At 38.4% G+C, this 72,089-nt stretch overlaps 1 long non-coding RNA gene across 1 annotated transcript; it reads right to left on the reverse strand.

The window, feature by feature from the left end:
• Nucleotides 1–3,673: 3,673 nt before the first annotated feature.
• On the reverse strand, nucleotides 3,674–57,966 carry LOC140144995 (uncharacterized). The gene is made up of 7 exons (XR_011857969.1): nucleotides 57,848–57,966; nucleotides 47,325–47,455; nucleotides 38,512–38,592; nucleotides 8,443–8,742; nucleotides 4,689–4,843; nucleotides 4,177–4,339; nucleotides 3,674–3,785 (listed from the first exon to the last, which is right to left on the reverse strand). It is a non-coding gene; the product is annotated as an uncharacterized lncRNA (long non-coding RNA).
• Nucleotides 57,967–72,089: the final 14,123 nt, after the last annotated feature.

Consider the following 72,089-nt stretch of genomic DNA (forward strand, 5'->3'; position numbering starts at 1 on the left):
TTAAATCACGGAAAACTTGCCACTCTAGGTTAGGGTTGCTGCAGGAAAGATATTTTGTCCTTCCCAGAATCCTTTGCAACATGATACATCACCTCATTTCATCAGATGACACTCCCATTAACTGAGCATGCTGAGGGTTAGGGTTGCTGCAGGAAAGATATCTTGTCCTTCCCAGAATCCTTTGCAACATGATACATCACCTCATTTCATCAGATGACACTCCCATTAACTGAGCATGCTGAGGGTTAGGGTTGCTGCAGGAAAGATATCTTGTCCTTCCCAGAATCCTTTGCAACATGATACATCACCTCATTTCATCAGATGACACTCCCATTAACTGAGCATGCTGAGGGTTAGGGTTGCTGCAGGAAAGATATCTTGTCCTTCCCAGAATCCTTTGCAACATGATACATCACCTCATTTCATCAGATGACACTCCCATTAGGCCTAAGCATGCTGAGGGTTAGGGTTGCTGCAGTTAAGATATCTTGCCCTTCCCAGAATCCTATGCAACATGATACATCACCTTATTTCATCAGATGACACTCCCATTAGGCCTAAGCATGCTGAGGGTTAGGGTTGCTGCAGTTAAGATATCTTGCCCTTCCCAGAATCCTTTGCAACATGATACATCACCTCATTTCATCAGATGACACTCCCATTACTTTGTACAGGTTCCATTTGTTTGCATATTGAGAATAGATTAGCTGAACATGGGTTGATAGTCAAGATATTTTGCAAGACTCTGGATGTGCTGTTTATTGAGGTACATTTCATCCATGACTATTGATCCATATGTTGCACCAGATAGCAAATCAGTACAGGAAATCAAAATGGAGAAATGCATTATGGTAAGTATAAAACATCTTATCTGGGCTTGCTAATTACAATTATTGATTAATGATCACATAATAGGCATAAAGATCATCACAGTTGCATGGCCTTTGCCATGTTTTTTGTGGGGTGTGGAATTTCCAAATTGTGGACATTTTCCCAACAAATAATGTTTGCATGCAAAGAGCTTTTTGGACCTTCTTGGACATTTTCCCCCTAAGATGGAAGAGTGGATTTTTTTTGTCATTTTACAGGGATGCATTTCGTGGCTATGGGCCTGCAGACCATGACTATATACACCCAAACTCTTTAAAAGGAACAAAGTTTATAATGTTAATATGTCAAATGCAAAACACCCATGAGATAATAATTACAAATGAATGATCAAACACAGAATTGTCATTCTGTTAGACTGTGCTTGACAATTGAAAATGATGTTTATGGCACTTGCTTTCATGTGCAGACCTTAAGGCCCTGTATATGCATAGGCTGTTGTTGCCTTGTTCCCTTGTTCCCATGTGACCTGCCACACAGACAACGAACCTTTAGCAAAACAAAGGTTCGTTGTCTGTGTGGCAGGTCACATGGGAACAAGTGAACACGGAACAAGGGCACATGCCACAAGGGAACAGCCTATGGATACAGGGCCTTAAGCCACAATGTGTGATTTGATCCACAGCCATGCCCTCAGTTTTTCTTGAATTTCTACTTTTTACATGATTGTAATGCCCAGTGGTGTACTAAAATACCATGTGAAAGACTAAGCCTGAAGTGCTTTAATGACAGCAAGTTTTTATATTAATAGAAAGATGTCAATGTTGAGGTTGGTAAAGTTCTTCGACCCAGAACCTATGAAATTTCTCAGGTAGAAAGAATTCTGCAAGGCAAAAAAATACAAAGCTTGTCAGTAGCCATAGAAGAAGTACATTTAATACATGCACAAATGCTATACAAGACAGGCTGATGATTCCAATATATTGTGTTGTTGCCACTGAGTATTGTAAATATGTAAACATTTCAAAGTTTGATAGCGGTGCATACAGGCTTTCTCCTTATTTCTCCATGGATGAGGAAGCTATATATGTGCAAAACTCGCTATTCATTGACAATGCAGAAAGCAAGAGTCTATTATAACCAAGGTCCAATGATTTTTGTGCCGCACTGCAAAATTTTCCTTTCCCTTGGCAATTTTATTTCGCAAATTTCCGCACAATTCTGTATGAAATGTAAATGAAACCGGTCCTTATTTTGAATCATCACAGTCATGCCAATCATTTGCTAATCTGTCTCGTACAAGCGTTGCTTATCGTTTCGCGTATGTGTGAAGAAACTTCGATTTATGTTGAAACAGCACACAAATGCATTTAAAAAAGATATGCTATATGTTTTTTCTTCCTGTGTTTTATATTGTGTGTTTTATGTGTAAAAGTTCCACACAATTTGCTATTTTTTTCTACGCAAATTATTTGTCCATGATTATTATCATGCTTTTGTCACAACAGACCTGTACACTCACTGACTGGTTCAAGCGTGTAATCGTGATCAGTGGTAGACTCCACTCTGTTGAAAGTGAAAGCATGCAATGGGCTTTTCCATTTAAAATCCACAAATATCTTCCACTTGACTTACTTGACTTATTTCGAGTGGTGTCCTCAAACTTTCTGTTCTCCATTGATGTCCTGAAGTCTGCTAGCTGCTTCCAATCGAGTGTTTCCACCTCCCGTGCTTGGGTATCCAATGAACCATTTATGATGCGGGCTCCTCGCTTCTAGAACAATGGCCAGCAAACCGGATTCTTCTTTCCCTGATCTTGTGGCTTATTTTTGGCAGATCTCCATATAGGTCAGCATTTGTCATATGTTACTTCTTTTGAAATCATCGAATTCTCTAGTACTATACACCGTCATTTGTGACGCTTTCTCTCTTGTTATTGTAGGACATGAACTTTGTTTTACTTCCATTCATCTTCAGGCCCACTATTGCCGCTGAAGTCTCAACTCTGTGAAGCAGTTCTTGTGCTTGTTGTTTTCCTCAGACAACAGTGCAATGTCGTCAGCAAAATCAAACTCTGTCACCAACACCGGTCCAACTCTCCTGCTTCACCTGTTTTCCAGGTGGAATCCTAGCTCCTCTTTATTTCCATCAAAAGCTATTCTCAGTGCAAAGTATTCCACATGTACCTCCACAATCTACATAGAAAAGAACATTAAAATTCATTTAAGACCTGCTGCTCATTTTTGGCAAAAAGCAATTGTCAAAAGTTTTACCATTTCCAAAGTCATATCAAATTAAAGGCACATCTGTATACTTCCCCATAAACTTCAGTAAAAAAGCCTCCCAGCACTTAAAAGCATACACTTTCTGCAAGATAAGGTCTGGAGAATCTAAATCTAATCTAAACAAATACTCAATAAAAATTGAAAAAGCGCCATCTAATTGAGAAGAAAAATGGCCTTTGATGAAAACACAAATATTTATATGTGAATACAGATTAAACATTAAGTTACATTACATTATTACATAGTGCAGTTTTGAAGTATTGAATGCTGCAAGACTCTAGAACAGATGATGGGAGGTTATTCCACTCTGATATGGTATTTGAAAAAAAAAAACCTGTCATTTGTACACATTTGATGATACTCTCATGGACTGGAACTTCAGAGGATGATATTGTCTAGAAGTTAGATTAGACATCTGATGCATAGAAAACCCATAGAGTCCTATAAGATTTCATAGATAAAATGCTGACTAGATCATCCTAGCCCCGAAACATTTGGAAATGATTATGCTTTTTTTTTTTTTTTGTTTTGTACATTTTTATAGTAAAGGGAGAGCAGTGGGTCTATCATGCTCCTTAGGTCATCAGAGCCTTCTTGAACATGGTTGAGGTGTGTAGCAAACTCCTTTATTTTGATGCCTTAGCAATAGGTGTGGAAAGATGCCTATAGGCCCTAAACGAAAGATTGAAAAGTAAAAAGCAATATTAAACAATGTATTCTTTTTTATAGTATATTTCTAGCTACCATGTTGGCCCAGATAGCTTTGATAAACAAAGCAAGAAATGGAAGAAAATAGTGCAGGAGAAAGGAGAGAAGACCACTCCCAAACACCATTTTGTACAATTTTACTCTTAGCCCTGATGCAAAGGCTGTTATACCCCTATGGGCCTGCCAAAAACCCTCTCGGCCTGCCAAAAGATCTCCCCCAATTTTACCCTCCCCAGGGCTCATAGTTATTGCACATGTCCTTAAAGAACATGCATCATTGGCTTAGTTATACATACACAATTAAACAACTTGTTTGTTTTCAACAACAACATCTTCTATGAACATTTTTGTATACCTTAAAGTCAATTGCCTTAGGTGTATCTATTGGTTAAATGCATGTAGAGTGCTATAGAAATTGGCCACAGTTGTTGAATGCTGTGTTGTTCACTGCTGCATCATACTCTGCCATATCAAGCCAGTCATCTTCGTCATCTTTTTATGGATTGTCATCTTCATCACTATAATGGGATTAAGATAATATAATGGGATATTTATATGTGAATACAGATTAAACATTAAGTTACATTACATTATTACATAGTGCAGTTTTGAAGTATTGAATGCTGCAAGACTCTAGAACAGATGATGGGAGGTTATTCCACTCTGATATGGTATTTGAAAAAAAAACTGTATTTGTACACATTTGATGATACTCTCATGGACTGGAACTTCAGAGGATGATATTGTCTAGAAGTTAGTTTAGACATCTGATGCATAGAAAACCCATAGAGTCCTATAAGATTTCATAGATAAAATGCCGACTAGATCATCCTAGCCGAAACATTTGGAAATGATTATGCTTTTTACCTCATCCTGTTTTGTCCATTTATATAGTAAAGGGAGAGCAGTGGGACTATCATGCTCCTTAGGTCATCAGAGCCTTCTTGAACATGGTTGAGGTGTGTAGCAAACTCCTTTATTTTGATGCCTTAGCAATAGGTGTGGAAAGATGCCTATAGGCCCTAAACGAAAGATTGAAAAGAAAAAAGCAATATTAAACAATGTATTCTTTTTATTAGTATATTTCTAGCTACCATGTTGGCCCAGATAGCTTTGATAAACAAAGCAAGAAATGGAAGAAAATAGTGCAGGAGAAAGGAGAGAAGACCACTCCCAAACACCATTTTGTACAATTTTACTCTTAGCCCTGATGCAAAGGCTGTTATACCCCCTATGGGCCTGCCAAAAACCTCTCGGCCTGCCAAAAGATCTCCCCAATTTTACCCTCCCCAGGGCTCATAGTTATTGCACATGTCCTTAAAGAACATGCATCATTGGCTTAGTTATACATACACAATTAAACAACTTGTTTGTTTTCAACAACAACATCTTCTATGAACATTTTTGTATACCGGAAGTCAATTGCCTTAGGTGTATCTATTGGTTAAATGCATGTAGAGTGCTATAGAAATTGGCCACAGTTGTTGAATGCTGTGTTGTTCACTGCTGCATCATACTCTGCCATATCAAGCCAGTCATCTTCGTCATCTTTTATGGATTGTCATCTTCATCACTATAATGGGATTAAGATAATATAATGGGATATTTATATGTGAATACAGATTAAACATTAAGTTACATTACATTATTACATAGTGCAGTTTTGAAGTATTGAATGCTGCAAGACTCTAGAACAGATGATGGGAGGTTATTCCACTCTGATATGGTATTTGAAAAAAAACCTGTATTTGTACACATTTGATGATACTCTCATGGACCGGAACTTCAGAGGATGATATTGTCTAGAAGTTAGATTAGACATCTGATGCATAGAAAACCCATAGAGTCCTATAAGATTTCATAGATAAAATGCCGACTAGATCATCCTAGCCCGAAACATTTGGAAATGATTATGCTTTTTACCTCATCCTGTTTTGTCCATTTATATAGTAAAGTGAGAGCAGTGGGACTATCATGCTCCTTAGGTCATCAGAGCCTTCTTGAACATGGTTGAGGTGTGTAGCAAACTCCTTTATTTGGATGCCTTAGCAATAGGAAAAAATGCTTATAGGCCCTTAACGAAAGATTGAAAAGAAAAAAGCAATATTAAACAATGTATTCTTTTTATTAGTATATTTCTAGCTACCATGTTGGCCAGATAGCTTTGATAAACAAAGCAAGAAATGGAAGAAAATAGTGCAGGAGAAAGGAGAGAAGACCACTCCCAAACACCATTTTGTACAATTTTACTCTTAGCCCTGATGCAAAGGCTGTTATACCCCCTATGGGCCTGCAAAAAAACCCTCTCGGCCTGCCAAAAGATCTCCCCCCAATTTTACCCTCCCCAGGGCTCATAGTTATTGCACATGTCCTTAAAGAACATGCATCATTGGCTTAGTTATACATACACAATTAAACAACTTGTTTGTTTTCAACAACATGCATGTAGAGTGCTATAGAAATTGGCCACAGTTGTTGAATGCTGTGTTGTTCAGTGTTGCATCATACTCTGCCATATCAAGCCAGTCATCTTTGTCATCTTTTTATGGATTGTCATCTGCATCACTATAATGGGATTGCCTGCCTGAGGAAATTAAACCTGTAATTTCAAATAATTCAGTGTATTAATAATTTTAATCTAACTAGACATGACTAAGTATTACAGGAAATTTGGAAGTAATGCATTATATAATTTTGCTTTTTCTATTGCAAAGATTAGCTAGTATCTAATACTAAGCAAGCTCGGTCCCTGTGTGTGAATGTGATTTACTAATAGTCCAACATGTACCTAAGTACATTTGATAACATAACCACCTTTCAGTGTGATATCAGGGCCGTCGCTAGACCATTCCGGGTGTTGAGAAATAAATTTTACTGGTATGGCCCGATTTACCTTTTGCTGGCATGTACATGGCAACATAATTGCCACCCTGGCTAATTGGATTGAAGTCATCCCTCTCCCACAACTGTAACCCAAGTTTTTTCCAAGCTGTCCCACTACCAGGAAAAGCACACAAAAATTTGAAAAAGTGCATGCGTAGTTTGCTATTTCAATGTTAAAATTCAAAGGAGATGTACTGAGTCACCGAGTCAGTGACAAAAATTTCAAAATCGTCCACTGATCTGCTACTAAAAGGACATTATCAGGACAAATGGGCATGAAGTGCACGAAAAAATTGCAATTTTAAATGCTAAAATTAACAAAATTGAGGACAATTGTTTCCTTAAATCGTGCCAAAGGAAGATGCATAGGCCTTTTACAACTTTTGGTTACTTTTGTCCCGTTATTTTGATCCAGCTAATGAGTTTTGTTTTTTCCAGGCATGAGAGGAGTTGCCCTAGCACTCATATTTATGATTTAGGCCTACATAATAGAAAGGATGGAATTATAATTATTTTAAAGATTCATGTTCAAGTTCGAGATGAAAATAAAAAAAATGAATCGTAAATTTTGTCAGAACATTTCTATCAACTGAGTAGGAGAGGACATTGACTTGCCATCCTGACCATGCAGTGCCGGATTTACCCTTTTGGGGGCCCTGGGCCAGGCCAAAATTTGGAGGCCCCAATTTCACCATGAGGAAGGCATATGCACTCAAGTAGCCATGTTTTGATTTAAAGATAAGGGGGCATACTTTTATAGGCCTAAGATTGATAGCGGTAGAGACGAGCATATTTTATTCCTATTTGAGACATTTGTACGTGAAGTGCACAAAAATTTTTATATTTCAGACAATTTAAGCCCAAAATAAAGGTAAATAACACAGAGCCAGTGCGCAAGAAGCGCGTGCAAAATGTGTCCACATCAGCTCAATGCGCCTGGCCAACATCATTGTAGGCCAACAATATACAATATACCGGCCCAAATTACAAACTTATTGTAGTTTTTATCCCTTGCTCTCATGTGATGTGAGAGACACTAACTCCTTGTACCACTCCCCTCCCTCTCTCTCCTCCCTCCCTCCTCTCTCTCTTCCCCTTCACTCTTCCTTTCTCTATTCCCTTTTTTAGGGATTGCCAGGGGGTGTCACACCCCCATGGCAACAGCCCTGTGTGACATGTGCAAACCAACATTTCAGTCACTCACAGTTACGCCTTTCTACGCCTTATAAATGCCTCAAAATTTTGACTATGCATGCAATGTCTCCTTAAATGCAATGTCTATAAATGGTTGAACATTAAATTGGCAATTCATAATTATGAGTTTCATGAAATCCCAGCACACAAAACGTTTTTACAATGTTTTAAACACTTTACAATGGTTTTAGTTTTTGTGAAAACATGTTAATAGCATCAAATGTTAATAGCAGTGTTAATGTTGGGTCATTAAAACGTTTTGTATGAAAACACACTACAATAGAACTTTTAAAATTTTGTCAAAATGTTATTGTAAAATATTTCCAACTGGCAAAAATTTGATAAATATTTTGTCAACACTTAAATAAAATTATGCTAGAATATTTTGTAGTAAGTTTTAACAAAATGTTTTGAATGTTAAGAAAACGTTTTATACCTAAATGTAAATATAACCCAACATAACAGATGTTTGTTTTCTGGCAACCTTTTCTAACATTTTGTGAACAATATAGAAACCAATGTTTTCTGGGTATGTCTTAATTACCTCAAGTTTCTTTTTGTTATTTGTCTTGACCTCCTCTTCAATTTTGATCATCTTTTGAACAGTCGACAGTGATGTACCATGTATAGCAGGTTTACCAGAGCTTGAGAAAGGCATGGGAGTATTGGTTCTCTACAATAGTGAAAGGCTGTATCCACTGATGAGGTTCAGGATGGACTCTCTTCTATTATGACTTCTAGTTATGGTATGTGTTGGGTCATACAGCTTCACTTCATGATATCGGAATAGCTACACGAAAGGAGTCCAGCAACAGCAGTCGTATTTTGTTGATATTCAGTGTACCTGCAAAAATCCCAAAAATGAGATAATGGTTGAATTAATTGAATGAATGGATACTTTTAATCATGTGACTTTACAAGGGTTACAAGAACTCAAGTTGAGTGGATCCAATTTTAACACTGAATATCCTTCACATATTTAATAAATATGGAGTGTTTGATATGACAATTAATGTAGTGACAAAGGTCACAGAAGCTAGCTCACAGATTCATGTAGGTCATCTGGAATCTTAGAAGTTTAGACCCAGATATACCAGGTTATTCAAGTTCCCCAACCCTATATAAGACACACACACACACACCCCACCATACACATACCAAGTGCCAAGAGCAAAATTGTACAAATTTGTTGGGAATGGACATTATTTTCCTTGCTCTCTTCCTTCTTTCTTTTCTCTCATACAGGCCAGCATTCATATATTATAAGCCTGACAGCTTGGCTTGAGCGATAGCCTGGTCCCATTCATTCAGACTGACTGGTTAAACAAATAAACAAACAAACAAACAAACAGACAAATATAGCACCCTCTGGTTAATTGTGACCAGATGTAAACAAAGGCGGCCATTAACTGCTTTTCTTTCAGTATACTTTAACATAAATTGAAAGAGAAAACATCTGTGCTTTAACCATGTTAACTGGTTTTTGTTTTGTAAATTAAGACCACTTAATTGTATGTTTAGATCAAGTCACAACCGTAAGCCCGACAACCACTTCAAGGTAGGTGCATAGTCCAGCTGCAACTTGTTAATTCTTAGGTTACGTGATTTAACCCGAATCAGGATTTAACCTGAATCAGGAGTTCCAAATTGGTCAAATTTTGGTCCAAATTCTTTTGACATTCCTGATTTAACAAAATTTTTGTATTTTGACTCCTGTATCAAATTTCCCAGGGTTGATAATGGACCTTGTTCATTCTGCATCACCCATAGAATAATAATCAGCAAAGAACATGTTTCATAAAACTGGCAAAACCATCATACATGCCTTTCTCTGCAGCTGGACTACTGAGTCGGGAACACTTAACGGATACAAGACGAATGTTGAGGGCCCTGTTCCTCAAGACAAGACACCTCATGGCCCAGCTTACAAAGGCCACAAGACGTTAGAGAACACGCTGTGCATCTGTTTATGTTCTCGCCCCACACCATAGCGGGTAACCAAGTGGCACAGTCCCCTCGGAGGTGACATAGACGAAGGACATCGTGTAAACCAATCCCTCGCTGGCACTATGACATTCAATAGAGGCATCGTACTCTCACGGCATCTTCCCAGACAAACGATACAAACGCTAACATATATTGTATAGGAGGGATGCACGTACCATAGCAATGTACTAATTTTGAATTTGGTTATTTTTTACTTTCTCAGTATTTACTAAATTTGGGTACATATTGACAGCTAACAGCTTTGCTTCAACTAGATTTCCAAAACCAAATCAATATAATTGATAAATGACAGTTAAATTGTGCCCAACCTCAAAATGTCCCAAACCTTATTGTGCATGTACTGTGATAGTTGTCACAAATAAATAAAATGCAGTTCCTAAAGTTTTATTATTGGTTTTGTGTTATCATCAATCAAGTTACCATCCTCAACACCATCCCCAAGAGTCATATCACCTTCATCATTACCCTGCCAAAATATTCTGTCATCTTGTTCCAACTTTGCCAATCTATCTGTGAGAGATCCTTATAAAGTCTCCATCAAGAGCCATTTAGATTAATCACGACAATAGGATATGTTATCGAAACTGGTATAGACAAGTCTTGTGTCACAGACAAGAAACTCAGAGACTAACCCCTGTCCAAGCTATGTAGGAGAATAACATCAGCTGAAATGAGCTACAGGGAACCATGCTCACACAAGTCAGGAATCTCTTGCTGACGATGTGCTTGCAGCGACGCTTATGCACTTGCAGTGCACAGATGCCCTTGGCTCGCACTCAAGCACTTGCCCCTCACAAACCAAGCCAAACTGACCTTCTGACAGAGGCTAGGTAAGGGTATGATAGGGGTACCTGATCAGGATGCTGGAATCTAGTGGGTAGTCCCACATTTGAGACCTACATTTACAGGAATATTGCTGCCGGGGGGTCTCAACTTTGGTTTGGGTAGGGATAGCAGCTGAAACTTCAAAAAGTACCCGACCATAAACCAAAATGACTAGAAATTCTACCAATTTTTTATAAATTTTTGCAAATTTGTGTAAAGAAAAATTTGCACTTTTTTGAGAAACTTTTGAAGAAAAAAACACCCTTTCAAATTTTCATGAAATTATGGCCATCAATAAACCAAAATGGCTGAAAATCCACCCAAGTCTAAATGGCTGAAAATGTACCCCGAATCTGCCGTACATCCCCATACCCTCATTTCCAATAAGACCCTCCCCTTGGTTTCTGCTGTCCAAATGGGTCATGTTTTCATAGAAAAGGACTAGGTGACAAAAATATAAAAATTCTACGCCGAGCAGCCGGACGTGATGACCAAGCACTACGCCGGGCAGCCGGACTTGATGACCAATGAAGATGGTGAGATCTAGAGGGGTGCCCCCACACTTGAGGAATACACATACTGGGATGTGCTATCCAAATGGGTTTGTTTGTCACAAACTTAAGAAGGATCCATTAAAAACAACTATTTAATCAATTCCATTCTTATCACATAGCTTTTTTTGTTGTATTTTAAATTGTTTTATTCTAATTTGTTTTTAATTGTGTATTTTGTGTACATTTTAAATATTTATGATTTTTGTATTATAAGTGTTACAGTGGGAGGGTCTGCTTCTAAAGTAGACAACAAATTTATTCATCCCTATATCCAATGAAACAAAAATAAATCGGGTGGTAACGTCTGATTAAAGTTGCAATTCTGCAACATTGCGGAATGATACATAATGGGGGAGCGAGTTGGCGCAGCGATAGTTCCCTCGCCTTGCACTACTGAGGTTCCAGGTTCAAGTCCCGGCCGTGCCCAAGGCCTGTATGTGCACTTGGTTTATCCCGATCCATGCTCGCTCTCTATGTGCATCTAACCATGGTAGACTCATGGTGGGGTGACCAGCACGTAAATATACCTCTACTCCCCCTGCGCGGCAGGTAGTACTGGGTTACGGGGGACCAGTAGCAAAATCTTGACCTGACTGGATCTCAACTGTGATTCTACCTGGGTCACTATTATTTTGAGCAACATTGGGCCTATGTGTTTCCTTTAGTAAAATAAAAACATAATAAAGGTTTGGCCATTTTAATACTGCTACATTCTGCTACATTCATCTCCCAACTTGGGCAGGAAATGTCTGGTCGTCTAGTTGTTTGGTTATCAAAAACTTCCTTCACCCAATGGAATTTGGGGAGCTGCAGAAAATGGGTGGATGTTACAATCATAGTGTGGATAGGTTTGCGCCAGGTTCGACTGCAATCACTATATTCATTTTACCTTGACAGTCGCAGGGGGTCCTTTTGAGAACGCTCCAATGAGTCAAATAGGGCCCAAACATACGCTAGAGTGAACACGATAATGCGATTGATTTTCTTACATGTAAAAATATGGCCAATTCAGAGAGAAAATCTTGTTTGTCGTATGGGACCTACTGTAGAGTCTTGTAGACAATTATTTTTTGTTGGCTGCTGAGCTATTAATTATAGATACTTCATAACGTGTTCCAATGTTGAAAGTTGACAAGCTATTTCTACTTGCTTTAAAGAGAACACAAATATGGACACGGTATAGACGATTGAATGAAGATGATTTATTTGTATTTTGATTTTAATATATAGGCCTACCTGACACCCAATCAAGAACATAAGAACATAAGAAAATATTGCAAAGGCCATAAATATACGCACTTACGTATGCATATCGAGACAAACATTCTCGATCACTAACATTGTTAACATTTGGAACATTTCACATGCATGCTATTTGCCTTCTCGGGCAATATAATAATTTAAATCATGAAACCGTAGAACGATCTGTTGGTCAGCATAGATATTTAATAAAATTGAGTCCCACTATCAATCATAATTAGCTACACCCATTTTTTATATACTGCTTACCACTACCAGCGACTTAAAATAAATGTACAATAGTTGATGCGATCTGATTCACCACGCAGCAAAAATAGAGCGCTATATAAATTCCGAAATTTATTTATTTATTTATAATTCTCAGTGCAACTCCTTAATATCAGTTTGAAAAAGAAAATCAGTTTCAGATAAAAAAAATTCTAATATGCATTGCACCACAGGTCCTGGCAGTAATGGCTGTTTCAGCACTACCTGAACCATTGTACATGACATCTCCCCATAAAACCCCTTGAGGAATATTGCAAGGATTTTTTTAATTCAGGATAAAAACAGTGATGATTATTTCTTAAGGTGGTGATAGTTGTTATGTTACATCCTATGCCTAACATTCATTGCTAAATTTCATTTGCGAGAAGGTTAGACTCACAGAATGTTGACATATCGTTATTCCGAATGTGACACAAATTTTGAGATTTACAAAAATTAAATGTGATAAATATGTGTGGGTAAAGCGATATTTGTCAGCAAACAGAATTGGCCAAGTATATAAAACACAATTTACTCAAATCTATTGATATTTTTATTATTATTTATCAAACATGGGACTGCTTTTCATTTTCTATGGATTTTACACACAGCATCATTCTGCAATGCTCCTCACATCATTCAGCAACATGACCTAGTGCTGCAAATTTTGGCATAAAGAGACAATACCATGATATTTTTCAAATGGATACTGATAGTTGTTAGTTTACATCCAAAACTATACATTAAGTGGCAAATTTAATATCCCAGATTACTAAACTCAGAGTTCGCCAAAAATGTTCTTAGTGATGAAAATACTGCTCCTGTGTACATCATTCTGCAATGCAAAGTTTGCATATCCAAATTAGGAAATTAGGTTCTCCTACTTTAATCATTCACTTACCAAAAATAGTTTACCATTATACCTTTTAACTTGTGCTGTTAATACATATTTGGCTGCTGAATTTTCCAATGCTTGAAATTGTCCATTAAGAAGCATTTATTTAAACTATTTTGAGCGATTTCCAAACAAAACCTGGAAGAATTAAGCCCATAAATTAGAAATGATGTATCTTTTAATATGAAACATGAATTAACATCCATTTGCTCATTTTAAGTTTTTGTGAGCATGCCAAACTAAATGGTAATTAACAATCATTACTCTACACTGTAAAAGTTGAATAACAAATCATTTTAAGTCTTTTGTGAGCATGCCAAACTAAATGGTATTAATTATGCTACGATTTCTGGAATTACAATCATTTTTGTATTCTAGTGGCGTATCGACCATACATACCACTTTTTATACACTTTATAATTATGAAATATCGGCAAAAATGAAAACAAAAATACATCTACATAGTCTCTAATCAATCTACCTAAAAGTTGAATAACTAAATACAAAAGCAGTTCTCGAACCACAAGTCTCGCTTGCTTTCACGAACGCCTGCTTTCGTGGTTACTTTAAATAAATAACAATTGAAAGAATCCATTGTGTTTTGTTTCTTTGTTACTTTTTACACATCTTTTCTTCTTCTAGGGTTACAGAACTGTACAGATAAAAAATCTGCCAGAGTCACTTCGGGATGCTTCTAAAATGACCCCTGAGGTATGTGCATCTAACCATGGGTATGCATCTAACCATGGGTATGTGCATCTAACCATTGTAGACTCATGGTGGGGTGACCAGCACGTAAATATACCTCTACTCCCCCTGCGCGCAGGTAGTACTGGGTTACGTGGTACCAATAGCAAAATCTTGACCTGACTGGATCTCAACTGTGATTCTACCTGGGTCACTATTATTTTGAGCAACATTGGGCCTATGTGTTTCCTTTAGTAAAATAAAAACATAATAAAGGTTTGGCCATTTACTGCTGCATGCTAGTGAATTCATCTCCCAACTTGGGCAGGAAATGTCAATATACTGCAGATCACCTTCACTTGTACTTATAGTTAAACCACTCAAAAATCCCACAACTTTGTGAAAAAAATCATGGATGCTTCTAAAATGACCCCTGAGGTATGTGCATCTAACCATTGTAGACTCATGGTGGGGTGACCAGCACGTAAATATACCTCTACTCCCCTGCGCGACAGGTAGTACTGGGTTACGTACCAGTAGCAAAATCTTGACCTGACTGGACCTCGAATGAGATTCTACCTGGGTCACTATTATTTTGAGCAACATTGGGCCTATGTGTTTCCTTAAAGTAAAATATTTTAATTATAGTTGGGAAATAAGTAAACATAATAAAGGTTTGGCCATTTACTGCTACATGTTAGTGAATTCATCTCCCAACTTGGGCAGGAAATGTCAATATACTGCAGATCCCTGCACTTATTAGTCACCACTCAAAAATCCTACAACTTTGTGGAAAAACTTGATGTTTTGTTTAGATGCTGTGAACAAAAATGTGGTTCTGCTTCTGCTCTATACTGTGCAAACACCTCCGGTACTTGGTGGTTATCACGCACAGGTCGTGTGATACGACGGCCTATATCCTGATGTGAGCTCTTTTCACAAGTTCATTTAATGTTGTTCATTTCATCCAGTTTGCTTCTCCTGTGCGTTACGTGAAAGGGTCACCACAGCTGCTGACTGAATGTTTTTGAAATGAGATGTGGGCAATGCTTGGAGTTAACCTTTTCAGGGTGTCTTCATAACAGCTGTGACATATATATATCATCATCAGTAACCATGTATTCCCAAGCTGGTTAAAACAGCTTATTTGGAATAATCTTTCAGGTGTTGAATTTAAAATTTAAAGCAAACATTGCTGAACATTAATGAAATGTTTTTGGCCTTGGGTCGTTGCAATCCATAACAATACCAATTGCTCAACTTCAACAAAGACTCTTTAATGTGGGTAATTACTCATTCAGTGGATAATTAAGTAATTTTCCTCTGTTCTTCCAAGAGACCTGGTGAACAAACAATTAGTAGACCACATAGATAAGGACGTGGTCACAGAGCAGGCGTCACATGTGACACAGACAACTTGTTATTACGGCCTAGTTCCTCAATTTACCCATATAAATCTTGCCAAACATCCAGCAGATTGGTTAGCCTATAAGGCTTCACTAGAAGTTGTTGTAAACCTAGGAGTAGTTACAGGATGCTCCCCTTCTCTTTTCAAAGGAGTCTAATTTTGTGCAGATGTGCTTAGTGGAGTTCCACAAGGATCAGTGTTGGGACCGCTGCTCTTCATCTTGTACATCTTGTAAAGAGGAAAGACTTGGAGCAAAGAAGACTGAGGGGTGAGTTAATCAAAACATTCAAGATCAATTTGAGAAAAAGGATCAAGACAGGTTCTTCAAGCTTCCAACCACAGACACAAGAGGACATAGCCAAAAGCTGTTAAAACCATGGCTACACAAAGCACATCAGGAGCTGACAAGATTTCTACTCACAGAGAGTCATTAATCATTGGAACGTCATAAATACAAAGAATACAAACTCCTTAAAATCACAACTTGACAGACATTGGGAAGATATGGGGTTCTTACAGGCGTAAGCCTACTCTCTCCCAGCAAACTGTAAGTGTAAAAAGCAAGAAGTGGTGAGTGCACTTTCATAAACCAATGTTTAGGGCAAAATTAGATACTGGTTGAGAAGGATAGCTTCAATAACGGCTGTGGCATTATAGGCCTACACGTATATCATCAATAACCATATAAGCTGGATCAAAACAATCAGCTTCTTTTGAATAATCTTAAATTTAAAAGCAAACATTGCTGAACATACTAACAAAATGTTGGCTATATGCAGCGGGCAAAAGGTTCTTGCTGCATTCAATAATGTTAAAATATATGCAACTCTGAAGAATGTATTTGTTATTATTGCTATATCATCCACCAGTGGAGCATAAAGAATATGTACTTGAGGAAGCCAACTATCAAAGCAGTGGGTTGCCTTTTGTGTATGAATTAACTCATGTTTAAAAACTACAAATTCAAGCTGTTTATTGAAGAGTCATCAAAATTTGAATAAAAATTACTATCGGTAACCAAGTTCTAATGATCACCTCAATAAGATTACCCATACTTTTGAAGGGCATCTTGGCCAGGATAGCAGTGGGCGAAAGCCCTTTGGCCAATTTTCACTGTCAGTGGATTTCCCTATTCCAAAGTTGTGTACTGAGAAATTTGATACGTTTGTGTATTTCAAAGTGTATCAATCCTTAAACAGGAAGCCCCGCTTGACCAGTTCGCCACAGAAGAACTGGCCTACACCTGTTACTCAATATAGTGGTTAAATGACTAAAGAATCTGTGCATGCATTTTATTTTAAACAAAATTGATTAGAAACTTCCATCAAGATAGATTAATTTCAAAGGCAGTGATTATGATTTGGTGTAGAGTGGACCTAAATATCCCGTGCTGTGTGACTTTTGGCATTGTCTATATTAAAGCTTCAAAATACTGGCCTATTCCATACACCCCTATAGACATGACCTTAATCTCCCATACAGATCGTAGGGTGTAGATTTGAATGGAGTCACCCATGCAATGTTTATTTTTTACATCTTAAACCTTGGTAGGATGTACAGACGTATTCTGGAGGGGGGGAGTTTTTTTGCTGCAAGGCATTTTTTTTCATCTCACTAGTAGCCAAATTTTTTCCCAAGAAACTCATGCCCCTTCGAAATCAAAATGGTGCATGGAGCACCCCTTATACCCCTGGGCCATGATGCTCCCATTCACTCTATAAATCCCATTTGTAATTCACACTCCCTGTGTGGAAGATAGGCAGTGTATGGATTTAAACTGTAATAACCCATTTATAGAAACTTTAATTGTGATTTTAAAATTTTTTTAAATGTAGATATTTATATAGCGCTTTATGCCGCAAACAGCCTCAAAGCGCTTTACATTTATTCTGCCGTCATTAGAATATGTCGGAACCACGTTTGCAGCCTACAATTGGCGCAGGATTCATCAGTACAACGACTGTGACAACCCCTAACAGTTTCCCATTGCACCTGGGTGGGGTGAGGCAAGCGAGGCAAAGCGCCTTGCCCCAAGGGCGCAACACGGTGGTGGGATGGGGACTCGAACCCATGCACATCAAGCAAGCTCTCAGATTATGAGTCCAAGGCCGTAACCACTGAGCCACCGTGCCCGTCTGGTTTAGGGCCTAACATCATAAAAATATATTTAAATTGTATATAGTCAATGGGAAACAAACATGTTTTTGAGGAAGTTTTGCTTTACTCTAGAGTATACATTAAACACTGATTAAGTGCTTTAAAAGTTTATGATTTATCTTGCATGTCTCTTAATTATCAATGCTTTATAGACTGCCATGACAGTAGATTATTCTTCAAACAGTAGTTATGATATGATGTAGCAGTTGTTTTAAACTTGTTCAACATGTTCAAGGTCCACAAGTACATAGCAGTTTTCCCGGCCCAGCAACACATTGCAAATGGGTGGGGTGAAAAAATCCACTGACCATCCAGGATTTTAACCTGGGACCTTCGGTTATCATGCCGATGCTCTACCAACTGAGCTAATGCATCAGTTATTTTTGATTTTCAGAATAATCTACCTTAATACAGTGATTATGATTAAGTGTAGAGTGGACCTATTTTGGGGCCAGGCTGAGAAGTTTGGCAGTCTATAAAGCATCAGTGCTTATTGTATACTCCAGGGTTTACCCATCATAAAACTACATGTGATTGGTGCAGAAGCAGCATTAAACAATTATGACAATAACAACTTTTAAAGATTTGGAAATCATGTTTAAAGATTACCATGGTTACCTCATCTTCCTTGATATGAATTTGAATGAGGAACAAGTATATACAAGGAATTCAATGTTTGGTGTGAAGGAGTTTGGTGTACATCGTTTTAGAAATAGTGAATGGTGAATGATGATGAAAGGTTCCAAGTTCCAGTGATGTTCTAAAGTTCCAGTGATGTTCTAAAGTCTTTGGCAGATGATTGAAGAAATTAAGGTGTGCAGAACTCCAGGCAATAAATCAATATATTGCCGAATCTTTCGAGTGCTGCTATAACTGGCTCCGCCCTTCGCCTGCTTCTCCATGCTATCAGTTGAAATCTCAAGATCTTGTTGAGACTGTAAGTTGCCAATGAAAACAGTGATGAACATAGTGTTATTCTGTGGTATCAGCATGTTTTTCAGTTCAGCGTAAGTTCACTCCAATTTGAACAATCTTGCCAATGAAAACGGTGATGAAATGCTGCTATTCCGTTATCAAAATGTTTTTCAGTTCAGTGAGTGTTTTAATTCATTGTGGGTGAAACTCAATTCATCATCATAATAGTCTTCAGGATTTATAAGTTTTCACTCCAATTGTACTGGTGGTACACTTGATTGTTAGTATTATTGGCTATCATGCCAGTCAGTCCATTTTCTCCATTGATTACTACACCACAGTGTCTCTCCTGTCAAGAATGATATCCCAATTAGGATATTTCACAAGTTTCAGCTACAAATCATGCTGCCCTTTATACGTGGCTATATGCAATGGCTTCATTGAGTCACTGCTATCCATTCACAATGGTAATTCCTATCAACACTTCACCATTCACATAAAGTCACCAACTGCTTCTTTGTTGTATTTTTGTCATTATTGCTTTTTATTCACCAGTTAATTAAAGATGGACAAATGTTGCTGCACAAGATCATGGCCTGAGAAAGGTGCAACATGTTTGACAACAAATGTGTCTTTTGATACATATATTTCCATGTGAGGCCAATTGTCAGTATCTGCACAAATCAAATGCAAGCTTCCTACTTATATTTATTTTCCTCACTTATGGTAAGAATATTCAAATATTATAAGGAATATTTTTTCATAACATCTATATAATTTTTCACCCTGATGTGGCAGTGACTTCAGTGCATATTTCATTGAGCACGGCTTCAAATCGCTAGTGTTCGGTCAAAGCACTGGCATAGACATGCACATGCTTAAAGACGCCGAATAGGTGCAAGTGCAAAGCAACTGTCTCAATGCATTGACGTCACTGCCACATCAAGACAAAAATGGTAAATATGGAAAATGAGTAAAAATATTGTGTGACTTTTTGCATTATTTTTATGGACGATTTGAATCATTTAATTTTGAAAGCACTTTAAATCATGTATATCCATCATAAAGCTGCATGTGCCTGATCCAAAAGCAACATTGAACATTAACTTCTGCATGACAATAATAACTATGATAAGGGTTTGGAGAATTTGCCTCACAGAATATTTTTACATATTTTTTTTTCTTTCTTTTCTTTTTTTTCTTTTTTTTTCTATTTTTTTTTCTTTCTTTTCTTTTTCTTTTCTTTTTTTTTTTTTTTTTTTTTTTTTTTTTTTTTTTTTTTTTTTTTTTTTTTTTTTTTTTTTTTCAATTTTTTTTTTTTTTTTTTTTTTTTTTTTTTTTTTTTTTTTTTTTTTTTTTTTTTTTTTTTTTTTTTTTTTTTTTTTTTTTTTTTTTTTTTTTTCTTTTTTTTTTTTTTTTTTTTTTTTTTTTTTTTTTTTTTTTTTTTTTTTTTTTTTCTTTTTTCTGTTTTATTTTACATCTTATTCTGCATGCATATATTGATCTTATATATCTTATCACCAGTAAACCATATCATTACCACTGTTTGAAGAATAATCTATCTTGTAGTATTTCTATGCAACAAAGACCATTGTTTTTGACATATTTTTCAGCAATCAATAACATTGTTCAATTATTTGTGATGTTAATGGTGACAAAAGTTTTTAAAATGAAACCTATTGCACAGTGCTGTCTTGAGTATGTTAACTAAGGAAAGATAAAAGTATGTATCATACAGGCCTATAAGCAGTCAGTTTAAAAAGAGTAGGGTGTTTACCCTAACTGTCATAATTAGTCTCCTATTGTTCACTGGGAGCCCTTAAGATTAGTGCTTTTATTTGGGTACCCTTCAAAATAAATTATTAAATGTAGTAATGATTAAATTGTACAACCATCTCTTTGAAACACTATTGCATTATGAATTTTGGAGCAAAAAGTGAATTAGATCCTCTCTACTTCACAGAAATTTTGATAAAAATAGAGGACTTAATAATGCTATGCTATCCAATATTGAATTTATCAACTGATATACAGGGTTTGCCTAGATAGTAAACAGATCAATGAAAAGTTCTGAAATCCAAATGTTTTGATGACTCTTCAGAGAAAAAACGTGAATTTTACTGAGAATTTGCCTCCCTCATCTGACATACAATGCATACCACTACTTTGTTATTACTGATGAATCTTCGAATTGGAAGATGGAATGTTTAAAACGTATAAGACTTGTAAAACATAATTTAGCAATAATATACTTGTAAAATGGCGTACAAATGTTTGCATTTGGGAAGCTGACTGCAATAAATCATTCAGTCAATAGGGTTACATAATGTCTATCAATGAACGTGCACACACATCACTTGAAAAGACGTGTGACAGCTAAAAAGACCATGGATGCTGGGTAAATAGTCTGGAAACCTGTGGCAAGGTCTACACTCCACAACTTTTGAGCTATGGTTGTTGCATGGAGTATACTGAACTATGCCATTTTATGGAAATAAGATTTCTACCATACTTTTAATCCATTCAGATTTTACCAAAAAATTTCACTGACCATCCAGGATTTGAACCTAGGACCACCAGTTTTGAATGAAGCTGGTGCTCTACCAACTGAGCTAATGGTGCAGTGATTTTTTATTTTTTAAATCCGAATGAATTTTATGTGGTAGAAGTCTCATTTCTATGAATTGACAGTTCAGTTACCTCAATGCAACAACAATGTGAATAATTATAAGGTACAATTATAGGATAAACTTTTCTAAACACCCTAATTTCCTAATTTGCATATATGCAAACTTTTTTTGGGGCCTAAGAAAGCTATTTAGAAGACAGACCTGGCATGGAAATATACAGAAAATGAAGCAAGTTTCCAGAAAGTTATTAGACTCCACAACAAAGTTAACCATGGCACAACAAGGTAGATAGCTGGGCTGGGAAAGAACCAAAAATGGACATCAGATGGAACAAACTCCAACAGTGCATCCAGTGCATAATGCCATTGCAAAATTCTGAATCAGCAAATTCAAAGTGTGGTCACAAAGGAGAACACACTCCCTCATATCAACGTCTCTCTGCCTCATGGAATACCAAACTTGTGTCATCTCCACTAATTGTGTAGCTGTATTGAACTTCTCTCGCATCTCCGTTTAATTATGACGAAAAACTGCTCACAAACATTAATGCTTCAAACGCCAGCAAGAAAACCATCATTGTAGCTGTGTTGGATTTCACAAAAGCATTAGACAAGGGGACTCACAAACATCTTATGCACAAGCTCCATCATTTGCATTAGAGGATAGACCCCATTGAAAACCCAGTATAACCTTAAAGTTGTGTACTTGTGCAACTTTTTTGTTTCAAGTAAATATCAGTATTATAGAGAGCATGCAGTTTTAATTCCACCGGGCACCGTTAAGGACTTGGCAAGCATGTAGCATATGAGTCCAGCCCAAAGAGCTGGACCTAGCATATTACGCCTACATAGTATACTAAGCAACAGCAGTGTTAGAAAGCATGAGGTGGTAAGTGTACTTTCATAGAAAGCATGAGGTGGTAAGTGTACTTTCATAGAAAGCATGAGGTGGTAAGTGTACTTTCATAGAAAGCATGAGGTGGTAAGTGTACTTTCATAGAAAGCATGAGGTGGTAAGTGTACTTTCATAGAAAGCATCAGGTGGTAAGTGTACTTTCATAGAAAGCATCAGGTGGTAAGTGTACTTTCATAGAAAGCATGAGGTGGTAAGTGTACTTTCATAGAAAGCATCAGGTGGTAAGTGTACTTTCATAGAAAGCATCAGGTGGTAAGTGTACTTTCATAGAAAGCATCAGGTGGTAAGTGTACTTTCATAGAAAGCATCAGGTGGTAAGTGTACTTTCATATTCTGAAGTTTACAGCTGTAGCATATATTCATCATCAATAACCATGTATTCCCAAGCTGCTTAAAAAAGCGCAGTGATTTATAGTGCACTACGCACAGGCACAACGCCTAGACGTTGATCCACAAGCCTCAGCATACTTTTACAGCTTGTCGCTGACCACTCCGGCCCCACATCATTCCATAAACCATTAAAAACAAATCAGGCACTTTGCGCTACAAGAGCAGACACCCTCCCCAAGTTTCGTACGGGATACAACGAGACAATTAGCAGTAAGTTCCTTGTCCAGGGGCATTTCAAGCTAACTCAATTTTTCCACGAGAGCACCACCAGGTTTCGAACCCGCAATCTCTCGCACCATAATCGAATGCCTAAAGAATAGCTTATTTGGAATAATCTTAGGTATTGAATTGAATGAAATGCTTTTGATTGTTGCGATCCATAACAATGTTTTAGGCACAAGAAGTGATTTTAGGGCATCTTCATCATCAATTACCATGAATTCCCAAGCTGCTTAAAGAACGGCTTATTTGGAATAATCTTAGGTATTGAATTTAATGAAATGTTTTAGGCCTTGGGTTGTTGCAATCCATAACAATGTTTTAGGCACAAGCAGTGATTTTATGGAATCTTCATCATCAATAACCATGTATTCCCAAGCTGTTTAAAGAACAGCTTATTTGGAATAATCTTAGGTATTGAATTTAATGAAATGTTTTAGGCCTTGGGTTGTTGCAAAATCCATAACAATGTTTTAGGCACAAGCAGTGATTTTAGGGAATCTTCATCATCAATAACCATGTATTCTCAAGCTGTTTAAAGAACAGCTTATTTGGAATAATCTTAGGTATTGAATTTAATGAAATGTTTTAGGCCTTGGGTTGTTGCAATCCATAACAATGTTTTAGGCACAAGCAGTGATTTTAGGGAATCTTCATCATCAATAACCATGTATTCCCAAGCTGTTTAAAGAACAGCTTATTTGGAATAATCTTAGGTATTGAATTTAATTAAATGCTTTAGGCCTTGGGTTGTTGCAATCCATAACAATGTTTTAGGCACAAACAGTGATTTTAGGGAATCGCACCATGGGTCGATATGATACCAAGCCCCTAAGGGCAGCGCTAGTTGACCTCAATGCTGAGTGTGACAGACAACAGGCCTTGGCCGATCCCCTGCTCTTTACGAAAAGGCTTGCAACTGTTACATCCGGGTTTTACATGTCCAGATATTGCTCGTCTGCAGCACCAGTGTACATGACTCTCCAAACCACAGCACACTATGCTCCTTGAGTGGCCTTAAGTGGCATCTCGGTGGTAAATGTTGGTATTACTCAGTATTTACGCCAAAGGCAGTAAATTAATTTACTAGAATTTGGCAGTATATGACCAACCTGAATTATATTAACCTATTTCCCAAGTATAATTAATATGTTTATTTCGCAAATTCTTACATTAAAAGTAAATGACATAGGTTTTTATTATGTTTTTTTTAAGAATGGGGCATGTAGAATCACCATCGAATGGTGTAAAAAGTATTCAAAAAACAGTCAACAAAATGTTTCCTTTCAACATCTTTAAGTGTAGATAGCACCAGCGCGAATGCTAACAGTGTCAATGAGCGATAATTAGCACACACTCACTAATTAGCAATGGTGTTATTTAGCACTATTAGCGCTAATTTAGCATGATTATCAGTACCTAGAGCTAATTAGTGTTTTAGCCCTAATAAGTTAACACCAATTATCGGTACCTAGTGCTAGTGCTAATAACGCCAATTATTGGTATCTAGTGCTCATTACCATTATGTAGCATTTTAGAGCTAGTAACACTAATTATCTTTACTTAGTGCAAATTAGTGTGATGTAGCGTTTTAGCGCTAATAACACCAATTATCGGTACCTAGTGCTAATTACAGTGATGTAGCGTTTTAGCGCTAATAATGACAATTATCGGTACCTGGTGCTAATTAGCGTGATGTAGCGTTTTAGCGCTAATAACACTAATTATCATTACCTAGTGCTAATTAGCGTGATGTAGCATTTTAGCGCTAATAACACTAATTATCTTTACCTAGTGCTAATTAGCCGGATGTAGCATTTCAGCGCTAATAACACCAATTATAGCATTTTAGCTAATTCAACTAATTAGTAGTGGTACCTAGTACTCTGGTGCTGATTTCCCCTAGTAGCGTGATGTAGCATTTAAGTGCTATATAATACTCGCTAATTAACGGTGCACCATTTCTTTCGAGAACTGCTTTTGTTTTAAACCCAAATATTTATGGAAGAACTTACGGGATGTTTATTGCAAAAACCACAATGCGCACAGGAGCAGTATTTTCTTCACTGAAACATTTTTGGCAAATTGTGAGTTTAGTAATCTGTGATATTAAATATGCCACTTACTGTAAAGCTTAGGATGTAAACTAACAACTATCAGTATCCATTTGAAAAAATCATGGGCATTGTCTCATTATGCCAAATTTTCCAGCACTAGGTCACATTGCGGAATGATGAAAAGAGCATTGCAGAATAATGCTGTACGTAAATTCCCATAGAAAATGAAAAGCAGTCCATGTTTGATAAAGAAAAATGAAAATATCAAAACATTTGAGTAATATGTGTTTTATATACTTAGGTAATTATGTTAGCTGACAAATATCAATATTCATCCAAAAATCACCTGTTTCTTTTAATCCAAAATTGTTTTTGCAAGGTTACATAACAGAATTAACATTAATTCTTGGAAATGAAATTTAGCACTGAATGTTAGCCATATGATGTACATGTAAGGGGCTGTGCAATAATTATGAGCCCTGAGAGAGGGTAAAATTGGGGGGGAGAAATTTTTGGCGAGCTGAAAGGGGGGACAAGCAATTTTTGACAAGATGAGGGGGGACAAGCAATTTTTTCCCAAGGCTTGGGAAAACACTACAGAAATGCTTTAATATGCAAATTTTCCTGCTCGCTACACTCTAGACCATTTAAGGTTTGTAAATTGGGGTCCCAAAAATTTGGCATGTTCAAGGGGAGGCAAAGATTCTAAGGCAGGCCAAGGGGGGGAGGCAAGTGATTTTGGCAGGCCAAGGGGCAATGCAGAATAATGGGGTTTTGCATGGAAATGTCACCTACAATGGTTCAGGCAGTGCTGAAATATCAATACTGTAAAGTTCATTATGTGCAATGCATTTTGAATGTTGTAACCCAAAACTGTGTAGATTTTTTTCAAATATGAAAGATTTGCAGAATTATGCTATATAATTGGATACATCTCATAAGAATGATTTAAAAATTGGTAACGTAACTAGATTGGGTTCCTTTTTAAATCATTGCATTTACTTATTGTTTCTAATTAGAAAATAGTAATTTCCCAAAATTCAGGAAAAGGATTAATGTACACAGATGATTAACTTAACACACACAGGCGCGCCCCACGACATTAGTTAGTCATGTGTGTGTGTGTACCAGTTATCATCCATGCACAAAAATACTTTTCAAGAATTTTTGGGAAATCGCAGTATTCCGTTAATCAAATTTGGGGGGAAAACAATTTAGGTGTAAGTGCATGTTGGATACACAAGTAGGCATTTCCAAATTTTTTTTAAAAAGCGCAGTGATATATAGTGAGACAATTAGCAGTAAGTTCCTTGTCTAGGGGGATCTCAAGCTAACTCAATTTTTTCCACGAGAGCATACTAGGCACTGCCAGGGTTCGAACCAGCAACCTCTCGCACCATAGTAGAATGCCTTAACAATTGAGATAACTTGACTGCTTAAGAAGTCCATGATAACGATTTTTAAATTATTCTTATGAGACATTTTGTATTGAACTGAATTAGAGGGCATTCACCGTCTCACTCGAGAATTTAAGATGTGTATATAATATTATTGGCATTTACAATTTTTTTGTCATAGATTAGGTATGAGTTAATAATATAATAGTTTAAATTACTAATGAAATATCATCTTCATTCAATCAAAATATTTTAAAATTACATCATGAAGTACATACTATACATGCCTAAATCCATATATATGTGTAAGTGAACAAACATAGTTTACGCGATTTGAATTGACTGTATTTTTAATCGTAATCGTATATCATGATTGTCGTGTTCAATCAGTTAGGCCTAATTATTTAAGTACATTGCGTAAAAGTAAAAGAATTTAACGCCCACCCACTAATTTTCCTCACCACAGACAGCATTGGCTTGGTGATAAATAGGCCTACCAATGGCAGTTGTTTCATAACTGGCCTGACAGACAAAGTCTTACCTTGTGGTAATATTTTCTTAAGACAGTAAACTGAGTAAAGTTTACCAAAACGTGGATCTTCTAAACCATATAGGTACATTGCGTAAAAGTAAACAAATTTAACGCCCACCCACTAATTTTCCTCACCACAGACAGCATTGGCTTGGTGATAAATACCAATGGCAGTTTGTTTCATAACTGGCCTGACAGACATACATATCCCCGCGGCTCCACCCTTGAATGGTCGAGGGGGAGCCTGGAGGGACCTAGCACCTACGCCTACCGGCTCCACCCTTGAATTTGCCGTCTACTTTCAATTTCCTTTTAGAAGCAGACCCTCCCACTGTAACATACTTATAATACAAACTGGATGGACCGGGGTTCTCGGATGTCGCGGTTTTCGACGCAAAGCGTCGACCGTGATGCCTCCACCAAAGAGAGTGATGTGGCACATACTCACAAGTTGATACAAAGCTGGGTGACAGTTTTTACTAATTTGACCTCAGATGACCCCTGGATGACCTCGGATGACCCCGAAATGACCTTCCAAAAATTTGGCTTTATATATTGACTGTACCCACCAAATTTCATGCACATACGACAGTTTTTATTAATTTGACCTCAGATGACCCCTGGATGACCCTGGATGACCCCAAAATTATCACAAGCACAAGCACAAGCAATGATTTTAGGAATCTTCATCATCAATAACCATGTATTCCCAAGCTGTTTAAAGAACAGCTTATTTGGAATAATCTTAGGTATTGAATTTAATGAAATGCTTTAGGCCTTGGGTTGTTGCGATCCATAACAATGTTTTAGGCACAAGCAGTGATTTTAGGCATCTTTATCATCAATAACCATGTATTCCCAAGCTGTTTAAAGAACAGCTTATTTGGAATAATCTTAGGTATTGAATTTAATGAAATGCTTTAGGCCTTGGGTTGTTGTGATCCATACAGTAAACTGAGTAAAGTTTACCAAAACGTGGATCTTCTAAACCATATAGGTACATTGCGTAAAAGTAAACAAATTTAACGCCCACCCACTAATTTTCCTCACCACAGACAGCATTGGCTTGGTGATAAATACCAATGGCAGTTTGTTTCATAACTGGCCTGACAGACATACAGTCTTACCCCGAAATGACCTTCCAAAAATTTGGCTCTATATATTGACTGTACCCACCAAATTTCATGCACATACGACAGTCTTTACTAATTTGACCTCAGATGACCCCTGGATGACCCTGGATGACCCCAAAATTATCACAAGCACAAGCAGTCCAAAAATTAGGCTCTAAATGTTGGCTGTACCCACCAAGTTACATTCCCATACGACAGTTTTTACTAATTTGACCTTAGATGACCCCTGGGTGACCCCAAAATGTCCTTCCAAAAATTCGGCTCTAAATGTTGACTGTACCTAACAAGTTTCATGGCCACATGACAGTTTTTGCTAATTTGACCTCAAATGACCCCTGCATGACCTCAGGTGACCTTGACCCACTAACCAATACAAACTTGTCAAGATGCACCCACCCACCAAGTTTGAGGAACATGTGACCCTAGTCTCCGAGAAGAGGTAAATAAGGAAAATTAGCCCCTGACCTCAAATGACTTTTTACCTCAGTATATGACCTTGAACTTCACCCAAAAAAAAGTAGCCAGAGTTTTTAACCATGACCCACCTATCCTGAAAATCTGAAGTCAATCCGCCCATCCGTGCCTGAGATATGGCATCCGGACGTAAGCACAGAAGCACAGAAGGAAAAAAAAAAAAAAACAGTATGCCTCGCGGTGGAGGCATAAAAATCATAAATATTTAAAATGTACACAAAATACACAATTAAAAACAAAATAGGATAAAAATTTGAAATACAACAAAAAAGCTATGTGATAAGAATGGAATTGATTAAATAGTTGTTTTTAATGGATCCTTGTCAAGGTTGTAACAAGACACCCATTTGGATAGCACATCCCTGTATATGTATTCCTCAAGTGTGGGGGCGCCCTCTAGATCCCACCATCTTCATTGGTCATCAAGTCCGGCTGCCCGGCGTAGTGCTTGGTCATCAAGTCCGGCTGCCCGGCGTAGAATTTTTATATTTTTGGCACCGAGTCGTTTTTCTATGAAAAACATGACCCATTTGAACAGCAAAACCGAGGGGAGGGTCTTATTGGAAATGAGGGTATGGGGATGGGCGGCAGATTGGGGGTACATTTTCAGCCATTTAGACTTGGGTGGATTTTCTGCCATTTTGGTTTATTGATGGCCAGAATTTCATGAAAATTTGAAAGGGTGTTTTTTTCTTCAAAATTTTCTCAAAAAAGTGCAAATTTTTCTTTACACAAATTTGCGAAAATTTATAAAAAATTGGTAGAATTTCAAGTCATTTAGTTTGCGGTCGGGTACTTTTTGAAGTTTCAGTCGCTCATCCCTAACCAAACCAAAGTTGAGACCCCCCCAGCAGTAACATTCCTGTAAATGTAGGTCTCAAATGTGGGACTACCAACTAGATTCCAGCATCCTGATCAGGTACCCCTATCATATCCCTACCAAGCCTTTGACAGAGGCTCAGTTTGGCTTGGTCTGTGAGGCGCGAGTGCAAAGTGCAAGCCAAGCGCATCTATGCGAACCGCAAGTACATTAGGGTGAGCCACAAGCCATCAACACAGGAGTATCCCGACTGTGTGAACTCAGTTCACATGTAGTTCAATTCGCCTGATGCTATCCTACTACACGGCTATTCCAGGTTAGGTTAGTCTATGAGTTTCCCATGTCTGTGACACGAGACAGTATCTCTACCATTTTCAACAACACACCTGTCTGGATTAATCCTCCTGGTTCTTGATATCGACCAAATAAGGTACGCTACCAGACAAATTGGGTTATTGGAAGAAGACATCAGAATGCCTTGACATGGAATAATGATGATACATGATAATGATCCGACGATGAGAATTAGATGATAACTATCCTGATGATAAACCAAAAACAATAATGATATTTCCTTCACCACAGGCAACACTGGGTTGGTGACAAATACCAGTGGCAGTAAGATTCATAACTGGCCTGACATAATGGGAAACCCTAAAATCTACTTCTTCTGCTTCTAACATTTTTTCATCAAACCCACTTTCAAAATGCTACTAGTGTCAGACCAATCCATACTCATAATCAGTGTATACGAGACTGAATATGCGGCAGTAAATAGCTCCCTATTTTACGTTAAGGTTGGGCAGTTGGGCAATACATTAAGGTTACTCTTTGTCAATGTTATATTACGGTTAGGGTTGGTGGGTTATGGTTAGTGGATTAGGGTTAGTGGGTTAGGGTTAGTGGGTTAGGGTTAGTGGGTTAGGGTTAGTGGGTTAGGGTTAGTGGGTTAGGGTTAGTGGGTTAGGGTTAGTGGGTTAGGGTTAGTGGGTAAGGGTTAGTGGGTTAGGGTTAGTGGGTTAGGGTTAGTGGGTTAGGTAAGTGGGTTAGGTTAGAGTAACCTTAAGGGTGCTATTTACAGAGGGCGCTATTTACTGCCGTATATTCAGTCTCATAATAGACTGATTACGAGTATGGATTGGTCTGACACTAGTAGCATTTTGAAAGTGGGTTTGATGAAAAAAATGTTAGAAGCAGAAGAAGTAGATTTGAGGGTTTCCCAATGCACCACCTACATATGTAAAACAAGCTGCAACACAAGGCTATCAAGAACCTGCACAACATTAAATTATTGTATTGTTTCCTCTACCAATTACTGTCGTTTTCAATTATATTGACTTGTTATCAGGAACCATGCTGAAAGCAATTAGATTTGCTGCAATATGCATCTAACTTCCCATTATACCTAAAAAACAGTTGATGAAAAAAGTTTGCCAAAAAACGTAGATCTTCTAAACCATATAAGTACATTGCGTAAAAGTAAACAAATTTAACGCCCACCCACTAATTTTCCTCACCACAGACAGCATTGGTTTGGTGATACATGTACATACCAATGGCAGTTGTTTCATAACTGGTCTGACAGCCATAGATATTCCTAATATTTTCTTACATTAAATATATTTCATTACATTACGCTGTGGCATTATGCCTGGTCTAGCCCATTCTCTGGAGGATAGACCTCAGGTGATCGACCTTTCCTTAACGACACTAACGACTAACACTACTACTACTACGGTCTAGCCTGTTGTCGGGAGGATAGACCTCAGGTGACCGACCTTTCCTTAACGACTAACACTACTACTGCCCGGTCTAGCCCGTTGTCGGGAGGATAGACCTCAGGTGATCGACCTTTCCTTAACGACTAACACTACTACTGCCCGGTCTAGCCCGTTGTCGGGAGGATAGACCTCAGGTGATCGACCTTTCCTTAACGACTACACTACTACTGCCCGGTCTAGCCCGTTGTCGGGAGGATAGTGCCCGGTCTCGAGCCTTGTCCTTAACGAGGATACACCTCAGATCGACCTTTCCTTAACGACTACACTACTACTGCCCGGTCTAGCCCGTTGTCGGGAGGATAGACCTCAGGTGATCGACCTTTCCTTAACGACTAACACTACTACTGCCCGGTCTAGCCCGTTGTCGGGAGGATAGACCTCAGGTGATCGACCTTTCCTTAACGACTAACACTACTACTGCCCGGTCTAGCCCGTTGTCGGGAGGATAGACCTCAGGTGATCGACCTTTCCTTAACGACTACACTACTACTGCCCGGTCTAGCCTGTTGTCGGGAGGATAGACCTCAGGTGATCGACTTTTCCTTAACGACTACACTACTACTGCCCGGTCTAGCCTGTTGTCGGGAGGATAGACCTCAGGTGATCGACCTTTCCTTAACGACTACACTACTACTGCCCGGTCTAGCCTGTTGTCGGGAGGATAGACCTCAGGTGATCGACCTTTCCTTAACGACTACACTACTACTGCCCGGTCTAGCCCGTTGTCGGGAGGATAGACCTCAGGTGATCGACCTTTCCTTAACGGCTACTACACTACTACTGCCCGGTCTAGCCCGTTGTCGGGAGGATAGACCTCAGGTGATCGACCTTTCCTTAACGACTACACTACTACTGCCCGGTCTAGCCCGTTGTCGGGAGGATAGACCTCAGGTGATCGACCTTTCCTTAACGACTACACTACTACTGCCCGGTCTAGCCCGTTGTCGGGAGGATAGACCTCAGGTGATCGACCTTTCCTTAACGACTACACTACTACTGCCCGGTCTAGCCCGTTGTCGGGAGGATAGACCTCAGGTGATCGACCTTTCCTTAACGACTACACTACTACTGCCCGGTCTAGCCCGTTGTCGGGAGGATAGACCTCAGGTGATCGACCTTTCCTTAACGACTACACTACTACTGCCCGGTCTCAGCCCGTTGTCGGGAGGATAGACCTCAGGTGATCGACCTTTCCTTAACGACTACACTACTACTGCCAGGTCTAGCCCGTTGTCGGGAGGATAGACCTCAGGTGATCGACCTTTCCTTAACGACTACACTACTACTGCCCGGTCTAGCCCGTTGTCGGGAGGATAGACCTCAGGTGATCGACCTTTCCTTAACGACTACACTACTACTGCCCGGTCTAGCCCGTTGTCGGGAGGATAGACCTCAGGTGATCGACCTTTCCTTAACGACTACACTACTACTGCCCTAGCCCATTGTCTAGCCTGTCGACCTGTTGGGAGGATAGACCTCAGGTGATCGACCTTTCCTTAACGACTAACACTACTACTGCCCGGTCTAGCCCGTTGTCGGGAGGATAGACCTCAGGTGATCGACCTTTCCTTAACGACTACACTACTACTGCCCGGTCTAGCCCGTTGTCGGGAGGATAGACCTCAGGTGATCGACCTTTCCTTAACGACTAACACTACTACTGCCCGGTCTAGCCCGTTGTCGGGAGGATAGACCTCAGGTGATCGACCTTTCCTTAACGACTACACTACTTTCCTTAACGACTACACTACTGTTGTCGGGAGGATAGACCTCAGGTGATCGACCTTTCCTTAACGACTACACTACTACTGCCCGGTCTAGCCCGTTGTCGGGAGGATAGACCTCAGGTGATCGACCTTTCCTTAACGACTACACTACTACTGCCCGGTCTAGCCCGTTGTCGGGAGGATAGACCTCAGGTGATCGACCTTTCCATAACGACTACACTACTACTGCCCGGTCTAACCCGTTGTCGGGAGGATAGACCTCAGGTGATCGACCTTTCCTTAACGACTACACTACTACTGCCCGGTCTAACCCGTTGTCGGGAGGATAGACCTCAGGTGATCGACCTTTCCTTAACGACTACACTACTACTGCCCGGTCTAGCCCGTTGTCGGGAGGATAGACCTCAGGTGATCGAACCTTTCCTTAACGATTACACTACTACTGCTACTGCCCGGTCTAGCCCGTTGTCGGGAGGATAGACCTCAGGTGATCGACCTTTCCTTAACGACTACACTACTACTGCCCGGTCTAGCCCGGTCGGGAGGATAGACCTCAGGTGATCGACCTTTCCTTAACGACGTCGAGGATAGACCTCAGGTGATCGACTTTTCCTTAACGACTACACTACTACTGCCCGGTCTAGCCCGTTATCGGGAGGATAGACCTCAGGTGATCGACCTTTCCTTAACGACTACACTACTACTGCCCGGTCTAGCCCGTTGTCGGGAGGATAGACCTCAGGTGATCGACCTTTCCTTAACGACTAACACTACTACTGCCCGGTCTAACCCGTTGTCGGGAGGATAGACCTCAGGTGATCGACCTTTCCTTAACGACTACACTACTACTGCCGGTCTAGCCCGTTGTCGGGAGGATAGACCTCAGGTGATCGACCTTTCCTTAACGATTACACTACTACTGCCCGGTCTAGCCCGTTGTCGGGAGGATAGACCTCAGGTGATCGACCTTTCCTTAACGAATAACACTACTACTGCCCGGTCTAGCCCGTTGTCGGGAGGATAGACCTCAGGTGATCGACCTTTCCTTAACGAATACACACTACTACTGCCCGGTCTAGCCCGTTGTCGGGAGATAGACCTCAGGTGATCGACCTTTCCTTAACGATTACACTACTACTGCCCGGTCTAGCCCGTTGTCGGGAGGATAGACCTCAGGTGATCGACCTTTCCTTAACGACTACACTACTACTACTACTGCCCAGGTCTAGCCCGTTGTCGGGAGGATAGACCTCAGGTGATCGACCTTTCCTTAACGACTAACACTACTACTGCCCGGTCTAGCCCGTTGTCGGGAGGATAGACCTCAGGTGATCGACCTTTCCTTAACGACTACACTACTACCTCAGGTGATCGACCTGCCCTACTGCCCGGTCTAGCCCGTTGTCGGGAGGATAGACCTCAGGTGATCAACCTTTCCTTAACGACTACACTACTACTGCCCGGTCTAGCCCGTTGTCGGGAGGATAGACCTCAGGTAATCGACCTTTCCTTAACGACTACACTGCTACTGCCCGGTCTAGCCCGTTGTCGGGAGGATAGACCTCAGGTGATCGACCTTTCCTTAACGACTACACTACTACTGCCCGGTCTAGCCCGTTGTCGGGAGGATAGACCTCAGGTGATCGACCTTTCCTTAACACTACTACTGCCCGGTCTAGCCCGATACCTCAGGTGATCGACCTTTCCTTAACGACTACACTACTACTGCCCGGTCTAGCCCGTTGTCGGGAGGATAGACCTCAGGTGATCGACCTTTCCTTAACGACTACACTACTACTGCCCGGTCTAGCCCGTTGTCGGGAGGATAGACCTCAGGTGATCGACCTTTCCTTAACGACTACACTACTACTGCCCGGTCTAGCCCGTTGTCGGGAGGATAGACCTCAGGTGATCAACCTTTCCTTAACGACTACACTACTACTGCCGGTCTAGCCCGTTGTCGGGAGAATAGACCTCAGGTGATCGACCTTTCCTTAACGATTACACTACTACTGCCCGGTCTAGCCCGTTGTCGGGAGGATAGACCTCAGGTGATCGACCTTTCCTTAACGACTATCGACCTTTCCTACTACTACTACCCGGTCTAGCCCGTTGTCGGGAGGATAGACCTCAGGTGATCGACCTTTCCTTAACGACTACACTACTACTGCCCGGTCTAGCCCGTTGTCGGGAGAATAGACCTCAGGTGATCGACCTTTCCTTAACGATTACACTACTACTGCCCGGTCTAGCCCGTTGTCGGGAGGATAGACCTCAGGTGATCGACCTTTCCTTAACGAATACACTACTACTGCCCGGTCTAGCCCGTTGTCGGGAGGATAGACCTCAGGTGATCGACCTTTCCTTAACGACTAACACTACTACTGCCCGGTCTAGCCCGTTGTCGGGAGAATAGACCTCAGGTGATCGACCTTTCCTTAACGATTACACTACTACTGCCCGGTCTAGCCCGTTGTCGGGAGGATAGACCTCAGGTGATCGACCTTTCCTTAACGACTACACTACTACTGCCCACTAGGATAGACTACTTTCCTTAACGCCCGGTCTAGCCCGTTGGTCGCAAGATAGACCTCAGGTGATCGACCTTTCCTTAACGAATAACACTACTACTGCCCGGTCTAACCCGTTGTCGGGAGGATAGACCTCAGGTGATCGACCTTTCCTTAACGACTACACTACTACATGTACTGCCCGGTCTAGCCCGTTGTCGGGAGGATAGACCTCAGGTGATCAACCTTTCCTTAACGACTACACTACTACTGCCCGGTCTAGCCCGTTGTCGGGAGGATAGACCTCAGGTGATCGACCTTTCCTTAACGACTACACTGCTACTGCCCGGTCTAGCCCGTTGTCGGGAGGATAGACCTCAGGTGATCGACCTTTCCTTAACGACTACACTACTACTGCCCGGTCTAGCCCGTTGTCGGGAGGATAGACCTCAGGTGATCGACCTTTCCTTAACGGTGATCGGGACCTTCGACCTTTCCTTAACGACTACACGATCGACCTTTCCTTAATGACTACACTACTACTGCCCGGTCTAGCCCGTTGTCGGGAGGATAGACCTCAGGTGATCGACCTTTCCTTAACGACTACACTACTACTGCCCGGTCTAGCCCGTTGTCGGGAGGGTAGACCTCAGGTGATCGACCTTTCCTTAACGACTACACTACTACTGCCCGGTCTAGCCCGTTGTCGGGAGGATAGACCTCAGGTGATCAACCTTTCCTTAACGACTACACTACTGCCCGGTCTAGCCCGTTGTCGGGAGAATAGACCTCAGGTGATCGACCTTTCCTTAACGACTACACTACTACTGCCCGGTCTAGCCCGTTGTCGGGAGGATAGACCTCAGGTGATCGACCTTTCCTTAACGACTACACTACTACTGCCCGGTCTAGCCCGTTGTCGGGAGGATAGACCTCAGGTGATCGACCTTTCCTTAACGACTACACTACTACTGCCCGGTCTAGCCCGTTGCCCTCAGGTGATCGTTGTCGGGTCGGGAGAATAGACCTCAGGTGATCGACCTTTCCTTAACGATTACACTACTACTGCCCGGTCTAGCCCGTTGTCGGGAGGATAGACCTCAGGTGATCGACCTTTCCTTAACGAATAACACACTACTACTGCCCGGTCTAGCCCGTTGTCGGGAGGATAGACCTCAGGTGATCGACCTTTCCTTAACGAATAACACTACTACTGCCCGGTCTAGCCCGTTGTCGGGAGAATAGACCTCAGGTGATCGACCTTTCCTTAACGATTACACTACTACTGCCCGGTCTAGCCCGTTGTCGGGAGGATAGACCTCAGGTGATCGACCTTTCCTTAACGAATAACACTACTACTGCCGGTCTAGCCCGTTGTCGGGAGGATAGACCTCAGGTGATCGACCTTTCCTTAACGAATAACACTACTACTGCCCGGTCTAGCCCGTTGTCGGGAGAATAGACCTCAGGTGATCGACCTTTCCTTAACGATTACACTACTACTGCCCGGTCTAGCCCGTTGTCGGGAGGATAGACCTCAGGTGATCGACCTTTCCTTAACGACTACACTACTACTGCCCGGTCTAGCCCGTTGTCGGGAGGGTAGACCTCAGGTGATCGACCTTTCCATAACGACTACACTACTACTGCCCGGTCTAACCCGTTGTCGGGAGGATAGACCTCAGGTGATCGACCTTTCCTTAACGACTAACACTACTACTGCCCGGTCTAACCCGTTGTCGGGAGGATAGACCTCAGGTGATCGACCTTTCCTTAACGACTACACTACTACTGCCCGGTCTAGCCCGTTGTCGGGAGGATAGACCTCAGGTGATCGACCTTTCCTTAACGACTACACTACTACTGCCCGGTCTAGCCCGTTGTCGGGAGGATAGACCTCAGGTGATCAACCTTTCCTTAACGATTACACTACTACTGCCCGGTCTAGCCCGTTGTCGGGAGGATAGACCTCAGGTGATCGACCTTTCGATTACACTACTTAACGTCACTACTGGTCTAGCCCATTGTCGGGAGGATAGACCTCAGGTGATCGACCTTTCCTTAACGACTCACTCAACGTCTAGCCCTAGCCCGTTGTCGGGAGGATAGACCTCAGGTGATCGACCTTTCCTCAACGACTAACACTACTACTGCCCGATCTAGCCCGTTGTCGGGAGGATAGACCTCAGGTGATCGACCTTTCCTTAACGACTAACACTACTACTGCCCGGTCTAGACCTTTCCTTTTGACTCAAGCTCTCCCAAGCTCTCCCGTTTAGTAAAATCATGCACATTATACTTTTCTCCCTCTTTATTTAATTACTGAAAAGAAAAATATAAGTCCATTAATCTTTCCCATAAAAAGCATTGTACTAAACATTTGCAACAGATATAATTATACTGGCAAACTTGCCCCAAAACTTGTCCATATCGATTGAAAAAAATGAGAAAAATAAATCCATTGCACATTGGGTTTTCAATTTATGAAGAGCTTTTAGTCAAGCTATTTAAATGAGAAATTACCTACATGTATTTGAATGGGGCCGCAGCTTTGTCAATGACAATTTTAATGACATATCCTTTACTTTTATGAATTTATAAACGATTTAAATTTTCACTTCACTGGGATCACTGGGAATAGCTTTCATTTTTCACCAAATTTCCATAAGCACATGTTTCTAAATTTTCTCAGAGAAATTGGATAGGCTTTGAAACAGTGGCGTAACTAGGGGGCAGGGGGGCAATATGCCCCGGGCGCCACCCTTAGGGGCGCCAAATTTACCTATTCAGCATCAATTCTGCGCCCCTCCAAGCGATGAAAGTCAGATTTTTTTAGCACAAAATCAATTGAAAGAACATTTTAAGACCGATATTTAACTTCTAGTAACCAAATTTAATTAGTGGTAGGCCTTATTTGTCCAAAATTTAGTACGCTCCACGCGCAATTGTTTCAAGAATTGGGGGGCGCCATTATGTATCCTTAGCCCTGGAAATTTTGTTTCTTGCTACCAACCCTAGTTACGCCACTGCTGTGAAACCACTGAGTGGCTATATATATATAATTGTGCACTTACTTTTAATTGTCATACTGAAGACATCCCTGTTCATTTGATTCATCTCAACAACAAATACTACTTCCACTGAAAGTGATGGATCTGTAATGATACAAAGAGACTCAATATTAGAAGTCATGAAAGTTACACGAAAACCAATCATAAGGGCGCTCCATTAGATTTTCAGGGGGCATGGTTTTTAAAAGAAAAAACTTTGAATATATGCGTGCAAAGAAAAAATTATTTCATCCACTTGACTAAAAAAACTACTTCCTAGGTTATACACACAAATTCTGCCTAGTTTAAAAAGAAAATCTGTATCTTCAATACAAAAGGTCAAAATTTGCAGTACACTTTTCATCCCAGCTACACAACACTTAAAGTATATATCATTAAATTTATACAATTTACTTCGAGAACTGTTAAATTTCAAAAATATCAATTTTAATCATTAGCCTTTCCCAAATTTGACTCGCCGCATCTCAAAATGGCTGAGTGCAACTTATGGCAGGTTTCGTCAGAGCGGGTCACATTTATACACACAAATAAATATGCTGTAATATGCTATAATTAGGGAAGATTATTCTAGAATAGTAAGAAATGATATATTGGAAATGATTAAGATGGGAGATTGAAATTCTCAGAGGGAACTCTGTGAAACTTATGTTAGCCAGGGCCAGTCGAGGCGGTAGTAGAGCCAATAGTGCTCAATTACATGAACTCAAAGAAGCGGCAGACTGAAAAATCTCCATCAAGGAACTGTGGTATTTTGCTGGACTAGTGTGTTTTAAGTGGAGCAGAAAGCCCGGGCAGAAAGAGATCTCCGAGAGACGAGCTTATGGTCAACATATGAGAAGACCATTTGGAAAACACAAGCACAGCAGCTAGGATAGTGAGACCATATAGTCATCAGGACATCGAACTTTGATTGTGGTAAACCAGGGTTTACCTTGGATAAACAGGATCTTGGACATTGCCGGATCTTGGATCAAGGAACCTGGGCAAGGAACTGAGATCATCAACGGAATCTCATCAGAATGTGTCAGCCAATCATGATCTCCAGGCTTAGTAATCATAGCATAAAGAAATCTTTGTAGTAATTTTAAGTAATTGTAATATCGTATAAGGATTTGATCGATAGCCATACTGCAATAATTACTAAATAATAATCAATTTGTTGTGTATAATAAACAGTGTGTTTGCGTGCTTGGTGTTGCATGAAGCAGGTGATTTTGGCCTGCAACCCTGGACAAAAGGGTTGGAATGAAATTAGTACGACATTGCAAATAATGAGCCCCATTCCCCCAATCAATGTTGAATTCTGACATTTTGTTCAAGTGCGCTCAGTAGTAGACTTGTACACTCAAGAAAGCGCCATTAAATCACTCTAAAAATAACGAAAATATGGCCATTACAAGGTGCACATTTTATATATTTTTCATTCCAACCTATTTTGTCTAGCATTATGGGTCATTTTAGTGACCATAACATGATTATCTTTGTTCTAGATTCAGCTTTCCCAATATCTGTTCAGAACATGCAAATTTCAAGGTGTTTCATCAAGGAATATACTATAGGATAAGCCACACGTTTGCGCAAATTAAGTCGGTCACACACTTCAATGCGCGGTCATGCATGTGATTGCATGTGATGGCTTGCGCTGTGTAAGAGGTTGACCTGTGAAAGAGGTGATGCATGTTTACGTCATCGTTTCAAAAAAATTAAATTGCGAAAAACGATGAACATTTGGTTGTTTCTTTCCATTACTATCATATTGTGAAAAACCAAGTAGCTGAAGAGTTAGCTCAATATGCTATGAAAATATTATCTGCGATGACCCCATGTTGACTCAGCTTGGATAAATTTGGTGTACTGAAAATGCCCAGCAACTGTCAATCAAATAGTGTATTTGTCAATTGTCAATTAAAATATGGGGCATAAGTCTGATTCACTATTGAAGCAGGCATGGTTTCATCACATTGTATATCCAAAAACTATTTATTATAACACTTCTTTCAGAAATAGTGTAAAAATTATCCACCAAAAATAATTGGCTTCATTACGGCTTGTATGTTAAAATATTTCCCAACTTTCAGACAAGCGTCATTATTTCCTTTTTATCATGCATATATACTGTGTTATTAATGGCATATCATACAATGCAACATACATGTAATGTACAGTAATGCGAAGTAAAAAGAAAGAATAGTAAAATTGATCGAAATTGAGTAGGTCCATGCCTAAAATTTGCAGCCCGAAAATCAGCCATGTAAATGAAATCCATAAAAATATGCGGTTGGAAAATTAATAAATACCCCAAAATGGTGAATCAAATGGCTTCATTTGGGTTTTCTTGTGTTGAGAATTTGTCCAAATTCTGAGGGGGCACACCCCTGCATCAAACGACATGTCCCAAATTTGAAATTGCATCCCCCCATCAAAATACCTTGGTGCTCCCCCCTGAGCAGGCCCATTACATTGTAATTCAATTAAGCACGTTATTGACAAATAAGCCAATTAATGACAATTGAGCAAAGTAATAATTAATCAAACCGACAATGATGATTAAGATAATTAATAACAAACAACAAGTAGGCAAGTAATTTAGAACTTAACCAAGAAAGCATATTCAAATTACAAAGAATTATTGGTAAAATGTGAACAAACCACAATAAATTCAAGCTGCACTCAAACAACTTTTAAAAAGGCAGTCACATAAGTATTTTTGTATCACATTTAACAAATCTTTAGCAAAATATATAGATACATCTATAATATTAATAATAATAATGAGATGCATCTTTGGAATAATGTTATAAGCAGCTGAGATTGAAATGGAATTCATAATATTATAAACTAGAGCATAAAATACCTGAACAAAGCTAATGAAAGAGAAATTTGATGGATATGTACTTGCCTGCTTATACAATGTAGCTGATTGAGCTGGATTTCATTATTATGTGCTCTTCTATGATTATGGATGGTGCGTATAGATGTTGATTTTGGTTTCAATCCTCTCAATATTGGTATCCTCCCACTGAAGAATTTTGATATAATTAATTAGCATACCTGAATCAAATGACCACCACAATTGGTATAGAATAACAGCAGAGCTGGGCTAACAGTTTCTGTTTTTGTTTCTGTTGACTTGACTACTGAACACATCAACAAACAACTGAACATACATGGGAATAAGAAAGAACCTGATTGGATGGAATTAAAGCAAGAAGATGCCTGAATGGGTAGAATTAGCAGCTTGTTGTTATTAACAGCATAACAACTAAAACTATAAAGATGTAAAGAACATTGAAAAGGCTTTATTTATGCTCAGATTCAAGTGAGCCAGAACCTTCAAGTGGGGATGAGATGATAACACCTTTACACCCTGGTGCACATCAAGAATACCTGTTTCTAAGACAATATGGTTTCAGCAGATTTTAACTGAAATATATTTTCAGTGACAAAGTAAAAAAAAGTTGCTAAGAATGGAAATGTCAAGCCATCCCCACCTACACCTACAAATCTTCTGATATGCAAAAACACCTGAATCTGCTTCTTATGTACAAAAATGTATGCAAAAACACAGGGATCTGCTTCCATTTCTTAAAATTCAAAATTAAGCACAGTAAATTCTGGGTCGGTCGGGCCTATAGAACAGGGTTTTATTTTCGTCGCCTTACTGTTAAAACCCAGGTGGTGGCCGCCATGCATTCCCTAAATTCAGTAAATTTTCATCGTCAACCGTGTAATTGAATGGGATTATTTTGAAATTTTAAAACGCTTGAAATATCACAAACAAATAGGCCTATGTTGATAAATAATATAAATACAAGCTAAAACCGTTGGGGTTCGATAATGAACCCCACAAAACTAACCGACTATATTGGAAAATGCCATACGGCCGGGCGGTTTCACAAGTTGCCGGCTCGATCATGTCATCTGCCGCCTGGTTAAAACCAAAACTGAACCACAGAGTGATCCTGGAAGTGATTTAATGATATATATATGCTAATTATACCACTATCAGAAAATAAATCTGAACTGTGAGGAAGTCGACTTGAATATGCAGCAAAAGATATCCCCTTTGTTCATAGCCCCTTTCCTTCATGAGGCGTAGCTAGGACTTTTCCAGAGGGAGAGGTCTGAGGGAGTATTGGGGAGTAAGACAACTTCCAAAGAGCAAACGTGAATGGTCAAAACATGAGCAATAAAAGCCTAAAAATCTTATCGGCCAACTAAAAAGGCTGTTTTAAAATCATTCCATCTGATTGTATAGCAAAAACAGTAAATTTTGGGTTTTGATCCTTTGATTCATCTGCATGGCATCCGTTTTTAGTAATTATTCACCCTACCTAATTGTAACTTTCAGCTTCAAGGGCCATTTTAAGTTATTAACGGTTCAGTGCCTTTAAGGGAGTGTTCATAAATACTTTGGTGGGGGGTTGGAAAATATGAAGGGATCAAAAAAAATTCAGTCCTTAATAGGGGGGTCAAAAAAATTTGAGGGTAAAATTCCGGGGTAAAATGTACGAGAAGGCATGTACATTCAAAATATTTTGCACGCTCCGCGCGCATGAATGATGAATATTCAATTTTGTAATCTCAAGCTACGAATCAACAAAATGTGCGCACTTTACAATTTGGGTGTAACACTATGACTCCAATAAGTAATAACTCCAAATGGTAATTTTTAGCTAATGAGTTAATGACCATAGGGGTAGATCCCGGGGATGGGGATAAACCCCCCCAATATTTTGATATGGGGAGTGGTCCATAAAATCAAAAAGTGCCAATTTTTTTGTGCTTTGTGCAAATTAATTCCAGTTTTGTATGTACTATATTTCACCAGTTTAGCTTCAATATGGCAAATATTTTTGCGCGCTTCACACACATTTCTACCATAAACCTATTTTGTCAGCAAAAGGTGCTGGATTCACTGGACTTCAAGAAATTTTCTCCAACCCGAATGTCAAACAAAATCTATGCCACTGTTAATGATGTATATTTTTGGTTTCTTTTTTAGGACATGAAGGGGGATCAAAAAATTTTAGACCATAAAAAGGGGGGATCAAAAATAAAATCCACCCTTTTTTAATTAATTATGACTTTAAAAGTTATAGGTTAGGCCTACATGTAACAATAATAGTTCTACAGCATATCAATATGGTCAGCGAAAGAAAATTATATCACAATGACGTCATATCAGTGGTATTTCCTTGGTCATGTACAGTATCCTTGATATGCTTGGTTGCATGTGAGTGCATTGATCATGTTGATAGAATCACATCTTCATCATATGGACCATATTGAAGTCAAAGTAATTATCTATCCTATCCTGTATCATTTGATTCATAAAATTACATTCAACAAAATGATTGAAGAGAAAACACAATTCACTCCCACTTTTTGGCAAAGAGAACAAGAACAAGAAGGGATGATGCATGGACAATGAATTGACCCCCTCCCCCCCCCACACACCAAAATGCAAAGGATGAGAAGAGAAGAGAGGAAGGAGGAGAGGACATTTTCAGCACATAGGTGCAGATTTTTTTTAAAAGAGGAAAGGGGCGAAGAGAAGAGAAGAGAAGAGAAGAATTTTTTCAACTTCTGAAGGGGAACATCCCAGGGTTCCGTTTTTTGCCGGCAAAGTGGCAAAAACTGGCAAAAACCTGTTTTTGCCAGTTTTTGCCTGGTTTAAACTGGCAGAAAAGTTCATGAGGCCCTTCACAATTAATTCTTACTACTTTACTGTTTAAGATTTTTAATTAGGCACAAGGAAATTTTTAATTATTAATTACTTATTATTTCCTTTATTTTGAAATAAGTTGTCACAGCCATATCAACAGTACAATTTGGCACAGCGGATTTAATTATATTGCAATTATGGATGATTTTATGCATTGATAATAATGCAGGGCCCGGTGTTCTTTGTTTGTTCAGCATCATGATGTCAAAGTAAGAAAGTAGCAAATTAATGTAATTAAAATGTCATTTAACAGACAAAATGTGAAATAAAAATCGAATAATTTGATATTTTGCAACCCTCGTTTTTGGATGTGGAAGGAAAACAGTAAACTCAAAATCAATCGTGAAGGGCCTAAACTGTAACACACAAATTTCGATGAAACATTCAACATATTTATATTTTTGTCTCACCAAAATCCTTAAAATGGAAAAGTTTTTAATTTAATATGATACATTTCAGTTAAATGCACTATAGTGAGCAATAAAAATCCATGCCTTTTATTTCTTGATATTTTACTTATAATTACAAAATTTGGCCTTGTTACACTCAGGAAAGTATTTTTGTAACTTAATAATTTGTTTGAGATGAAAAAAGTGAGCTAGTTATCACTTTCTTAGTTTATTTTTGCCAAGCAGTTAAAACCGCTGTTTTTTCCACCTGTGGCTAAAACCTGCGAACCCTGGAACATCCACCTTCAGTGGATAAACAAGTGGCCATTTTTGCTTTTGCTTCTGCTTCCAACATTTGCCAATTTATGACCTACGTTTAACACAATTTATAGGCCTACAATAATAGGGAAAACTTGTCCATGAAAGGCTTCTTGGATTGCTCATTTCACAATTTTTTGGCTTTAGTGCCAATTAGGTCTTCATTTTGCAAAATTTTCCAAATTCTGAGGGGAAACATTGTTCCTCAGACACATCCCTGCGTAGTGGATAAACAAGTGGCCATTCTCGCTTCTGCTTTTGACATTTGCCAATTCATGTTTAACACAATTTATAGGCCTACAATAATAGGGAAAACTTGTCCACGAAAGGCTTCATAGACCGCTCATTTCACACTAATACTGCCAAAATGGACCACCAAATCGTTTCAATTAGGTTTTTATTTGCAAAAGTTTCCTACTTCTGAGAATCCCCCTCAGATACCCCTGCGACACGATGGCCACTCTTTTTTGATACTTTATTACCCCCTCCCCCACTTTCAAAAAACTATTTTACATGCATTAATATTTGTTTTAAGTTAGCAAATAAAACCCTTGTACAGTTTGATTTAAGAGATAATAAAATCCCTTTAAGGGGTACTATACTTGGCAAATTTTGTGCCTATTTTTGCATTTTTCTAAAAAAATATAACACATTGATGACAAGTTAGATATGTATATTATAGGGGCAAGGACTACAACTACTGTACTGAAAATTCAGCAACTCAAAGCAAGTAGTTATTGATTTATCGATCAAATATTGGTTTTCCCTCATTTTTGACTGTAACTCCACAACTGTTGTCTGTGCTGAAATAAAATGTCCAGTGCAGTAGTTGTAGTCCTTGCCCCTATAATATACATATCTTACTTGTCCCCAATGCGCTATAATTTTGGAGAAAACTACAAAAATAGGCACAAAATTGGGGGTAGTACCCTTAAACGGGAGTACTCAAACTGAATGGAAGTTGCATGACTGTTTTGTAATGATGTGAAAAAGCAGGCAATGTGAAGGTAGTGGTTTTTTGATATCACTCATAATTTCCTCAAATAATTTATATTCTCATTTCACTCATTTTGTCAAGCAGGGCTTCAAACATTCCTGTAACATCTTTCAAAAACCCAAAAGAGAAACCCGCAACGCGTTGTATTTTTGAGTTATAATTCTTTCAGAAATGAGGTGATGATAATATGGCACTGCGAGGCCTAAATATTCCCTTCCCATATTTGGATGATGGGAATGGTTTGTGTGGGTTTTCTAACCACCATTTTTGTGCTCTTCACACTAACTTGTTCCACTTTTGCACCCGCATTTCACCATTGTAGCTTCAATACATCTAAAACAAGTTGTGCAAACATTTGTACCATAAACTTATTCTGTTACCAACAACTGCTCTTTTTAGATTCACTATATGTAGTTTTAACATTTTGTCCAACCCCATCTCCCCAAATATCAAAATGAAATCTACACCACTGCTTTTCCCTTACATTTTACATTGTAAGAAAGGATGGTGGAGTTGAGAAGCAGATTGGACAAATGATGTGAAGAACGTTTCATCACACGGAATGTATGGTGCAACACGTTTGGCTTTTGATAGAAGTAGATGACGTACTCTTGTGAAGACCACAGCAGCGCAATCCTGCGCCATCTGACCCAGAGAGAGAGAGAGAGAGAGCTTTTCCCTGCCCCATGGGTATTCTAATTAGTTACACATACAATATCCAGGGGCATAGCCAGGGGTCAGTCACCCCAATCAGCAAGGCCCAAAATGTCCACTTTGCGAGCATTGAGTGAAAACAAAAATGTTTTTTATGCTTTTTCTGTCAAAAAAGGACCACATTTGCCCATTGGCGAGAGTAGCGAACGAAAAATTTATGTTCCTTATGTGTTTTGGGTAAAGGTCCACTTTTGGGAAACAAGATCCACTTAATTTGCCCTCCCCCCCCAAAAAAAAATCCAGGCTACGCCCGGATGATATCATGTGAGCCCCCATCTCTCTCCTGTTTACTTGGATCACCCTTTTCAGACATGGTCATGCTAAAAATGACGGTCATAGAAATCGAGGAGCGGCGTGCTGGAGAATTGCATTCATTTCTCATCTACAGATGAATTGAATACCTGAGTGAATTGAATACCTGAGTGGAAGAAGGGCCCAACTCCATTTTACAAAAATGAGTTTATCATATTTTAAAACACCTGCATCGTTGCCATTGCAAAATATATCATTTCACATGTATGTTATAATGCATGTTCATGTACCGGTACTAAAGTACCCAAAACAGTCGGTCACTTTTTCAAATATTGTGTTTTTTGTTAATATCTCCAAAAAGTGTTGATGGAGTTGGGCCCTTCTTCCACTCAGGTATTCAATTGAGACACTGACTTACCATCTAATTAAACACCCCATGTGAGTGATACTGCAGTGTAGCCCACCTCATCCCAGATGATCCTGGATTGTGACCTGTTGCATGCCACTTCATGATGTCTGAGTCAGAGTCCATATTGTCTGTGTCAGAGTCTGTAAGAATATCAAAAGCTGGGTTTTTAGCAATTAATTTTAACTTTTAACTATTAAATCCTTCCTTTAACCAAGGTAAATTGGGTCTTATTTTATTTTAAAATGAACAAATTGAACGGAGATGGGCACTCTCAGTGAACTGCTCCAATTGTTTTGTTTGTTTTTTGTCAAAATTTAGAAGTAGCTTCATTGTGTTATAATAATAGTCTCCAGTATTACTCTAACAAGGTAAGATACTGTTCATGCCCCGGGGGGGGGGGTCACTCCCATTGTGGCCTGTACAACATCCGCGATAATCAACTTTTGAAAAGCACACTAAACAAGGATTTAACCCTTGGCTAAAACAATACCCTAAACAGGGATTTTATTCCTTGCATCAAATTTCATACCCTAAATTTCATTTCCGTGTATTAGCAATTGCAATTTTGCTACCCTTTTTTTTTTTTTTTTTTTTTTTTGATACCCTAAACGCGTTACGCGCGTATTGTGCTTACCCACGAATTACTCTAACAAGGTAAGATACTGTTCATGCCCCGGGGGTCACTCCCATTGTGGCCTGTACAGTGTACACCATCCGCGATAATCAACTTTTGAAAAGCACCCTAAACAAGGATTTAACCCTTGGCTAAAACAATACCCTAAACAGGGATTTTATTCCTTGCATCAAATTTCATACCCTAAATTTCATTTCCGTGTATTAGCAATTGCAATTTTGCTACCCTTTTTTCCAATATTTCATGTTTTTGACACCCTAAACGCGTTACGCGCGTATCGTGCTTACCCACGAAAAAATATCCTTTTTACGCGTTTTCATTATCGCGGAGGGTGTACAGGCCACAATGGGAGTGACCCCCCCCGGGTTCATGCTAACATAATTGATGGCAACGTAAAAATGCACCAAAATCTCTTGATTGAATATTTTAAAGTGACAAGTTTCAGGGGTTTCTCCTTATTCTAAAAAATCCCTAAAATGACCAATTCTGGGGAAGTTTGTCAACTTTCTAGAAACATCGGGCCAAATGTAAGCAAAACAAAATTGAAACTTTTAACCTTTCATATTGAAGATACATTTTCCCCCTCAAAAAATGAAAAAAAAATTTTTGATGTTTTTGGAAAAAATCTATATCTTCAATACAAAAGGTCAAAATTTTCATAAGGCAACAAATAAACACAAATCACGACCGGCACACAAACTTCAAAAAGCAAGGGAATGTGCTGCCATGAGATTCAAACCAACAACCTTCCAGTCACTCGACGGATGCTCTAACCATTAGGCTACCAGGTACCACTTATACACGGTGGTTGTTTTAAAGGGTACTAATATAGGCAGTCGAGGTATACAAATACAACTAGAGCTACTGTGGCTCACGAGCCACGAATGTCAGGCGGTGATTGATTCTGATTGTCACGTCAGAACTCGCATTTTTTTTAAAATATATTATTTCTGTAAATGTCCAGCGCCGTCTGATTCACTTGATCATTCAGTTTTCAGGCATAGCGCCACACACGGCCAATATTTTCGTATTTCCTTTGTAAGTTAATCGGACCACCTGGATTTATACCGGGATTTTTAAATCACAATGGAAGTATTGTGACCCGGTTTTAACGTGCGCATTGGAAGAGCGTTTTCATTTACTTTCGATATAATTTCTGCGGTGTAAAGACGTTGGTTCATCGCCACCGCCTTGGTGGTTCACAATGGGCGCGGTCACAGTACCTCTGTGAAATTAATTACTCAGTTTGGCAATTGCATGCGTAGTATGGGCAATTGAGGTCAATTATGTATTTGACGATGAGTAATTTTTCCTGGTTTTGAGGTTAGACCGGCGCGGGTATATTTGAAGACACTTGAGACTGTGATGGCAGTCCTGGACGTGGGTGTTCTCAAGAGACTACCAGAGCGATGCATGCAACGCCGCATAAACTATATCTGAAGTCAATGTAAGTAAAATATATTGTTTTGTATATGTAATTAATTTGGGCCTAATTATGGCGAAATATTAAATTTGGAAATTTGGAAAGTTTCTTTTAGCATGTTTGATCTCAAACGTTTGTGTTGGAAAATTTTAACCAATTTTTGGAAAGGTAATTATTTGATTCATCAATTTACCAATTCTTGAACTTGAAAGAATTTCCCACGTTTAAAGAAATGAATGGCTGGGAATGTCCAAAATGTGGGTTGGAAGAAAAATTCAGCTAAAGAAATTGTAATTGAATGAATTAGAAAAAACGGTTTTGTGAGAATAGTTCTTCCCGTAAAATGTTGGGAGTCTATAATATCGTTGCTGTGTTTATATTATTGTTTGTATTATTTGTATATATGTAGGCCCTAATTTACAATCGTGAAATAAGAATTTACGACATTGAGAAATATTTATATAATTTTGGTAAATTGCGAAAGCAACTGTTTTGGAAAGAAAATGTATTGTTGTGCAAATAAGGAAACAAAAGAGATGCACCTGTATGCAAATTAGATGACATCAGTGCCACGCCCTTGTTAATTAAATAGGAGTTTAAAAGTGGTCGTGTGCATCAATTTAAAAATGAAAGTGCGTATTTATTGTTTTGGTATTTTGTATTAAAATCTATTCAAATTGCGCACGTATTTTCAAATTTTGGGTTATTTGTTTGTTTATATTCCAGTCCATATTTTCTTTTGCGGAACTGGATGGGTCGAGGGTTTTTTTACCATATCTTCGTTTGCTACTGTTTACCAACGACTGGAATTGCTTTCACCACTTGAACTTCACCTCGTACACAACAAGACGACCCGATCTTCAATTGGAGATAAAACATCATTTTCTACCGGTTTATGAACTTTCGCGATCAGCGTTTGGCATTTTTACATCGTCATTTACGCATGAACTCATCGCGAATACATTATCGGTACCAATTCTTCGGATCAGCTTCAATTAAATGGACGTGGGTTTGTGTATACACTTTTGTGAGGTTGGGTATTATTAAACAGGTTTATACATATTAATTTTGATATTTCAAAACACAGCTAAATTGCAAGAAACTTAGATTATAAATCGGTCAAATCAATTTATATTACATTTTGGAATTTCACTTTCAACATGGCGCTTGGTTGAAGCGAACATTGATTGACCGTTACGTTTTGGAAACCACTTTTGATTAATCATACACTTGGACTTTATTGACATTTATTGTTGATCATTATTATTATTATAAAATTCAAATCTGAGTGGATGATTTTCAAATTCAAATCCAAATAGAATACTATTGTGTCATATACTTATTATAACCACTGGTGTTATAGAAATAGATTATAATATTTTTGTACTCGAATTATTTGTATTGGAGTTGGAATCAGGTTAAAAAAAAAAAAAATCTGATACATTTATTTATGATAGATTACGTATATACTTTGTCTGGAGTACTCATTGTATAGATCTAAATCAAATCAATCAAATTTATTTCCATGTCATATTACAAACATAAACATTATACATATAAGTCAGTACATTGGTTAAATTATATTATGTTAATGAAGAATTAAACAAAAATAGTACAAGTTATTCTGTTATCATGACATGGAGGGGCTCAAAGGCCAAAAGGCCAGCAGTGAACGACCCCTTACTTACTTTTTACGTTACGTTACGTTACATTACCTTACATTACATTGTAAATTAATTTTGCAGCAAACATGAGAAAAAAAAAGATAGATAATACCTTATGCCTAATAAAGAGTGATATTACAGATTATAATCAACCAATCAACTGAAAATGCAATATTTTAATGAAAATAAAAAGCATGGACCCGCGAAAATACTAAGTATTTTCCTGACTATTAAATCTAGTAAGACATGATAATAGCATTTCTAAAGTGTGATTTGAACATATTAAGAGATTTAAGAGTTTTGGCATCAGAAGAAAGTTTATTCCAATGAATCTAGTGTCTACCGCATCCCAATAACTTGCTTTTGTTTCAGTAATCCGGTCATTGTGATCTTCAATTCGGGTTTTGGTCACACTGATTAGCATCGTTTGACCTTAGACCTCGGGTAAACTCATGCTATACTCCCCAAGTGTCAAGGATCATTTTCTGCAAGTAACAGCTCGATTGGAGCAACTTTAAATTTGACCTGACCTTTGACCTCGGATGACCTTTGCGGTTTTATACTCCTGAGGTATTAGGGATTGTGTTCCCTGAGTTACAGGCTGATCGGAGTAACTTTAAATTTGACCTGACCTTTAACCTTGGATGACCTTTGCGGTTTTATACTCCTGAAATGTCGGGGATCATTTGTCCTGAGTTGCAGCTCAATCGGAGCAACTTTAAATTTGATGTGACCTTTGACCTCTGATGACCTTTACGGTTTTATACTCCTCCAGTGTTAGGGATTGTTTTCCCTGAGTCACAGGCTGTTTGGAGCAACTTAATATTTGACCTGACCTTTGACCTCGGATGACCTTTTGTGGTTTTACACTCCTGAAGTGTCGAGGATCATTTTTCCTGAGTTGCAGCTCAATCGGAGCAACTTAAAATTTGACCTGACCTTTGACCTCAGATGACCTTTATGGATTTATACTCCTTAAATGTCAGGGATTGTTTTCCTGAGTTACAGGCCAATTGGAGCAACTTCAAATTTGACCTGACCTTTGACCTCGGATGACCTTTGCAATTTCATATTCCTCAATTGTCAGTGATCATTTTCTCGGAGTTACAGCCCCATCGGATTAACTTTGAATTTGACCTGACTCCCCTCCTCCCCTACCCACGCTGCCCTCCCGCACTTTCCCATATAACCAAGCAAAAGTGCATTCCTAACACAGTTGTTCCCCGTGCCTATACTTGGTCCATATAAATAGCAAAAAAAAAAAAAAAAAAAAAGGAAAACAAGAAAGAAAATCTTATGTGAGATCCACTGTCAGCTATCTTCCCAAAACCACACCACTGCCCCTACACTAGACAATCTCTGACATGTTCAGTTTGGTCTAGACTGTGGTTAAGATTTAATATGTTGTGACTATCTCTTGTTATCAAAACACCAGACAAGCTGTCTCCCTGCCTAAGTTATCTGCCAAATTGCTGCCTCTAATGATAGCTGCTTCATTACATTTCACACAAATATTTTCACAAATGACCCCTATCAAGCCTTACATGAACTTTGACCCCAATCTGTGGTACAACTTATATGAAGCTTGGGCCAGTGGTTCTTGCTGACCATGTTTGGTGGTCATAGCATGTCATTTAAAGGAGCAGTAGCATTTTAAGATTTTCACAAAATTACCCCTAATAACCCTTATATGACCTTTTGACCCCTATCCGTGTAGGGGAGTTATATTAAGCTTGGGTCAGTGCTTCTTGTGGCCAAGTTTGGTCAAAATTGGTGCAAGCGTCTTGCACTAGTAGCAATTTTTGGTTCTACTACAGAAGAAAGAAAGAAAGAAGATTTGAGAGCTTCACAGTATATCAGGCGGATAAATCCGCCTAACATAATACACACAATCAAATATCACACAAGTGCAGGTGATTTGTATTTATTTACTTTCTTGTTTAATTGTAACTCTTTGGGTTGTTAAAACTGTCTTTGTTTTAATTAATGTATATATTCAGTTTCCTCTTGTAGCAAGCAATCATTCCCCATTGTGTTTATATGTTCATTTACCGTCTTAACCAGTTTTAGACCACAATTTATTGTCCTATAATTTGGATCCAATTTAGCATTAAAATAGCACTTTTGTGCCCATAATGTAATGAACGTAACATCATGTTCTACAAGATCAAGAATGGCCTGGTAGATATAGACTCATCATACCACATCAAGCACCAGACTAGGGCAACGAGAGGGCACAAACAAAAACTAGATCTGGGAACAGATCTGAACCTAGCCGGGCGTTCCGGGCCGGAAATGCTAATCTTTGACCTTTGATCCTATTTACATATAACTTGAGACAGAAAGGTACAATCACAATGGTGCATCACTGTAGCATGTAGGGGCTTTATCCGTCTCCCATAGGCTGAGATACAGCTACTTTTCCATAATTTTAAACATTTTTTGAAAATTTGACGTTTTGACCTCTTAATGACCTTTGACCCCAATATAAAAAAAACCGCATATACACCGAGAAAATGCATTGTTACAGTTTAAATTAAAAAATCTACTATGCTTAGTTATGGAGATAAAAATTCTTGAAGTTATTTAGCTTAAAACCGGAAATGACGTCTAAATGCCCTTTGACCAAATAAATAAAAATACCGTGCATACATCGGGTATTACTAATGCATATATGAAGTTTATGTCACTCTGGTCTGTTTACGTTTTGAGATAAAAAAAAATGAACATATTTGATGATTTTTGGTTTTTGACCGGAAGCGACCCCTTAATGACCTTTGACCCCAAAACTGTAGACACCCCAAAGACCCTGGTTAGTAGCACTGCATGTGTGCTAATGACAACACTCTGCTATGTAATTTGTAAAAACAGTGATTTTTGAATATTTTAGCTTTCAGACCGGAAATGACCCCTTAATGACCTTTGACCCAAATTCTGTGAACAATTATTAGGCACTGGATATAGCCGATGCATATGTGTAAGTGACATCATCGTACTATGTAATTTGTGGCAGAAGAAGCATTTTGAAGATATTTGGTTTTATACCTGAAATGACCCCTTAATGACCTTTGACCCCAAATTTGTGAACATCATATAGACACTGGATATAGCCGATGCATATGTGCAAGTGACATCATTGTAGGATGTAACATGTAGGAGAAGAAGCATTTTGAAATTTGTTGCCAGAAGAAGAAGAAAGAAGAAAGATCCGATAGGATCACAGGACCTAGCCGGATCCCCGGCTAGGTAATTCACTCAGATTAGGTACAAAACCAGAGAGTACTGGGACACCTTCTTTCCAGCAACCATACCCGAATGGACTAGTTTGCCAGAGACAGTTGTTAAGACACCAACAGTGTCCAACACTTGCCAGTTTTAAGGGTATACGAGGTATTGTTGGTCGAAACAGCCACAAAAAAAAATCGATTTTCATTATCTGAATCAAATATATTATTGAAAAATAACACTTTGGTGTTTTGCAAAAGTTCATTGTACAAACCATATACAGGGTGTATCAAAATTAAGTATACAGTTTGAAAAATACCGCTAGATTAAAAAGTATGAGATCTTTGGTCAAAATTCTCTAGTTAATAACTTAACCAACATCTTGTCTTCCTACAGCTGAAAAATCACTGGCGTGTGACCACTAATAAGGATTTGGTGGCTACTTTTGTGAGCCGAGAACAAAAAGCAGTTGCGCGAAGTCAATTGGGTTTAAATGCTCGGTGCTTGTTATTGTTGTGCAGACATGAGAAACATGGAAGTTTGTCCTCATTGTTAGGGTTCCAATCCTGTGCATGTGTGAGTTACATAACACGTGACTTTTGGTAAATCTGGGCAACTATCTCCTTACATATGCTAGGTTTTACTTGACAAGGAGAATAGCAACATTAAAATGGATACTCCACAGTACACGCCGGAGCAAAGGCCTTCCTTTTTGCAGTGACAAGACAAGCCAATGTATCATCGCACCCAGAGTCCAGCAGAAGTTATTCGGAGATTCCGTCAGCAGTACCCAAATGTACGTCCCCCTTCACGTGGCGCTATTTACAAAAACGTTGCGAAGTATCAGATAACTGGAACGAGTCGTAATCTGAACAGAGAACATTGTGGTCGCCCCCGAACTGAAATATCTGCTGTTTATATCCTAGCAGTCCGTAACACTCTGCAGGCGGGGCAAGCAGGAGGTCAGAATAGCTGACGTCGAAATAGACTTGGAATACCATCTGCAACCTTTAACAGAATAACTCGTATATGACTTGCGATTTCATCCCTATCAGACGAAGCTAGACGATAAGGAGACATCAACTTCAGCAAGCAGATCACCAACGTCGCACTGTGTTCTGTCAGTGGCTTCTTGCCCGTCCCCTACGTTTCCTGGAAGATTTCATCATTGGTGACAAAGCAGCGTTTGCATTAAATGTTTTCACAAGTCCTCCTGTAGACCTTGATGAACTTCAGAGACGCATAATTGCACATGTTGACTTTCTCAGGCAGGACATACCTCTTTTCTATGAGTCGTGAACGCCATGTTGAGGAGAGCCGAAATCTGCATACAAGAAGAATTGTGGGCATGTGGAAGACCAAGACTAAAACTATCAATAACTGTAAACAGGAAAGAAAGTGGTGATACTTTTTTGTGATTTATATGTTGTTTTGATTTTTATTGACTTCGCACAACTGTTTTTTGTACTCGGTTCACAAAAGTATCCACCAAATTCTTATTATTGGTCACACGCCAGTCATTTTTCAGCTATAGCAGGACAAGATGTTGATTAAGTTATCAACTAGATAATTTTGACCACAGACATCATACTTTTTAATCTAGCGGCATTTTTCAAACTGTATACTTAATTTTGATACACCCTGTACTTTGAAAACTTGCTTAATTTATTGTTGTTAATGAGTTATATGTTTTACAAAAGTGTTGTTGTTTCAGCCCTCTTTACAACATAACTCAAGAACCACAGGACCTGCAAATGTATATCTGTGTATTTCAATTCTTCTACATGCTCGCTATGAATTGAGCAATGCAATTTTTGCTAAAGCTTACTACCATTCGCAAGATGCTATGAACTACTTTTTTTCTGCTGCTTCGACCAACAATACATCGTATAACCTTAAGGGATCTGGAATGAGCGTTATGAGCGTTTCGACAGTATTTTTGTGGGACATGGGAGCACATCAGACATATCGAATTGCATTCTGAATTCTGAATACAAATAATGTCTTTCTGATATCAAATAATTTTCATTTTTTGAAATTCACGATATAATACAAATTTTATGACATGTTATTAAAATTTGATATTTTTCATTTTTTTGATATATAACAGTCCTCGAAGTAAATTTTATAAATCTAATGATATATTCTTAAAAGTGTATGTAGCTGGGAGGAAAAAGCCGACGATCAATTGAAAATTTTGACCTTTCATATTGAAGATATGGATTTTTTTCCCAAAAAGACCTAATTTTTTGTGTGTCCATATCTTCAATACGAAAGGTCCAAATTTTCAATTGATCGTCGGCTTTTCATCCCAGCTACATACACTTTAAGAATATATCATTAGATTCGTAAAATTTACTTCGAGGACTGTTATATATCAAAAATATCAATTTTTAATCATTTGCCATAAAATGTGTATTACATTGCGAATTTCAAAAAAATCAAAATTATTTGATATCAGAAGGACATTCTTCGTATTCAGAATGCAATTTGATATGTCTGATGTGCTCTCATCCCACAATAAATACTGTCCAAACGTTCATACCCAGGGGTAGCGTTTTAAGGGGTCTTGGGGTCCAGGACTCCTTGATTTGGCAAGTCCACGTGATTTGGACCCCTTAATTTTGTGCGTCTGTGTAGAATTAGATGCCTGGACCCCTTTATTTGCCAATTTGGACCCCTGGCCTCGGCAGGTCACCGCTAACCCTGTTCATACCCCACCCCTTAAGAAAGCAATTCAGCTCCAGATAAATTCATTTTGTAGCTGCGTCCATCCACTTAGCAGCAAGATGTTGGTGATGTTGCATTTTAATGAACAAATTGAATGGAGATGGACTACTCTGTAGACATTTAATTTTGGAGATCTTCAAAATATTTATACGGGGATGTGCCACACATTCTTTAGAATGTTGACTCTCTCTGTACCTACTTTATGCTGTTTTTGCAACCCATCAGTATGCCAATTTTCCACAACAAGCACCCACAGGCACTTTTAAGGGCACTTTTGCTCAAATGCAGGGGCCCAATTATGCTCCCAATTTTGCATATTATTATCCACTGAAAACCCACCCATCAAATCAATACACCAAAATCACTGAAAACAGTGAAAAGGTACTCCAAAATTATGTCACATCCCTGTATGTACCTTCAACCTGGGAGAACAAACAAACTCCTCAGCTCCCGATTTAATTTTACATGCAATGTAGAATTTAATCTCTATATATGGGAAGAAAGTCATTTCCGTTATTGTGCTTTTTACAAAGACTTTTCAACAGAAATTTGTAGGTGCCTCAGGAAATGTTTGTATTGCTATGGTTCAATAGTCAACTAAACAAAGCAAACAACATGTGTCACTTTCAACATAGTAGGCCCTATGTCCCTCAAAAGAATTCATTTTTAGGAACTTCCATTGAAAGAACCACATTTTTTCGCATATTCCCCTCCAAAAGACCCCCATTTGTTAATATTTTGCCTCCCTTCCCCCCTTGGCGGGTACGGTACTCACCTGATGCAGGGCCTATTCTAATTATTATATGCGTAAGTTTTTCATAGTAGGCCTAATTAATCAGATTTCTAACTGACTTACCATCCATTCAATTCATCCAATGTGTCAATCAGCAGTACTCCATATACATATAGTCCACCTCATCCGAGATAGCCCTAGTGTCCTGTGATCCAAGTTCCTGATGTGCAAGTCCCAAGTCCGCCTTCATGTCCGAGTCTATAATGTAAAAATCAAGAACAGAAATTTCCAAATTTGTGCGAAATTTGTTGATTTTGGCCCCCTGAAATTCACTTTGCCGGTTTGCCCCCCCCCCCCCCGAAAAAATTCCTGGTGCTGCCACTGGAGGACCCCCTCAATATTTTTAGAGCGTTTTATTCCCGGGTTTTATTTAAAGCCTTAATGTACGATTTCCGTCAAATTTTAATTTTGTTATTCTTTATTTTATTCAAAATGTTGATATAATATTAGTAATAACTACCGGGAAGGGTTGCTATCCATTTTAAGTTGAAATAACATATTTTAAGAAAGAAACCCCACTGCTTATTTTGTCATTTAACATGCAGTTCTATGTATGGGAGGACATATTATCATAATTTTTACATTACGATAATCTGGCGAACTTTGCTATGTTGCCTACAAAGACAACAAATTTGGCCGACTCCATTTAGGTGCAAGTTGGGACATGTGTAAACATTACAAATATGCAAACAAATCAGGTTTGATAAAAAAACCAATTTCATATTATAAGATCGTACATTATGACTTTAAAAGGCGCTCCATTAATGTTTGCCAAAAATCACATGCTGCCCCCCCTCTCAGCTCAGGCTCAGCTTACCAAAAATTGCTTCCCCTTTCGGCTTGCCAAAATTTCTTATCCCCCCAATTTTACCCTCCTACTAGGGCTCATAATTATTGCACAGCCCCTTAGCAGTGGCTTACCTGAAAGATCGTTGGGGACCTCATAATAAGATGAAACGCCAGATATAATGACCGTCAAATGACTCGGTAATACGTTTCTAAAAGCTTCTAAATTATGGTGTTTATATCGAGTGCTGATTTAGGTCAAAGGTTATGATTTCATACAAGCTGTGTTTAACTACTGGTACGTGATTGGTTGATCGCCTAATTGAGTTAAGGGCGCACCACACTACATCCCATGCACAATATAATGATAACGGAAGGAGCATGAAAATGTTTTCACCCAATTTTTTTTATAATTATAGGTGTTACACCCCCCCCCCACCCCCACCCCCACCACCCCCATTACCACCACCGCCTCCAACTGTAGTAATTTTGTCAACTAAATTAGTTTTTCAAACTTTTCCGCCCTTTTAAAATTAATAATTATGCTTGTTGCCCTTCTGTACCACCCTTTTATCTTCTGCCACCCCTTATTATTTGCTGCCCCTTTCATTTACCCCAGAGCTGGTGCCCCCAAAGCCCCGCCCCAAAAATATGCGCATGCTTAGTATACGAAATCCCCAGGAAATCCCCGGGACTGGGTGCAAGTAACTCCAGTTTTAAATTTGCATTACTACGAGGGCCTTTAAAATTCATATTTACATTACATATTGAAACGATTACAAAGTATGGTGATTTCCAATTATTTGTAGAGCCAAGCCCAATGTTTTGATGTGCAGCTTTAAAATGAATCGAGTCACTGTGGGCCCCTCGGGGGTGGGGGTGGGCTTCCCCACAAATGAATCGAATACGTAGGCTACGTATTCGTGAAACTCCATGGCGTACATGCGGGCGTACATGTAGCCTGCAGTTTCAATTTTGGAACTGCGCGTATAACATTTACGATCCACAAATTCTTACATCCAAATTTAAGTAAACACACTTACCACAGGCCTATAAACTGAACACAATCTTGGGCGAATAAAATTCGATCCCAGGAATCCGATCCGATCTGCTTGTTCCGTTCTATAAAGCCGTATATCTGGTATCATGTAGTAGTGCCGATAAGTCCGAGTCGAGTGCAAATCGATGTGAACGTACATGGTGTAGGAGGTGCTACGGGGCTATCCTAGTGCATATATGCTGCGTGCACTGAGTATAACCAGATTCAAAATGGCGCGAATATGTCACATACTGAAACTGAGCACACACACACACATTACACATCAGATTGTGCACAAATCCGGGGCACAAATCGATACTGCATTATATAGGAATTCCAATAATACTCTTTGCAAACTTTTGCATTGTTAATTTATCGATCATGACACTTGGCAAATGAGGATTTATGTTAGAGTAGGCCTAAACACACACGTACGGGTACAGTTCCAGTATCTGTGGTCTAAATCACTGGAATGAAAAACGTCAAGTTGAAATCAATGCTCCTAATTTCCATGATGATGAAATAAAAAGGATTTTGACACCAAGAAATAATTTTTTAGCAAAGTAGGCTTAGCTAGCTCAATGTGTTGTTTCGCTTATGACTATATTATTAATATTACCCATCATAGGCCTACTATAAATTTAAAAAGGCCCTATTTATTTTATTTATTTATTTATTTATTTATTTATTTATTTATTTATTTATTTATTTATTTATTTATTTATTTATTTATTTATTTATTTATTTATTTATTTATTTATTCATTTTTTATGATTTCATGTAAAATTTAATTTTAATTTTGGGCCTATATGTATTTGTTTATCTATGAATGTACTTATTTTATTTATTTTTGGTTACTTAGGCTATTTTTTATTTATACAGTTTTTATATCTACTTGTTTACTTAAAGCCATATTATAACATTTCTGTAAAAATAGATTAATATTTATTTTCCATAAAATGTTAGCTTTTACTGTCAGATATGTCCCTTTTAATTTTGAGCCGAACAAGTGAGGTAAAGCAAAGAAAATTGGAATTTACTACCAGCGCCATGCATGTTACTCCAGCGGTTGTAATACGGTACGACCCTCTGGGGCCTGCTCTGGGGTGTGTGTGTATGTGTCGCCGCGTTCGACTAATATTTCCATCGTAATAATAAAACGACGGTTCCTGCGTTTTATTCAAAATCTCGGATTTTGACAAAACTACAGCACCTAAAGTCTTGATTTTTGCAGAGTATCTTTGTTTACTAACGTATATTACATTCGTGTGAAAACCAAAATTTATAAAAATTTTGAGGGCGTTCTCCTCAGCAAATGTTATACCGTAAAATGGGGTAACTTCGGTCAGCGGGGTAACTTTGGTCAGTCGAATTTTTTTTTTAAATGATCATATTTTCGTACAGCAATATTGTTTTTAGTCATAGGCCTATTTGGTGTCAATTTGTTAAGAAATATATTTGGAAGAAATAATACTCACTCAGGATTTTAGACCAAAAATGAGCATTTTTTACATTTTTTCAGAAAAATAAAAATCGATATTTGTGAGCAAGGATGTGTACTTGATTAATTTTGCAAGGGTCAAATGTCACAAAAACAACAACTTGCCCATATACAGCGAAGATCAATTTTTTGATTTTTTTTCTCCATGGAATGTAATACGCTGTCCAAAGTTACCCCAAATACGGGGTAACTTTGGTCAGGCTATTTTCAACCCCTAGGGCACCCTTAAAAATTATTTGAATTTTTTCAACGTCAAGGTGAAGAAGGTAGCCCAAATGTCACAAAAAAGATATAATTAGAAATACAATTGGCTTTGCTTAGAAGCAATGGTTTAAAAACTCTCAAAAGTGCCCAAAGTACGGTAATATGTCTTTAATATTTTGAATGAACGGATAGCAAGTTAGCAACGTAGGCCTATGCACCGTATTGGGACCTGAGAGCACATCAGAAATCGCGATATAGGCTACGAATTTTATGGCAAATAATTAACATTTGATCTTTTTGATATTTAGTATTCTTTTAATAAGTTTCACCTTTAACAGTCCTCGATTGGCCGAATTTGCCCATAGGCTATTTGGTGTAGTAGGAGTGTCAACTTTTTCAGGATTCTGACCCCTAATTGATTTGGTTTTATAGCCCCCCCCCCCCTTGTTTTGCTATTATCTCCCCCCCCGTTAAAATGGATGTATTTTTTCTGTATTTAAGTCTAAACATATCCCCTCAAGATATTTTTAAAAAACTTGTAAGTTTTTTAAATTAAAATTTCTATTAAATGAATTCAAATGCAAATATAAAAATATACATATTTAGCCTGCAGTGTCAAATTATAGTTTTGTTATTATTCGTCAATGTACCTAAAGTCATCAAAAATGTATTGTTGTAGGCTATACTTGACACTGATAAACTTGAAACTGTTTCAAATTATTGAAATTTTAATGCTATAGGCCTATCATAACGTATCGTAGCTAGTCGAGCGCGAAAGAGAAACCAGACCTTAGATGATTTGGGATATGCCATTCCACCTGTTGTAATTTATTACTTGAACAGTTGGATAGAAAAGCCCATATTTATTGGTCGAGCTATGCGTTTTAAAATATTTTAAAACTCATTTCGAGACCAATAAATATTGGGCGTAAAGCCTCCAATTTTATCATTATTATGTTTTGATCCAATATTTTCACACACTTGGGGACCGTTCACAAACACTTGTAAGGGGGAGGGATGATGCAAACAAAATTATCGCGAAAATTGTTTGGGCCCCCTTTACAGACCTCAAAAATTTCAGGGGGCCCCTTTTTGACATGAAAATTATGGGTCAACCCCATAGAAAAGCATAAAGGCCTAAACTCAATTTTCCCAGGAAAATTTGTGGTCATTTTTTCAGCCCCCCCCCCCTTAGGAGGGTCCAAATTTTTCAGCCCCTCCCCCATTTTGCATCAGCCCCCCCCCCCCCCCTTACAAGTGTTTGTGAAGCACTACCTAGCACTCAGGCTAGCACTGTTCACCAAACCTGTATACTGCCCTCAGTGTTTTAACCTGAGTGCATTTGAGGAATAAAACCAGGCCTTGCCATTTGAGGCGAGCGATCGCTCTCGCTCGCCACCGCTCGACCAAACTCAATTTCTAGCGAGCCATTTTCCACTCACCATAGACAATAAATATCGCTCGCTGCGAATCACCCAAATTGAATCTAAATTACATTCAAGTTTTAGCACTTCCAATGTATTCAATTTATCGTAATAAATTAGTCTTGATTTCTGAAAGAGAGGGTGTCAGCAGTGCGTAAGTGTGTCATACTGATTGCTCTTTCAGACCTAGAGAGTGATTCGACCACTAGCGAGTGATTCGATTACTCGCCTAGCATCAAGGTAGCGAGCGATTGACCACTCGCCTTTGATATCTAGACGGCAAGGCCTGTAAAACAGTTGTTTGGGGCTCACTTTCCAAAATGCATGGATGATACCGGCGTATGCAAAAAAAATAGTTTTGAGAAAATCACATTTCCAATGTTTCCCCTTTTAAAATTTACATTGACAAGAACTTGAACACAATATGAACAATTACTTTGAATATATACTTCAATCATTATTAAAATATAAATTTTCTAAGCAGGATTTCAAACTTTTCATCCATTAATTAGCAGTAGGGGCCTAATTAAGCCTTTAAGCAGAAAAACGAAAACATACGCCGGTCATACGCCGGTATATGTCAGAACACAATAATTTAAGAAATAATAAAAGACATGTGGATTCTTTTTTTGCGTTTCTTTATTATTTTAATTAATTACTCATTGTTTGGTATTTATTTGTCAAGAGATAAATAGCTGCTTTTCCATAATCGAAAAAAACCTGCTGTTTTCTTTTATGGAGTCTCTCCACGCGGGTCGACTGCAGACAACAAGTTTCATAGTAATCAGGACAAAGATATCATTTAAGAAACCATTTTCAGATGGCTTTATCCCACGTGATTTGATTAAGGTAAACACATTAGTTTAGAGTGTAGTTTGTCATCCACCGCTCATCAGCAGTAGACAGCGTGCTGTAATCAACGGTAGATAACATAATCTAGTGGCTATGTCATCCATACCCTCATCAGCAGTAGATATCATATCTAGTATGTCATCCACACCCTCATCAGCAGTAGATAGCATAAAGTATGTCATCCATACCCTCATCAGCAGTAGATAACATACCTAGTATGTCATCCTCATCAGCAGTAGATAGCATACCTAGTATGTCATCCATACCCTCATCAGCAGTAGATAGCATACCTAGTATGTCATCCATACCCTCATCAGCAGTAGATAGCATACCTAGTATGTCATCCATACCCGCATCAGCAGTAGATAGCACACCTAGTATGTCATCCATACCCTCATCAGCAGTAGATAGCATACTTAGTATGTCATCCATACCCGCATCAGCAGTAGATAGCACACCTAGTATGTCATCCATACCCTCATCAGCAGTAGATAGCATACCCAGTACCGGTATGTCATCCATACCCTCATCAGCAGTAGATGGCATACCTAGTATGTCATCCACACCCTCATCAGCAGTAGATGGCATACACAGTACCGGTATGTCATCCATACCCTCATCAGCAGTAGATAGCATACCTAGTATGTCATCCACACCCTCATCAGCAGTAGATAGCATACCTAGTATGTCATCCATACCCTCATCAGCAGTAGATAGCATACCTAGTATGTCACCCACACCCTCATCAGCAGTAGATAGCATACCTAGTATGTCATCCATACCCTCATCAGCAGTAGATAGCATACCTAGTATGTCATCCATACCCTCATCAGCAGTAGATAGCATACCTAGTATGTCATCCATACCCTCATCAGCAGTAGATAGCATACCTAGTATGTCATCCATACCCTCATCAGCAGTAGATAGCATACCTAGTATGTCATCCATACCCTCATCAGCAGTAGATAGCATACCTAGTATGTCATCCATACCCTCATCAGCAGTAGATAGCATACCTAGTATGTCATCCATACCCTCACCAGCAGTAGATATAGCATACCTAGTATGTCATCCATACCCACATCAGCAGTAGATAGCATTCCTAGTATGTCATCCATACCCTCATCAGTAGTAGATAGCATACCTAGTATGTCATCCACACCCTCATCAGCAGTAGATAGCATACCTAGTATGTCATCCACACCTTCATCAGCAGTAGATAGCATACCTAGTATGTCATCCACACCCTCATCAGCAGTAGATAGCATACCCAGTATGTCATCCACACCCTCATCAGCAGTATATAGCATACCTAGTATGTCATCCATACCCTCATCAGCAGTAGATAGCATACCTAGTAGCAAACAAGAAAAGCCTTTAAAACGGGATGCTGGGTTTCATTAGTAATTTAAACTACATGGCATTGCCTACTTGACAATATATCTGGATATATAAACATTTGTCTCAACTTTTACATTTGTCCTGTGACTAAATTAAAAACATCTGAAAGGTTGAGAAGCAAAAACTTATTCGCTGACCATACCAGGTGCATTTTAATGGAAAAAAAGTTTGAAATGAAGGCTGATGTGCCCATTTTTTGGTGATAGTTGTGCTCTTTGGATGTTTTTCTTATCATCCAAGCATAAAATAATAAAACATATTACAATTCTGACATTTCAGGAAGAGTTTTTAGTTCCATGCACTAACTGACGTCACAGCATAGAGGCGCTGAGATGTAGGCTTTGGTATGGTTTAAATCATGTTCAATGCGCCACTGCGAAAAATCGAGCCACTCAACTACCAAAATAATGGTGGTTTTAGGGTAGAATATATCACAATCTTTTAGAAAATTTTTGTTTTCAATGCCCTAGCACGTTCTAACCATGAGAAAATGACGATTTCTTAGGTACCCCTTAACACATAAAAGCATAGGAACTTGATTTAGTGATGTGACCCCTTAATTAAGACCGAGTTCGGTTAGGCATGTCAGTTGCAGTAAAGTCTGATTTCAATTTTGTGTGTTTTTTTCAGTTGTGTGACCATCATGGTATCATGGATGGAGTAAAAGAAGGCACCCTTCAAGCATTTTTGACTATGTACAAGCAAGATTAATCAAGAAAACAGCAAACAAGAAAAGCCTTTAAAAAAGGATGCTCGGTTTCATTAGTAATTTCAACTACATGGCATTGCCTACTTGACAATATATCTGGATATAAACTTTGTGCTAGCATAAAAATTTGTCTGTATTACCAAATTAAAACATCTGGAAAGGTTGAAAGCAAAAACTTAGGCCCTGCCCCTGATTATGCTTATCTTTTAACACGTTAAGCATCTTCTTAGCAGATAAGGCGCATGATTAGCAACTTTTACATGTGTCCTGTGACTAAATTGAAAACATCTGAAAGGTTGAGAAGCAAAACTTAGGCCCTGCCTGATTATCATATCTTAATGTTGCTATCTTCAGTAGATAGCGCATGCTTAGCAATGCACATACTGCATTAATTTGACTCAGAATTATATTTAAACTTGAATTATTTCACTTTTAATTGGTCAAGATATGCTAAGAAAGACTGAATTTACAAGCAAGATTAATCAAGAAAACAGCAAACAAGAAAAGCCTTTAAAAGGGATGCTGGGTTTCATTAGTAATTTCAACTACATGGCATTGCCTATTTGACAATAGATCTGGATATATAAACATTTGTCTCAACTTTTACATGTGTCCTGTGACTAAATTAAAAACATCTGAAAAATTGAGAAGCAAAAACTTAGGCCCTGCCTGATTATCATATCTTAATGTTGCTATCTTCAGTAGATAGCGCATGATTAGCAATGCACATACTGCATTAATTTGACTCAGAATTATATTTAAACTTGAATTATTTCACTTTTAATTGGTCAAGATATGCTAAGAAAGACTGAATATCATGTAAAATGATCTTTTAAAACAATATTGGCTCCCTTAAGAGATCACACCACTAAATCAGGTCCAACCCTATCTGACTGAAGAAATAACAACCAGTGTTTTATTCACTGACCATACCAGGTGCATTTTAATGGAAAAAAAGTTTGAAATGAAGGCTGATGTGCCCATTTTTGGTGATAGTTGTGCTCTTTGGATGTTTTTCTTATCATCCAAGCATAAAGTAACAAAAAATATTACAATTCTGACATTTTAGGAAGATTTGTTAGTTCCATGCACCAAATGACGTCACAGCATAGAGGCGCTGAGATGTAGGCTTTGGTATGGTTTACATCATGTTCAATGCACCACTGCGAAAAATCGAGCCACTCAACTACCAAAATAATGGTGGTTTTAGGGTAGAATATATCACAATCTTTTCGAAAATCTTTGTTTTCAATGCCCTAGCACGTTCTAACCACGAGAAAATGACGATTTCTTAGGTACATCTTAACACATAAAAGAATAGGAACTTGATTTAGTGATGTGACCCCTTAATTAAGACCGAGTTCGGTTAGGCATGTCAGTTGCAGTAAAGTCTGATTTCAATTTTGTGGGTTTTTTTTCAGTTGTGTGACCATCATGGTATCATGGATGGAGTAAAAGAAGGCACCCTTCAAGCATTTTTGACTATGTACAGTAATCAAGAAAACAGCAAACAAGAAAAGCCTTAAAAAAAGGATGCTCGGTTTCATTAGTAATTTCAACTACATGGCATTGCCTACTTGACAATAGATCTGGATATATAAACATTTGTCTCAACTTTTACATGTGTCCTGTGACTAAATTGAAAACATCTGAAAGGTTGAGAAGCAAAAACTTAGGCCCTGCCTGATTATCATATCTTAATGTTGCTATCTTCAGTAGATAGCGCATGATTAACAATGCACATACTGCATTAATTTGACTCAGAATTATATTTAAACTTGAATTATTTCACTTTTAATTGGTCAAGATATGCTAAGAAAGACTGAATATCATGTAAAATGATCTTTTAAAACAATATTTGCTCCTTAAGAGATCACACCACTAAATCAGGTCCAACCCTATCTGACTGAAGAAATAACAACCAGTGTTTTTATTCGCTGAAAATACCAGGTGCATTTTAATGGAAAAAAAAGTTTGAAATGAAGGCTGATGTACCCATTTTTTGGTGATAGTTGTGCTCTTTGGATGTTTTTCTTATCATCCAAGCATAAAATAACAAAAAAAATATTACAATTCTGACATTTTAGGAAGATTTGTTAGTTCCATGCACCAAATGACGTCACAGCATAGAGGCGCTGAGATGTAGGCTTTGGTATGGTTTACATCATGTTCAATGCACCACTGCGAAAAATCGAGCCACTCAACTACCAAAATAATGGTGGTTTTAGGGTAGAATATATCACAATCTTTTCGAAAATCTTTGTTTTCAATGCCCTAGCACGTTCTAACCACGAGAAAATGACGATTTCTTAGGTACCTCTTAACACATAAAAGAATAGGAACTTGATTTAGTGATGTGACCCCTTAATTAAGACCGAGTTCGGTTAGGCATGTCAGTTGCAGTAAAGTCTGATTTCAATTTTGTGTGTTTTTTTTTTCAGTTGTGTGACCATCATGGTATCATGGATGGAGTAAAAGAAGGCACCCTTCAAGCATTTTTGACTATGTACAAGCAAGATTAATCAAGAAAACAGCAAACAAGAAAAGCCTTTAAAAAGGATGCTCGGTTTCATTAGTAATTTCAACTACATGGCATTGCCTACTTGACAATAGATCTGGATATATAAACATTTGTCTCAACTTTTACATGTGTCCTGTGACTAAATTGAAAACATCTGAAAGGTTGAGAAGCAAAAACTTAGGCCCTGCCTGATTATCATATCTTAATGTTGCTATCTTCAGTAGATAGCGCATGCTTAACAATGTACATACTGCATTAATTTGACTCAGAATTATATTTAAACTTGAATTTATTTCACTTTTAATTGGTCAAGATATGCTAAGAAAGACTGAATATCATGTAAACTGGTCTTTTTAAACAATTTTGCTCCCTTAAGAGATCACACCACTAAATCAGGTCCAACCCTATCTGACTGAAGAAATAACAACCAGTGTTTTTATTCGCTGACCATACCAGGTGCATTTTAATGGAAAAAAAAAGTTGAAATGAAGGCCGATGTGCCCATATTTTGGTGATAGTTGTGCTCTTTGGATGTTTTTCTTATCATCCAAGCATAAAATAATAAAAAATATTACAATTTTGACATTTTAGGAAGATGTGTTAGTTTCATGCACCAAATGACGTCACGGCATAACTACACAATACCCACCACACCATGGGCACAGCCCCGAGCTGCTTCGAAGGGAATAGCCCCCTCAATTTGATATTTTCTTGTATTTTGACAAATAATCCCCTATAGTCACATCATAATTTCTTTTACATTTTGGTTCTTGGACAAATGTCTTCAACGAAGCGCCATCTATCTAGTAGTTGGACAAATAATCCCCCTACAGTCACGACATGGCTTTTTGGATTCTGGTATTTGGACAAATAATTTCAGACAGAGAGGGCGTGTTGATTGAAAACAGCCCGACGGTGTTGGTCGGCGTAGACGCAGTGTCTTCAACGAAGCGCCATCTATCTAGTAGTTGGACAAATAATCCCCCTACAGTTGAGTAGCTCGATTTTTCGCAGTGGTGCATTGAACATGATGTAAACCATACCAAAGCCTACATCTCAGCGCCTCTATGCTGTGACGTCATTTGGTGCATGGAACTAACAAATCTTCCTAAAATGCCAGAATTGTAGTATTTTTTATTATTTTATGCTTGGATGATAAGAAAAACATCCAAAGAGCACAACTGTCACCAAAAAATGGGCACATCAGCCTTCATTTCAAACTTTTTTTTCCCATTAAAATGCACCTGGTATGGTCAGCGAATAAAAACACTGGTTGTTATTTCTTCAGTCAGATAGGGTTGGACCTGATTTAGTGGTGTGATCTCTTAAGGGAAAAAAAAATTGTTTTAAAAGATCATTTTACATGATATTCAGTCTTTCTTAGCATATCTTGACCAATTAAAAGTGAAATAATTAAAGTTTAAATATAATTCTGAGTCAAATTAATGCAGTATGTGCATTGCTAATCATGCGCTATCTACTGAAGATAGCAACATTAAGATATGATAATCAGGCAGGGCCTAAGTTTTTTTGCTTCTCAACCTTTCAGATGTTTTTAATTTAGTCACAGGACACATGTAAAAGTTGAGACAAATGTTTATATATCCAGATCTATTGTCAAATAGGCAATGCCATGTAGTTGAAATTACTAATGAAACCCAGCATCCCTTTTTAAAGGCTTTTCTTGTTTGCTGTTTTCTTGATTAATCTTGCTTGTAAATAGTCAAAAATGCTTGAAGGGTGCCTTCTTTTACTCCATCCATGATACCATGATGGTCACACAACTGAAAAAAAAAAACACACAAAATTTTAATCAGACTTTACTGCAACTGACAGGCCTAACTGAACTCTTAATTAAGGGGTCACATCACTAAATCAAGTTCCTATTCTTTTATGTGTTAAGAGGTACCTAAGAAATCCTCATTTTCTCGTGGTTAGAACGTGCTAGGGCATTGAAAACAAAAATTTTCTAAAAGATTGTGATAAATTCTACCCTAAAACCACCATTATTTTGGTAGTTGAGTGGCTCGATTTTTCGCAGTGGTGCATTGAACATGATGTAAACCATACCAAAGCCTACATCTCAGGGCCTCTATGCTGTGACGTCATTTGGTGCATGAAACTAACACATCTTCCTAAAATGTCAAAATTGTAATATTTTTTATTATTTTATGCTTGGATGATAAGAAAAACATCCAAAGAGCACAATTATCACCAAAATATGGGCACATCAGCCTTCATTTCAAACTTTTTTTTCCATTAAAATGCACCTGGTATGGTCAGCGAATAAAAACACTGGTTGTTATTTCTTCAGTCAGATAGGGTTGGACCTGATTTAGTGGTGTGATCTCTTAAGGAGCAAATATTGTTTAAAAGATCATTTTACATGATATTCAGTCTTTCTTAGCATATCTTGACCAATTAAAAGTGAAATAATTCAAGTTTAAATATAATTCTGAGTCAAATTAATGCAGTATGTGCATTGCTAAGCATGCGCTATCTACTGAAGATAGCAACATTAAGATATGATAATCAGGCAGGGCCTAAGTTTTTGCTTCTCAACCTTTAGTCACAGGACACATGTAAAAGTTGAGACAAATGTTTATATATCCAGATCTATTGTCAAGTAGGCAATGCCATGTAGTTGAAATTACTAATGAAACTGAGCATCCTTTTTAAAGGCTTTTCTTGTTTGCTGTTTTCTTGATTAATCTTGCTTGTACATAGTCAAAAATGCTTGAAGGGTGCCTTCTTTTACTCCATCCATGATACCATGATGGTCACACAACTGAAAAAAAACAACACACAAATTGAAATCAGACTTTACTGCAACTGACATGCCTAACCGAACTCGGTCTTAATTAAGGGGTCACATCACTAAATCAAGTTCCTATTCTTTTATGTGTTAAGATGTACCTAAGAAATCGTAATTTTCTCGTGGTTAGAACGTGCTAGGGCATTGAAAACAAAGATTTTCGAAAAGATTGTGATATCTTCTACCCTAAAACCACCATTATTTTGGTAGTTGAGTGGCTCGATTTTTCGCAGTGGTGCATTGAACATGATGTAAACCATACCAAAGCCTACATCTCAGCGCCTCTATGCTGTGACGTCATTTGGTGCATGGAACTAACAAATCTTCCTAAAATGTCAGAATTGTAATATTTTTTTGTTACTTTATGCTTGGATGATAAGAAAAACATCCAAAGAGCACAACTATCACCAAAAAATGGGCACATCAGCCTTCATTTCAAACTTTTTTTCCATTAAAATGCACCTGGTATGGTCAGCGAATAAAAACACTGGTTGTTATTTCTTCAGTCAGATAGGGTTGGACCTGATTTAGTGGTGTGATCTCTTAAGGGAGCAAAAATTGTTTAAAAAGACCAGTTTACATGATATTCAGTCTTTCTTAGCATATCTTGACCAATTAAAAGTGAAATAATTCAAGTTTAAATATAATTCTGAGTCAAATTAATGCAGTATGTGCATTGCTAAGCATGCGCTATACTGAAGATAGCAACATTAAGATATGATAATCAGGCAGGGCCTAAGTTTTTGCTTCTCAACCTTTCAGATGTTTTCAATTTAGTCACAGGACACATGTAAAAGTTGAGACACATGTTTATATATCCAGATCTATTGTCAAGTAGGCAATGCCATGTAGTTGAAATTACTAATGAAACCGAGCATCCTTTTTAAAGGCTTTTCTTGTTTGCTGTTTTTGGGCGAAAAATGCAAAGCATTTTTCGTCCTTATTGCGATGGGTTTTGGCATACTTATTTCCTCACAGCGTTGCAGAATAAAAATAAAATAATCGTGCTGTCTATGTAATCAGGAAACTACAGAGGCGATAGTGTACATTTAA

This window comes from Amphiura filiformis, unplaced genomic scaffold (genome assembly GCF_039555335.1).
Source record: "Amphiura filiformis unplaced genomic scaffold, Afil_fr2py scaffold_110, whole genome shotgun sequence".
NCBI classification, from domain to species: domain Eukaryota; kingdom Metazoa; phylum Echinodermata; class Ophiuroidea; order Amphilepidida; family Amphiuridae; genus Amphiura; species Amphiura filiformis.